This window comes from Ascaphus truei, chromosome 4 (genome assembly GCF_040206685.1).
Source record: "Ascaphus truei isolate aAscTru1 chromosome 4, aAscTru1.hap1, whole genome shotgun sequence".
Taxonomy (NCBI): Eukaryota; Metazoa; Chordata; class Amphibia; order Anura; family Ascaphidae; genus Ascaphus; species Ascaphus truei.
The window spans coordinates 208,660,085-208,724,302 of record NC_134486.1 but is presented as its reverse complement, the minus strand read 5'-3'; the positions used below and the strand labels follow the sequence as shown (position 1 = coordinate 208,724,302).

The window sequence follows — 64,218 nt, the reverse complement described above, 5'->3', positions numbered from 1 at the left end:
GGTCGGGCAAGCGTTACATACTCACAGTGGTGGCTTTTGCCACCCGGTACCCTGAGGCTGTAGCACTTGCCACCATCGATACTAGGGCAGTAGCAAAAGCATTGCTTGTTATATTCACTACAGTAGGTTTCCCTAGTGAAATTCTAACCGACCAAGGGTCGCAATTCATGAGTGAATTGCTATAGTGTCTCTGGGATGCGTGTGGGGTGAAGCACCAGGGCACGACCACTTACCACCCCCAGACCAATGGTTTATGTGAGAGGTTCAATGGTACCCTGAAGCAGATGCTGCAAGCTTTTATAGAAGCTGAAGGAAAAGACTGGGAGATTCACCTACAGTACAGCATTTGCTGTTTGCACCTCAAGCCTGAACCAGCTAAGGTTGAGTCTATAGTGCAGTGGCCAGTTCCCAAAACTAAGAAGCAGGTTATGGCTTTTTAGGCACCGCTGGGTACTATAGGAAGTTTGTCCCACAGTACAGGGCCATGGCTAAACCCTTGACAGATCTGACACAGAAGCGACTCCCAGTTCTGGTAGCCTGGTCTCCTGCCTGTGAAACAGCATTTCAGGCACTCTAGACAGTGCTGTCCAGCGCACCCATCCTGGCAGCCCCTAACTATTCCAAGAAAATGTTGGTGCAGACCGATGCCTCCAATTACGGTATCGGTGCTGTACTCAGTCAAGTGGGGGAGGAGGGGAGAGAGCATCCTGTGGTGTATCAGAGCAGAAAGTTACTGCGCAGGGAGGTGGCTTATGCCACAATTGAAAAAGAATGTTTGGCTATTGTATGGGCTCTGAGGAAACTGCAGCCCTATTTGTACCGTATGCCTGGACATTCACAGTGAACACTGATCACAACCCCTTGAGTTGACTACAAAGGGTGGCTGTGGAAAATGGCAAGCTCCTTCGCTGGAGTCTTGCCCTGCAAGAATTTGACTTTTCTATCCAGCATACGAAAGGCAGTCAACACGGCAATGTAGATGGACTTTCACGCTAGGACAGTCCCAGTGAGCCACCAGCCTCAAGACATGTCAGGCCAGTTAAAATGCCGGATGAGGCGGTCGTAACAAAGCCTGAATCTTAAGGGGGGAGGTGTGACAGTGAAGGGGTTAACCAGGCTCACTAATAAAGGTTCAGCCCACTTGGTTACCTTTATCCGTGTGTTGAGGTCCTAGAGTGTCAGCTCTTGGATCCAGATATCATTAATGCATTACTGTGATTGTGTGCAAATTATGCGACATTAAAGATTTATTCGTGTTTTGCCTTTCCTGGGGTGCTGGGATCGGGAGATTTCTAGGCTGTAAGTTTCAGGGTGGGTTTGCCGGAGAAAGTCTTTACAGAATGTGTCTATGTATCGGGTTCCGGAGTTCTGGGATACCCCAGGAGTTGGATCCGGGAATCGAGTGAGATTCTCGGTTACAGCCCAGCACATTGCTCCGGGCAAACTCTGACTCTGAAAGCGCTATTACGACTCACTGCCAGGATTCCTGCTGCAGCATCTTCCAGACAAGTTAAACGGGCATGAAGGGGTTAATGTATACCTGCAATCATACACGGGGTTCATAGTATAAAGAGGTGTCCCTTGTTTAGGGAGAGGTGCCCAGATACATGCCCAGGTACCCTGAAACTGGTGTAGGAGTTCAGGGGGGCTCCAGCTAAGTGATAAAGCTGAGAGTGATTTCTTGTGTGAAAAAGTTTTAAAAGTTATTTCTAAAGTGTGCCAAGAATGAGGCTAGTGAGTGTAGGCAACATATACTCTCACTCCATCTGACACCAGAACAGGGACGTATATACTTTTATCACACAAAAGACAGGACACAGTATATTTTATTAAAGAGTTATAGTTAATAGGTATATGTACTGATAACACGAAAATGAACTGTGGAATTTCAAAGTCATGGATTCCGAGAGACCATGTGGCTACCAAGCTTTTTTATTTTACCATACATAAGACAGGACAGGACACCGTATATTTTATTAAAGAGTTATATTTAATAGGTATATGTACTGATAACACGAAAATGAACTGTGGGATTTCCAAGTCATGGATTCCAAGAGACCGCATAGACCCATAGGCACCAAGCTTGGTATCCATCTGAAGTTCTGACTTGAAAGCCTCAGGGATGCCAAGGTGTTAGAACAGGAGGGGTACTGCAGTCATGCTTGAGTACCCGCATCCTGGGCTAACACAGGGCTATCTTGCCACCATTTGCCAGAACCTAGACTCTGTGGAGCCTGGACAGCGGGTGGGCTCAGTATGCAAAGAGACAAAGGTGCCAGGTTGGCGCATGCCCCTTTGCAGAATGAGAAAAGGTACCCACCCGGCTTTACAATACCGGCAAATCGGTGATTGGCTGGCAGGGAAATTCCCATGCTCTGTTAGGCCTCGGGCATGGTGCCTCGGGCCGTGCTGATCTGCGCTCCTGCTCTGCCTCGCCTGCTCAAACTGGAGCTTTTTTGTGTTCTGGCAGGCGAGGCAGTGAGCGCGCTTTGGGGGCGGAGGCGGGGCAAAGGCATGGCGGAGGTGGAACGGAGGCGTGGCGGGAGGCGGGGCTAGTCCCTCGCTCCCATTGGATGTGAGCGGTCACGTGACCGCTCCTCCGCTCCCCCTGAGCGGCAAATTTTAAATTTGCCTGTCTCCTCAAAATATCTGAGCCTCCGCACGCATGCGGAAGCGGCTGCTAAAGCCGCGCTGATGACAGATACTTTGTTGATCCTTGAGACCATGAACAGTCTTTTGGAGTCAGATCTCAGATGATTAGTTCCCATAGTCATAGGGAAAGGGGGCTACACATGTTTGGGATTTTGCCAGTTTTTTTTTATCTAATCCCATAAAAATAAATGTGTTCTTTCTTTCTTACCTTGGCAAAGTGCTTCTGCTGTTGTTTTTAGTAACCGCGCCTTTTTAACATTTTAGTTTCGTGAATTCTGGAGATATCAGTTGCTGGAAGTTTGCTTCTGTGGGAGGTTAAAATGCCTGATGCCATTAACACTAATAAATAGCAGCGTTTTTGGTGGTAAAGAAATCATAAACAGGTGAAAACTCAGCAAAAAAATTAATCTTTAGAAAAATTGAAATGCTTCTGCACAGGTTCTCTAATTAAAGGCAGATGGATTTAATCTGTAGTGGTGTTTTAAGGCTTATGTGGCAATTCTCAGGATAGCACTTAGATTGTAAGCTCTTTGGGGCAGGGTCTCCTTTTGCCTTATGTTGTCATTACCTGTTGCACTTATTCCCATTGTTTATTTATTTACCTCCTATTGTAATGTTGTAAAATGCTACATACATTGTTGGCTCTATACAAATAAAATGATGCATACATGCAGTACATTATTGCCTACAACTTAAACCAATCAGTAGGCTAGCTTTCTAAAATATTAGCCTATAGGTAGAGAGCTTATTAACACGTGTATTCTACATGATTATACTTTTGTGTGTTTAAATTCCAAGTATTAATGCACTTGATCAATGCTGTATATATCTTAAGGAAAAACTATGTAGATTACATGATTGCACTGTTTATTTTGAAAGCCAAAAACTTTCAGTAGTAAAAACTTCACTGCACATCCCTACAAGCATCAGATACGATTCCCAACGTCGTCACTTTGAACAGAGCTGCGATTACAGTAGCTGAAATGAGTACAGGGGGCAGGCTTATGTGACACGGACTTGTAGGAAAGCCTTAACTCTAGACAGTCCACCAATGGCAAACAGGAGGGGAGTTTGTTTCCTTTCAGGGGTGGAACAATGCAGTGTTTATTCTCTGAGCGTAGTTCCTGTCTTCTCACCAGTGTCATGTGACTGGAGCTTTGCATCGGTCAGTACAAGAGTAAACGAAATAAGTAAGTAACTGGTGGGAAGGTAAACTCTTTGTGTTAACAAATTGTTATTTTGGAACAGAGGTTGCTTGTTGTACAGTAGTTAAATTAATGCCGGCAGTGCTATTCATGATATTTCTGACCTTAGCACCTAGTAACAAATTCAATGAAGCAAAGCTGTATTAATGAGACCGGTTTAGCAGTTATTTTCTGTGCATGTTCTTTGGGAAATAAGTGAGTTATGCTGTTTGCTGCCTTAGATCTGTGGCATTCACCCTTTTGAGTCAATTGTCACCTCACATAATCTTGTCCCCGGCAAATAACTGTATGTTAATTAACAAGAAGAAATGGTGCTAACAAACCTAATATAGAATATAAATAGTGGTGAAATAATGTACTAAACGTATTATTATGTATACCCTGTTAATTTATGTATCTGTATTTGTAACCATGTATTATTTGTCTTACTCTGTGCCCAGGACATACTTGAAAACGAGAGGTAACTCTCAATGTATTACTTCCTGGTAAAATATTTTATAAATAAATAAATTAATAAAATATACAAATAATACAGTATATACAAATTACTCTACAGTGAAAACACACGTAAAAATAATGAATGTGAAAATTCAAACAAGCTCAAAATGTAACAAGTCCTTTCAAAGAGATCTTGCGAACAAAGACCTGCATGATTCAGGGAAAAAAGTCGAAGGCTTTCACTGCTTCAAAGTAGATGAACCACATCACTTGAGAAAATCTAAAAAGAAAACAAAAGAAGCCAGTGCTATTGTATAAAATATTTAATAAAAAGATGCAGTCTCTAAGATAAACACTCACAGGGATACTCAAGGAATAAAATTATTTTTATATATATATACAGTGGTTGACAAAACACCAAAAAATCTACTTGCCACACAAAAAAATCTACTCGCCACCTAGTACCAAATATAACTGTGATGTAATTTTTTTTTGATATAACTATAATTAATGAATAAAGAATTGTGTAAAGTGAATAATGTATAAAAATATTAATATATCTCTTAAACTAATGTGACCTTAGTGCATACTATTAAAACATAACCAGTAAAAGTAAACAAAACAGTGCATAAACGTGCTAGCAAAAAGAAAAACACAAAAATCAAAAAACTCCAACCAGTCCTTCCATAATTAGTCCATGATGATAAGGTTTCTGATGTTGAAAGGGGTCTTTAGGTTGCTCTCACACGGGGTAAACCAACTCCACAGATATCTATAGACAGAAAAAGAGAGAGAGCGCACGCCCCATAGCATAATACTGTATAAAATTTATTAAAACAAGGAAAGGGGATGGGGGGTGGGGGGGGGTAGGAATCGCACTCACAAGATGCAAGTAGTTAAAAGGCAATTTGTGATTACTGTATATCACCACCATCCGGTTCTGGATACTGCAACACGTCTCCGTGGACTCCTTCAGGGCTGCCAGACACGATCACCAGGGACCAGATGTTGAAAGGCTCCGTTCGCTGTCTGTATAGAGTCCAAAACTCCAGCTCGCACTTCCAATGGCCGCCAATCGTATTCCCGCGCTTGGTGTAGGCTGCTGCGCGTGCACGGCGTCGTCGTGATGACGTAATCGCGCTCTCAGTACCCTAACGCGTTTCGTCACCTGACCGGTAACTTTCTCAAAGGGCTGATGATATATATATATTTAAAAAAAAGACTGCGCCTGTTGGGATCTATATGACCCTATAAATGTACATGTATGTAAAAATTATATAGATGCCTATATTCTATGACATGGCAAAGAGATCTCTAAAAGCATAAAAAATGAACAATTTTATAAATGAATATTTATATCCTAAACAATAAAAAATGCTAGTATCTATAGTTAAATAGAACAAAAACGGCTGTGGTAGAAAAATGTTGGAAAAAATCAGTATAAATAAAAAAATAGGTGGATGAATGAAAAAATATACTCAAATCCAAAATAGCACTTTGCAGGATACTAGCAGCCTTCTACGTGGAACCAACGACCTCCCAGTAGATCTATGAAGACAAAAAAAAGAAAGCGTCGGATCCTAGTGCAATGTGTAAAATATTGTCATTTAATATAACAAAAAAAGAGTCCAACAATTTAAAACTCACAAACAACATGAATAAAGGAGCGAGTTATGAGTAATACTCATGCACCAAGCACAGGAACTCTGCTGCTCTGCTCACACGCCTCTCCACTGCACACGATCAAAAACCCTCTGAGCCACCGTCCAGCAGGAACTCAGGTATCGTGTCATGTAACGGGTGCCGGACCGGGTAAACCAAAGCAGAAGCCGTGGGGAGTAGGCTGTAAGCATCAGCGTCTCTGAGTCCCAAATGCTGAGGTATGGTGTTTGCTTGCTCTCACTTAGCAATTCACCCTACGCGTTTCTTCACACAAGTGATTTCATCAGGGGATGGATAGTAATTGTTCATCATTAATATATATACTCATGTAATCCAATTAGATAAAAGACCAACTGATTGGGCAGCCGTGTATGCAAAGGTTAATTGGTTGATTGATCTTAAAACTTGAATATTGTCATATATGTCTATTAAAATGAATTGCAACTAGATCATAACAAATGTCATCATCAAATTGAGTATATTCTGAAATAGTACAAAATATCTAGACTATATGTATATAACAAACATGGCTCACAGGGCGCGAGCAGGGGAATTAATAGAGCCGCAGCATGGCTCGCAAGCGGCCTAAATCCACTCGCCACGGGCGTGTGGTTATACCTATTTGTCGAACACTACATATACACAGTGTTCGACAATCCTATACATCTGCACGCCCGGGGCGAGTGGATTTAACATCTGGGCGAACTCCTATTGGCCCAAGCAGCACACGTGTTTGTTTTTTTTAAATTTTCCCTGCTCGCGCTGAAACCCCCCCCACCTGACTGCTGATTGGCGCACGCTCCCAAGCTTTGTGGGCGTGCGGCCAGGCTCTATACGAGCCCGCGCATCACGCTCGACCATGGCGATCTTGCTGGAAGTAAGTACTCCTTTTGCTGCCTCCCGCGCTCCCTCTGCTGCCTCCCCATGCCTATCGCACTCCCTCTGCTGCCTCCCGCACGCCTATCTCACTCCCTCTGCTGCCTCCCGCACGCCTATCGCACTCCCTCTGCTGCCTGCCGTGATGTTACCGTCCCCCCCGCTGCCCGCGCGGTACGGGAGGTGATAGCGGGGGTGTTTCTTCTCCGGTCCCCGTGGCTGACTGCAGTTTTTCCCTGTCCCCCCACCTCGCTGCCCCCGCTGGACGGGAGGTGGTAGCGGGGGTGTTCCTTTCCCCCCGGTCCCCGTGTCAGCCCGCGGGGGGCGGGAGATGGGAGCGGGGATGTCCCCTCAGGTCCTCGCTTCCCATAATGTCAGCTCGCGGGAGATGGGAGCGGGGATGTCCCCTCAGGTCCCCGCTTCCCCCCGGTCCCCGTGTCAGACCGCGGGGCGGGAGATGGGAGCAGGGATGTCCCCCCAGGTCCCCGCTTCCCCCCGGCCCCGCGGAGCGGGAGATGGGCGCTGGGAGAGCGTGGTGGTGCTGGTCGCGGCCTTTCAGTCAGTCAGTCACCCCCCCCCCCAGTCAGTCACCCCCCCGCCCAGTCAGTCAGTCACCCCCCCCAGTCAGTCACCTCCCCCCCAGTCAGTCAGTCACCCCCCCCCCCCAGTCAGTCACTCTCCCCCCCCCCAGTCAGTCACCCCCCCCCCCAGTCAGTGTAACGTACGTGCTTGCCACAAACTGGTACCGGACCGCGGGGCTGAGGTGGGGATGTATAAGCACCGACCTTAGGCCACGGAGACAGGTCCGGACTGCGGATTCCATAGTCAGACATAGCCAGGTCAGGATTGGAGAAAGTAGGGTTAATGTTATCCAGGCAGGGGTCAAGGCAGGCGGCACAGGAGCGGTGGTCGAGGAAACAAGCCGAGGTCATCAACAGGAAATCTTGGGTGAAGGTACTTCAGCATAGGAGGCGAGAACCTTGAGAGAAGCCACTGCAGCGGAGATGCTTCAGCGAAGGTGCTGCAGTGCGTCAGGAAAAGGCCAGGAGTAAACTCCACTTGGAGGAAGCAGGAACCAGAGGTGCAGACACACCACAGGAAACGCTGGGGAAACCAGCGTAGCCGCTTCAGCGCGGCGAAGGCGAAGACTGCCAGGAACGAGGAAGCAACGCCGAGGCTACTATGCAAGAAGCCCTAGGCAGCAGAGGACTAGGCGCAGGATACAAGGCACAAGGAGGCCTAGCAGGCCAAACAGAGTATGTGACGAGCACAGTTACTTGCAACTTCAGTTACTTGCAACTTGGATTGCAAAGTCTATGTCCAGCAACTTCCTGAGGGCGGGGCAGTCACTAAATAGCACAGGAGGCCAATCAGGCCAGAGCTGCACAGGAGGCAGCAAGACGCAGGTGATTGCACAAACGGAATAGTTTGTCTGGAACCTGCAAAGCTCCGGATGGATGGGCTCCAGCCAAACCCAGGAGTGGATTCCTGACAGTCAGTCAGTCACCCCCCCCCCCCCCAGTCAGTCACCCCCCCAACCCAGTCAGTCAGTCACCCCTCCCCAGTCAGTCACCTCCCTCCCCCCCAGTCAGTCAGTCACCCCTCCCCAGTCAGTCAGTCACCCCCCCCCCAGTCAGTCACCCCCCCCCCCAGTCAGTCACGCCGTCTCCCCTCTCTCTGGTCTCCCTCTCCCCTCTCTCTTTCTCTCCCCTGTCTCCCCTCTCTGTCTCTTTCTCTCTCCCCTCTCTCTCTCTCTCCCCTCTCTCCAACCTCTCTCTCTCCCCTCTCTGTATCTGGATATCTTATTTACCCTATATATCTTAACTGTCCTATACTACACCAAAATAACCTATACTGCTTTCTTCCAGATTTGACTCTCAAGCTTCAGACGAGAGACATCGGAATCCCCCCTAACCCAGAAGACAGGTAGAAACCACCTCCACTCCAACTTATAACATTGCGGGAATGAGGTACCTGGACATTGAGGGACTGCGGAGGTAAGATCCCAGGTGGGATTGTTGCTTTAGATATTGTGAAGTGGGGGCATCCAGACACTGGATAAAGGGTGCAGGAAATTAGTCATTCACGTCTGTTTTTTTTTTGTAAATCCGACATTTATACACACATACACACACACACGCGTAACCAGGACTAATTGTAGTATAATGTAATACAATAAATAAACTTATGTCAAAAACGAATGTTCTTACTAGGAATTTGTTCAATTTTTTTTTATTTTTTTTTAAGCGGGGCGGGACTATGGCGGGGTTGGGGTGGGACTAGGGCGGGGTTGGGGGCGGGACAGGGTTGGGGGCGGGACTAGGTGTCGAGTAGATTTTTTTTTTTTTGTTCGGCGAGTAGATTTTTGGGTGTTGTCTCGACCACTGCATATATATATAATGAACCAAGGAAAGAAAATTAGGAGTTGCGCCAATGGATACCAAAAAACTAACCAATAAAGTTGTGAAGAACTGGTGAACCATATACTAATGGGAGTATAAAGATTAAAAATAGTAGCAACTATACAAAACCATTATTTATAAAAAAAATATACTATATAAAAAATAGACATATAAAAAATACACATGAAAAATAAAAAATGTATATATTGAAAAATATATATATAAAAAATATATAGAAGATACAAAAACCAGTCCCAGAACACTGTCCTTCAGAGTCTTTGCAGCCCGTTTGAGGGGAACACCACTCCCTTGAAGATATCTAAAGGAGAAAAAAAAACAAAAAACAGGCGCACTCATAGTGTAGTAAGGTTAACAATTTTATATATGGGACTGGTAAAATATGAATTTTTCACTCACAAACGGAGAATAATAAATCGCATGTATGAGATATATTACTCAATCGCCAACATGTACAGCAGGAACTCCACTGCAACTCCGGATAGAAAGCCGTTTACATCACTGTGTTGAGGGGAATCCGTGGTAGTAATTCTTCCATGGATTGAAGATAACCAGGCACCTCCTCGCTGTTCAAGTGTCTCACTCGTTGTGGAGGGCTTCCGGGTCAGCGTCGTCACTCACAATGCGTGTAATGCATGGAAGGCTTCCGGGTCAGCTCAAACACTGACAGTGCAGCAAACGCCGTGATGGCAATGAGTCCCGACAGTACAAAGATGATATCTCCGTTCTCCCAAAGTGAAAAATTCAATAATGAAATAAAAGATACTCCAAATATTAACGCCCTACGTGTTTCGTCTTTGCAGACTTCGTCAGAAAAAAAAATATATATATATATATTATATATATTAATATATATATATAATTAATATTTTTTTTGGTTGGGCGAGTAGATTTTTGGGTGAAATCACCCAAAAATCTACTCGCCCAACCAAAAAAATCTACTCGCCACCTAGTCCCGCCCCCAACCCCACTTTAAAAAAAAAAATATAAATAAAATACATTTAATAAATTCCTAGTCAGAACAACATTTGTTTTTGACATAAATGTATTTATTGTATTACACTATACAGGCATACCCCGCATTAACGTACGCAATGGGACCGGAGCATGTATGTAAAGCGAAAATGTACTTAAAGTGAAGCACTACCTTTTCCCACTTATCGATGCATGTACTGTACTGCAATCATTATATACGTGCATAACTGATGTAAATAACGCATTTGTAACAGGCTCTATAGTCTCCCCGCTTGCGCACAGCTTTGGTACAGGTAGGGAGCCGGTATTGCTGTTCAGGATGTGATGACAGGCGCATGCGTGAGCTGCCGTTTGCCTATTGGGCGATATGTACTTACTCGCGAGTGTACTTAAAGTGAGTGTACTTAAAGCGGGGTATGCCTGTACTACAATTAGTCCTTATTACGTGTGTGTGTGTGTGTGTGTAAATGTCGGATCTAGAAAATAAAAGCCAGGTGTGAATGACTAGTTTCCTGAACCCCTTTACCAGTGTCTGGACATCCCCGCTTCACAATATCTAAAGCAGCAATCCCGCCTGGGATCTTACCTGATCCGCAGTCCCTCAATGTCCAGGTACCTCATTCCCGCAATGTTATAAGTTGGAGGGGAGGTGTTTTCTACCTGTCTTCTGGGTTAGGGGGGATTCCGATGTCTTCCATGTGATCCGAGTTAGATCTGGAAGAAAGCAGTATACTGTAGGTTATTTTGGTGTAGTATAGGACAGTTAAGATATATAGGGTAAATAAGGTATCCAGATACAGAGAGTGGAGGGAGAGACAGAGGGAGGGAGAGACAGAGGAGACAGAGAGAGGGGGGAGACCAGAGAGAGTGGGGAGACCAGAGAGAGGGGAGAGAGAGACCAGAGAGGGGGGAGACCAGAGAGGGGGGAGACCAGAGAGGGGGGAGACCAGAGATTGGGGAGACCAGAGAGGGGGGAGACCAGAGAGGGGGGAGACCAGAGAGAGGGGAGACCAGAGAGAGGGGGGGGAGACCAGAGAGAGGAGAGAGAGAGACCAGAGAGAAGGGAGAGAGAGACCAGAGAGGGGGGAGACGAGAGAGAGGGGAGAGAGAGACCAGAGAGAGGAGAGAGGGGAGACCAGAGAGAGGAGAGAGGGGAGAACAGAGAGAGGGGAGACCAGAGAGAGGGGGTGACTGACTGACTGGGGCAGGGGTGACTGACTTGGGCAGGGGGAATGACTGGGGGGGTACCTCTGGTGTCACACACATACTCCCATACACACACACACACACACACACACACACACACACACCCACACTCCCACTCCCATATTTACACACACCCACACTCTCCCATACACACACACTCCCATATACACACACTCCCATACTCTCCCATATACACACACACACACACACACAAACACACACTCCCATATATACACACACACACACACACACACACTCCCATATACACACACACACTCTCCCATATACACACACACACACAGCTCCCATATACACACACACACACACTCTCTCTCTACACAGGCCGCGACCAGCACCACCACGCTCCCCTCCCCCCCCCCGCCCATCTCCTGCTCCGCAGGGACCTGAGGGGGCATCCCCGCTCCCATCTCCCGCCGCGCTCTATGACGCAGGACCGGGGGGAAGCGGAGACATGATGGGGCATCCCCGCTCCCATCTCCCGCCGCGCTCTATGACGTGGGACCGGGGGGAAGCGGGGACATGAGGGGCATCCCCGCTCCCATCTCCCGCCGCATTCTCTGACACGGGACCGGGGGGAAGCGGGGACATTAGGGGCATCCCCACTCCCATCTCCCGCCGCGCTCTCTGACACGGGACCGGGGGGAAGCGGGGACATGAGGGGCATCCCCACTCCCATCTCCCGCCGCGCTCTCTGACACGGGACCGGGGGGAAGCGGGGACATGAGGGGTATACCCGCTCCCATCTCCCGCCGCTCTCTGACACGTGACCGGGGGGAAGCGGGGACATCCCCGCTCCCATCTCCCGCCGCGCTCTATGACACGGGACCGGGGGGAAGCGGGGACATGAGGGGCATCCCCGCTCCCATCTCAATAACTGCGGGCAGCAGGAGCGCCGGAGAGGGAGGGGGGGAAGGCACAGATGCTACTTACTGTGTCCTCCATGGGAAAAGAATGGCTGCTCGTTAGGGGCGGGCTCATATAGAGCCTGGCCGCGCGCCCACAAAGCCTGGGAAAGCGCGCCAATCAGCTGTCAGGTAGGGGAAGGTTTTTTTTTTTTTGTTTTTTTTTCAGCGCGAGCAGGGAAAATTCAGCGCGAGCAGGGAGATTTAAAAAACAAACACGTGTGCTGCTTGGGCCAATATTTACTCGCCCGGAGGTTAAATCCTCTCGCCCCGGGCGTGTAAATGTATATGATTGTCGAACACTGTATATATATATATATAATCTATCTCTCTCTCTCGAAAGAAGCCTGTGCTCTATAGTGTGGCACTGTTTAACTATTTACATGGGGCTGTAGTCCAACACCTTAGGGGCTAAATATAATGTTTTATATCCAATATAGAAGATCTCGGCATGCTTGAACAGCAACTACAAATGAGACCTCCAAGTCAGCAATAGAAAGTTTAATGGGCCTATTCACTAAACCTTGATAAATTAAGTGCATTGCTGAGCAACTTTGCATTGTTTTATCGCACTAAAAAAATGTGTATAAACGGTATTCACTACGAAAAAACACAATTTTTTTTAAAGTTCTGTAAAAAAAAATGCAATATCGCACTACTTCTTTGATTTTCTAAGTCTTAGGCTGCGGCCCTGCTGGCGCTGACCTCGCTCATGCTTGAGTGGTGACATCACCAACTCTCCAAGCATGAGCGCGGGTGTCCTGCAAATTTTGCGAGCGCGCGTGGGAGGTTTGCATGGGGGGCCTATTGAGCCGCTTTGAACACTCTTTTTTTGACTTCCCAAGCGCCAAGCTTGGGAGAGCGTGCATGCCCGCGCATGAGCGCTCGCTGGGACGTGAAAATTCACTTTACACAAAGTGAACTCGGCAAGCGCCGCCCGCTCAGCGCTAGCGGAGACGCAGCCTTATTACACTGAGACTGTTTGTTTAAAAACAACCATATGAATGCGTAATGCTAAAGACCACAGCAGTGAGATGGGTAAATGAATGAATAACCAGATAATCGTGGGGGGACCCCTAAATATAAACTTGATAGAAGACAGGTACTGGGTTGCAAATCCTGGATAATGATCTCACTAATAAGTGACGCTGATGTAAACAATAAAACCAGGAGCGATGAGCATAATCACACCCTATGATGTACCAAGTGTCAGAATAAAGTCCTGAACAGGAAAACATGTAGCAAGCGGTTAACTCACTCTGAGTGCTGCAACGTCCATGCGAGCCGCAGGTTAGGGGTCCCCAGATGTGCCTCCGTCCAAAAGGTAAGCTGGTAGAAAGGAAGAAAACTGACAGAGCACTACTATAAGTATCCAGAAAAAAGTAGAGAGGAAGGTGCGTATCCCATAAAAAATTATTTATTGGACATGGAAAAAAGGGCAAAGGAGAGCTCCATCAACGTTTCACGCTTCTCAGAGCGCTTTCTCAAGGTATACATATCACAACTTTATTAACATATATATATATATATAGGTACAAGATGATATAATCAACCAATACTCACAGCCCCAATGTGGTCCGCCCTCTCTAATTGCTGATACTCTCCTTGCATTCTTATACCCTAAGTGTCACTTCCTGTTCTGGCCTGAATGAAAATCCCCTTACCCTTATAATATTAATACACCAAAAAGAGGGTGACTTTCATTCATTACTTCTTATGAAACAGAAAACATAACCGGTTTAATGATTACCCCATAGCAGTATGCATAGCAAAAATCAGAGCGCTGGAACATTCCTATCCAAAGTTAGCTTGCTTCTTATATGCTATGTGCAAGGCCGCTGGTTTTGAAAAACCTTTTTCCTTTCTTGCGGTTGGCAGTGAAACACTATTGCAATGCGCACACACGATACATAACTGATACAATGTAACTCGGCATAATGATGTGGTTCTCTTATGCTTAGCGGGACACACACAGACAATTCAAACACATTTACAGTCTTGCAGCCAGCAGTGGGCTGCAGAGCTGACACTTTACATTTACACCATATGACTGAGGGGAACTCTTACATGACATACATGTGGTCCCCTTATACCTAGCAGGACACACACAGACTGTTCTAACACAATTACAGGGTTGTAGCCATTAGTGGGCTGCAGAGCTGACACTTTACATTTACCCACTATGACTCAGGGGAACCCTGTTACATGGCTTATACAGCTGATACATAGCATTACTCTCGCACTCTTATCCCTGGGGGAAGAGACACAGGCATTTTGAATACATTTGCAGTATTACCACCCTTGCTGGGTTGCAGAGCTGACACTCTACAATTCCCAATCTGGCTCAGGGCACCCAGCCGGGCCAAATACCTTTATTAATGGCCTGGGTACCCCTTCACCGTCACATGGCGAACCTCTCACAGCCACGCCCCCTTGTCCTCGTCTCTTGTCTCTAACACTATAAGCAAAAATCGCTGCTACAATGGTGACGGATGACGTCACGCCGTTGCGTCGCTGTAGCCAGTACTATAAGCGCGGCCTAACATAAGTGAATCTATGAGAAATCTACACGTTTACGTTATATATCTATTCTCTATGATTCTGAGCACCAAACCGTTCTCTTGACTAAGGTTTCTTTGGATGGATTTCGCACCTCTGGTAACACTTCATTACTCCAAAATGTTTAAAAGGTTCTCCATTTATTCAATCCATAACAAAAATACAGCAAAAATACAAATTCCACTTGTGGGTACATTTGCATGTCTCAGACATACAATAAATGTCTGAGAGGGGGCAATAAAACCAAAGATATTTCTAAACAAGAGACCTATTGAATCCATAAACTTAAGACGCTAAAACCATTGGTACTAAATATAGATATCGACCTAAACTCCTTCCTCACCTAATACTCCTCAAAGATATTTACACTTTTTGAGGTATTTTTAAAGTATTTTAAAATATTTCAAAAAGTTCTGATAGTTTTGGAATGACTTAAGTTTTAGGTATTTTCAAACTATTCCAAATAGTTTTTAATAATAATTTTTTGTTTCTTTTAGTTTTACCAAATTATTCATATTTTCCAGTGTTTTGTCATCTGATTCTTATTTACCCCAGGATGTATATATATTTCAAATAATGTATTGCACATATTACCAGTTATGGATGAGCTACAGATGCAGCGGCCGTTATTTGAACATATCACGGAGCCGTTTTCGTGTGCGCTGCTGTACCCCACGCGGCCAATCGCGCGGTTGATTTGTTTGAATTTCATGCATCCCGATTTCTTTGCGTGCAATTCTTCGCATTTCCGTGGCATAAATGAATGAATTGTAATGTGTACAGTACTGTGTCAATTTGCAGGTGTTTAAAAACCAGAACACTAAAATGCCATTTTGTGCACTTGATAAAACACGAGTCAACATGCGGTAATGACATGACTTTTTTTTAAAGAACTATGGAGAGTCTCTTGCGCTGTGAAAGTCCTGTGCTTTCTATGTCTCAGACAGGTCTGCAACTCTGTCTTTCCCCATTATTGCTTCGGAAACAATTCTTACACTGCAGCCAGGGATTCTGGGTAATGACATGCAATGAGCAATCAGAGTGAGTCATTCTTTACTTCTTATCCATTTTAACATGGACCCCTATAATAGGGTAACCATAGTTATCCCAGCCCAAACCGGGACAAATGTCGCGAGTGCCGACTGCGCATATGTGATTGGCGAGTGCCGACTGCGCATGCGCAATGAGTGCTTACCGGCTGCGCATGTGCGATTGGCATTTGCGCGGCTGGTAAACACCGATCGCGCATGAGCAGCCGGCAAACGCCGATCATGCATGCACGGCCAGCGCGGAGAAAAATCGGGACAGTGGCCAGAACAGCCAGGACCCGAGACAAACGGCTAAAAACCGGGACTATCCCGGCTTAACCAGGACGTCTGGTCACCCTACCCTATAAGCTTTTGCCTGCCGTATTACACATCTTTTCAGCACAGCCTGGTTTAAAGATGTACATAGCCAGTAAACCTACAGATGTTGCAAGACTAGCTGTCCCCTTGATCGTGAGAATGAGTCAAAATTCCCGGCAATTATTTGCAATTTGTTTGACAAAGGGCCAGGTAGGCCCAAAACATCACCTGGTTTTATTGTTTTTATTTTTGCTATAGATTAAATAAACAAAGGACCTTTTTACATTTTGGTGTTCTGAGGAGAACTATTTATTTTAAGTATATGTTCCTGGTCGATTTTGGTGATATTCGATTGTCTTTCATGTGAGGCATTTTTATACAGTATACTCGCTGTCTAAGGTAGCATTATTATAAAATATTAAAGCGCCAACAGATTCCTCTGCGCAGTGCAATTGTACTGTGAAAGACAATAGAATTAAATTAATTCAGCAATCCCCTCTACTGACCTAAAATTTTTTGTAATTGTGATCTGAAGTTATCATTTATATAAAATAAGCATACCAGGGAAATTAAAACACCTACTGCCATTCTCACACATTAAAACAATAGGTTTGAGTGAGAACAGCTCATCACATTGAAATTAAGTGAAAGCACTGTAAAAACAAGTTTTTGAAAAAATTAAAACGAAAAATGGATCACCACAATATGACCTAACAGTTTTGTGTCATGTCTTCATTATCCAGCTTTAGTATCCACTGGTACAATATGTAAGTATTGCTTTGCCACAAGGAACGAATTCGAGAGTACTATAGAGCTGTCATAATGAATTATTGTATCTTAATCCAAGTATTTAATGTATTTATTTTTCTTCAGTATTTCAGACATTTTGAACTATGGTGCCCTTTGTACGATCTGCTCTGGTTCTGGTCTCCATTTATTTGGTGATTCAGTGTGGATATACATATGATCCATTGTTCCCAAGGTAAGCTAATATTGTTTTTAAATATTACCAGTATGTAGGTGCAGGGTGTTAAAACAGTAGCACACTGCTATTTACTGCTATTTAAGCCGGCGGGGGAAATTTTCCTTTTTTATTCATCATATGATCTTCTATTTATTATCCATACCCTAAACATCTCTCCCCACTCAATTGGTACGCCACCCTGAAGAATACTCTGTCCCACGAGCAGCCACTTTACCTTTTGTTTCAACATTGCCCCTTATTCCCTTGTAAGCTCTCTTGAGCAGGGCCCTCATTACCTTCTGTATCTGTTTACACTTGTTTGTCCCTATTATAGGGTGACCATTTTTCAACAGTTAAAAACCGGAACAATTTTTGCACATGCACTGACCATGCATACGTAAACGACCCACACCGATCGCACATGCGCTGCTGACAGGGTTGCCAACCCACCGGGTGTGACCCAGAGACTACTGGTTCCGGCCATGTATCTGCCGGCTACAGGTTTAGCTGAAAAATCTCTGGGCTGCGGCGGCGGCGGCATCTCTGGGCATCTTCCCCTGCAAATCTTGTCAACGTGGCTGCGTGATGTCAAACGCCGCATTGCCGTGACAACGGGACGCTTTGTGACGTCATGTTGCCATGACATGAGGCGTCACTTGACGCCTCAGAGCCATAAGGCATCCGGTTGTCATGGCAAATTGACGCCCCCTGATGTCACGTCATGTCAACGCGTGCCATTTGACGTTGCGGAGCCATGTTGGCTGGACCTTGCAGGTGGAGATGATGATGCCGGGAGATGCCGCTGCCAGTAAGAGAACTAAATAGATAAAATAAACAAATTAAAAAAAAATTAGGAAAAAGTCTACGGGTTAGCCTTCAATAGATGGTGGCAACCCTGGCAGTTGACGAGCCGATCGCGCATGTGCTGGATCGGCTCTTGCCAGCCGCGCATACACATTTGGCTCTTGTCAGCCGCACATGTGCGATCGGCGTCGGCCATTCACGCATGCATGGCCGGCAAGAGCTGATCGCTCATGCGTGGCCAGCAAGAGCCGATCGCGCATGATCAGCTTTTGCCGGCAGCGCATTCGTGATTGGCGCCAAAAAACAGGACGTTTTGGGACTTTTTAAAAAGTCGTCGTGACACTGGGACACAAGCCCACAAACCGGTATAATCCCGGAAAACCGGGACGTTTGGTCAGCCTACCTTATTTGTATGTCATTCTGTTAATGTATGTAACCCCTCTAATTTACTTCAGACTAACATCTACGACGGTAGCAGGAGCCTGAGTCCTCCTTTTATATACTGAATCCCCACACGTGGCCGTAGGTCAGGCAAAGGGAGGCAGACCACAGTAATGTTTATAACACAAGGGTATTTATAATGTAATTAACACTAGGCACCAATATAACAATATGATCCACAAATGTGAGGTTCATTTAGTACACACAATGCAATTAGATAGAAACACTTGATCACCCGACCCTTCGTGTAAGTGCCTGTGCGTACCGTTGAAGCTTTTAGATTGTGTATGAATGTAGCAGGCATATACTTCACAAATACTTCGGTACCATTTTTACTTGGTTTGTAATGAGGATCCCCTCTGTTGCTACACATCCCTCCTGCTGCAATCAGATGGATGCTCCGCTGGGCTCTACACTGGCGACACACTTTATTCGAGCTCGGCTAGTCCCACGAATTCGGGTATACCCGGGTGTATTGAGGTTTGTGACTTTTTTCTGCCCGAGTGCATTGAGTTATTTTCCAGGCAGGGATTGAAGCATTTTATTCCAGCTGGCTGCAATACTGCACAGTATATATATATATATATACTGCATTACAATTCATGAATTTATGCCATCTGGTAGACACGCGAAGCATTGCAGCCTATTAAATCCTAATCATTATCATTTAACAGTTCAGCCGCCCATCAGCCAGGCATGAACCCAGGCTGGGAAGGCAAATGCAACAGGGCTTGTCAGAGGTGAGGAGCGGCGCATTCCAGGTATCTGCCAGGTATATACCGGGTATTTGCTCGAATAAAGTGTGTCGGTGCAGTACTTCATTTAGCCAGCGTCCGCGAACTCGGGTAGATCGTTGGCTGGGCTCCTGGTGGAGCATAACAGCTCTCAGGATGCTTCAGCTTTCCCCCTGTGTGCTTTGCTTGAGCCTCCTAAGGATTTCCTCCCTTAGCCCCGCCTCTCCAGAGTCCAACCTCATTGGTTGAGGCCCTGTCTATAACATGTGATATGCTCCTGCACCAGAAGTGATTCCCTCATGCAGCAAAGCCAGCTGGGAGTTGTAGTTCCCCCCCCCCCCCCCCGGTCAATGGTCTTTCTCTCCCCCCTTCTCTTACCCACCTCACTCCCTTTTACACCCCCTCTCACTCTTTCCCCCCCCCCTCCGCTATAACTCAATTACCTCCCTCAATCCCCCCCTCCTCACACTCATTCCCTCCTCCCCCTGGCCACACATACACAATTATCCCCACAATAAATACCTATCCACAATACCCACAGAATCACCCCGCCCACGAAATACATACAAGACTACCTTCCCCCCAAATACTTACACTAACCACCCATTACATACTTACATCACCACCCCCTCACATACATACCGTATTGGCCCGAATATAGTGCAACCGCGCACATAATATGACCCCTACAGTTTTTAAGGTGTTCTACAGGAAAAATAGATAGTTCTGCTCCTTGCCTAGGGGTCTTTTTTTAATATTTTTCTGGGGCAATTTTATCACCGTTTTTAGCTCTTTTTTTTCCCCTGTCTAGTACTCACTGTGCAATTGGGATCAGCCTGTGAGGTCCTGTGTTTCCTCTGCAGGGCTGAACAGCTGATGAGCAGAGGGGAGGAATTGGGGGGGGGGACACAAAATGGCCACCACTCCTTACTTGTGGGCCCTCCGCTGCAGCTCCACAGGCCCGCGGTTATCAGCCTCCCACAGCACTGGGACCGGATTCCTGTCAGGCGGTTCCCTGCTGCAAGGGCTCTCACCGCCTCCTTAGGTCAGTGCCCCGCTCTGTTTGCCAACGTGTCGGGACTACCTGGTGCGCCCGGCGGCCATCTTGGATTTTTTTCCCTCAGTGTAAATGTTAGGCTGCGAATATGGTGCGAGTGCAAGTTTTGGAAGGGCCATTTTCGGTATAAAACCTTGCTCTATATTCGGGCCAAAACGGTACTTACACCACCCCCTAAATACATACACTATCCCCCTCAATACATACTTACACTAACCCCACAATACTTATTTACACTAACCCCCATTCATACTTATACTAACTCCCCTAAATACATACTTACACTACCACCCCCAAATACGTACTTACACTACCACTCCCACAATACATACTTACACTCTCAGCCCCCAATACATACACTATCACCCCAAGTACATGCTTACACTACCTCCCCAAATAGGTACTTACACTAACCCTACCCAAATACATACTTACACTAAACCCCAAGTACATACTTGCACTTCCCCCCAAATACATACTTACAATTCCCCCCTCCCCCAATACCCATACAATACCCCCCACAATAATTACCATTCCACAAATACAAACACTATCCTCCCACAAAATACATACTTACACTTACGCCCAATACATACTTACACTAACCCCCCAAAAACATGCTTACACTACCACCCCCCAAATACATACTTGCACTACCCCCCAAATACATACTTATACCACCCCGCTAAATACATACTTACACTAACGCCCCCAATAGATACACTAATCCCCCAAATACATATTTACACGAACCTCCCCCCCCCAAATATATCATATAGTTTTGAATTGTACCTCCTTCCCTACTTTGTTTTTATTAACCTTGAACTAATATTCAACTAAGAACAAAAATAAAATGAAGTGTAAAAAAAGAAGAAAATATCAATTTGGTAAAACCTCCGTACCGTATTTACACATGTAACGAGGAACCCTCAGGTTACTAAGTCTACCCAATGGGCTGACAATAAACCCTGGTATTCACAGGTCTGCCAGTAGTTGTTATTATGGGTTTTCCCCCTTCATCCTTGGTGCTGCGCTTGAGTGACAGCAGGGGGTGGCATATCCCGTTGTAGCTGGGCCAATGGGATGCCCGCCCTCTGGCTGTATTTAAGGGCCGGACCGCCCTAAAATAAGTTAGTTGTTCCTTCCCCATGAGGAAGGCAGGTCACTACTGGGAGCCTGAGATTGGGGCCTTCCCATGTGATCTTCCCTCTGGGGAGGAGTAGAGTGACTATACATCTGCCTCCGCTAGGGAGGTGGGGAAGAGCTAGGACTGCTGCGGGTGCTCAATCAGGTGTGATACCTGAGAGCTGATACATGAGACTGATCTGGCAGGTGACTGCTGAGTACCTGTACCTTACTGCACTAAGAGTAGTAATAAACCCGTTCCTGTTTTGCAATATACAGTTGTGTGAAAAAGAAAGTACACCCTCTTTGAATTCTATGGTTTTACACATCAGGACATAATAACAATCAACTGTTCCTTAGCAGGTCTAAAAATTAGGTAAATACAACCTCAGATGTGAGTACTACTCTTACTTTGGATACCATCTATGTATATATTTAGCTCTGGGGCTGCTGCCTACTTTATAGGGATCTGTGAAGCACTGGGTGTTTACATCACCCCAGTTGGTTCGGGCAGAATCTCCTTACTATACAGGCAGCAGGTAGCCCATCAATGAGCCCTGCAATCAAGAGTACTTATCTGTGTGTTTATACTCACCTGTCCCTAGTCCGTTTAAGACTTTATATATATATATATATATATATATATATATATATATATATATATATATATATATATATATATATATATACTACTGAGATCTTACACTCAGGTGCACTGAATTTTGAAGATATTATTCCTACAGTTCTTACCACATAAGGTGTACTTAGTTTTTCACACATGGCTTCTCTATTTTGGCTTTATTTTTGTTAAATAAATCATGACATGGTATAATATGTCATGTCTTTGTTAATCTGAGGTTGTATTTACCTAATGTTTAGACCTGCTAAGGAACAGATGATTGTTATTATGTCCTGATATGTAAAACCATAGAATTCAAAGAGGGTGTACTTTCTTTTTCACACCACTGTACCTCCTGCCTGGTGTGTGTGATCTAACTTGGGGAGAGTTACGATTCTACCATGGGAGATCGCCTCCATATCCCTGGAGCCTACAGCAGACGGAGGCGCTGTACTGCTAAGTATATCATGGGTTATGAAGCCTGTTCCTGAAGTCCCAAAGTTACTGCGGACGAATCGGCCCTCCTGTTACCAGCAGCTATGCACCACAAACACCCATTAATGGCCTGATCTGCGATTGGGAGGGCGGTGAGAGAAACACCTTACACACAGTTCTGACCTGGAGCCATTTCTAATTTAGAAACCTATCCCACATTCCGGGCAGTTACTGAAAGTACTTCTGCATTAATGTTTGCTGAGTCACTCAAGCACTCCTTTTCATGCCCTGGCCTAGATCAATGGTAACATAATATAACATTATTGTGAATTATCTGTATTGAAAGATAGTTAAAAAAAATAAAATACATACATATACACACACACACACACACACACACACACACACACACACACACACACACACACACACACACACACACGTAGCCATGGCTGGTCCTGGCTATCTTTCTGCCCCCTGTCATGTAAGCCCTGGTTGCTGGGCAGGCTATCCTGTGGGGTTTACCCCCATCCACTCATGCAGCCTCCTTGAGTGGCAGGTGTGGAGGTGGGACGTAGTCAGCCCGGGTACCCTTCCCTTCTGCACGAAGGAGGAGGCACTCTAAATTATAGGCAGTTCTATTCTCTCCTTCAAGGGATACAGACGTATCCTTGAGCCCCTTAAGGGGGCTGATATTATCACCAGACTACTGAGAGGCCTTACTTCTGGCAGAGGACCTAGGTACCATCCAGAGGCCTGGGATCTTATGCTGAAAAATGTATTCGCTGTAATATTACCTGCAGTGGGTGCTATAAAAGAATCCTGTTTCTTTATACACCCTGCCTAAGTTACAGTCTATTGGGTGTGTCAGTATGAAAGTTATGTTCCACTGTGGGGACTGTCTCATCTGGGCAGGGACAGTGTCTGTAAAAAATGTTTTTATGTGCTGCGTACCACGCACTACACTGTAATTGTGAAGAACTTTGAATCCCATTTAAGAGAGATGCTCTATATGAAATAAAGTTATTTTTAATCATTTGGAAGTCCAACTAACGAATGCCTTTTTAAATCTCCTATTGTCCCTTTCTTCTTTTACTGGTATCCGACTTTTGGAATTTTCAGCTTTCATCAATATTCTGTATGGCTTTGGAATATTAGTACAATCTTGAGCAAAGCTACTGGTTCAGTTTCACTGCCCATTTATTGTTATATAACTTCAGCAGTGCTCTACTAGCATTATAGGGATTAAACCTTCAATGATCAAATCTGGTTACAACCGTTTCCCATACTCAACCTCTTTATCTTACATATTTTATGGATATCTGTTGTATTTTGATGTAGTAATTTAGAAGCTAATATGGATTTTTTTTGCGCACAATTAAAATTCTAACGTGGACTTAAATTCATAAGCACTTCTTATGAATGGATCGGTTAATTCTGTGGTGGCTAAATGATTTAATTGTAATTTACTAAAAACATTTTGTTTTCATATTGTGTATCTAATAATCACTTTTTTAACAGCAGCATCAGCGCCACCAACCCAACAACTTTAACACAAGTGGCTAAATAAATAACACTGCTCAGAGGCATCGCATACTGTACCATGGTTTGGCTCAAATATACTACATTGCTGCTTGACGTTTTCGTGCCAACTTTTTCCATTCGAATTAGTTTATACTGTACAGTATATTCATTGTAATTCTTTGCCACATGCATAAACAAAACATTTTTCTTGAACAGCAGCAAATATCATGAATGGAAGAAACTCATTCTGACTCATCACTGGCCAGTAACTGTATGTAAGGTAAGCATTTCCCTGCAATATAAACCTATTCTGTACCAAGCACTGGCAAAGTTTGATTATTTTATTATAATTATTTGGTACTAAGTCTGGCCTCTCCATAGCAGAGTAATGCTCATCTTTTCACTTGGTTCAGTTGTTATGGATTTATAACATAATCTCTCAGCAACTTCAGGAAATAAAAATGTTCACTGGGAACATCATGGCGGCATGCTGAAATATGAAAGATGTGTTCCCAGGGGTAAATCTGGATTAGATTAGTGATATATATATATATATATATATATATATATATATATATATATATATATATATATATATATATATATATATATATTCCCAGTAAGCTCCAACACCCACCACATCATATATATATATATATATATATATATATATATATATGTGTGTGTGTGTGTGTAGGCTTAGGTCTTCGGGGTCCTTGACGCCGTCCTCCATCAGGATTCGGAACGTCCATCTCTTCCTCCCTTCGGCCAAAAGGCCTGCAAGAAAGTCAGAGTCTATGTCTTTTTACCTCCGTCGAGGGACGGTGACTAGCCGTAGTGCTTGGGTCGTGCCGGAGCACCCCAGCCCTGATGGGCCATGTGGGTTAAAAAAAATTTGCCCCACCTTAGACAGACCGCTGTTTTGACCTTAATGGGTCTCATCAGTGTGGGGTTGGTTATACTGGCTTTGCAATATGAAGCTTTGGGTTCCAACACATTAGTTAAGTTATGGTGGGTAAAAAAAGTGGCAAAAACCCTCCACATTAAAGCATATAGCAAATGGAAATTTTACTACTGTAAGTGCTCATTTGCATGTCTTAGACAGGTTTGCAACCCAACCTTTCACCATTATCACCAGCATACAGTGCTTCCAATGCAACAAGGGATTCTGGGAAATGACATGCAAATGAGCACACAGTGCCACCTTTTGCTTCAAAACCATATGGCATGGTCCCCTATAAGCTTATGCGTGCTGCTTTGTACAGCTTTTCAACACAACCTGGGTTAAGATGCAAAGCCAGTATAACCAACCTCACACTGATGAGGAAGTAAAAGGCAGGAATCTGGCGCCACTGCGCATGACAGACTGTAGAAACTCCCGGATGATCTTCAAAAAAACTTTATTGCACTATACACATAGGGCTACACCACGATCTCCCCCTTTACGCGTTTCACCCTCTCAGATAGACGAAGCCCTATCTGAGAGGGTGAAACGCGCAGAGGGGGAGATCGTGGTGTAGCCCTATGTGTATAGTGCAATAAAGTTTTTTTGAAGATCATCCGGGAGTTTCTATAGTCTGTCATGCGCAGTGGCGCCGGATTCCTGCCTTTTACTCCTGATTACCACTGAAGGCTGCACGCACATGCTGTGGAGGAGAGCAGGTCCCAGACCGGAGGGAATCAATAGGTAAGGGTTTATTTATTCCCCCCTACTCCGGGTTACTCAGTGGCCGTAAACAGCTCCCTCCTTATCAGCTAATTGACGGCTTGACACCATAGGTGCCTTACAAGACAGCCGAAGCGCAGGACAGTATTTTCCACTCACACTGATGAGACCCATTAAGGTCGAAATAGCTGTCTGTGGGTAAACTTTTTTCCCCACCATAACTTAACACACACATATATATATATATACACACACATACATACAGAAAAATGAGTAGCGCTATCTGCGTGTGAGTGTTGGTGTGTTCTAGAATAGTGCAATAGCAATTTGTGTTGTAAAGACACGTATATACACACACACACACACAAATACACCGCAGTGTGGCACAATATCACACATAATTGGTAGTGTAAAAATAGAAACGATCTGCAGACCCCTGCTCTAAATACTGTAAAACTTGATGAAGACCATACATAAATGGAAACCTGGTTTCTCTTTTAGATTTTCTTAGATTTTCCTCCCGTGATTATACCAGAAATCGCCCGTGGTGCCTCCTGTAGAGACACCAAGCGGCGCGAAAACAAGTGTTATACATACCTGAAAACTGCTTATACCAAAATCAACGGTCTCCCCGCTCACTACTGCAAAGCAGGAGACCGTTGAGGAGATTGGAAAATTTGTATTCAAGCAGCGACAGCCACGTCACATGACGCAGCTGTCCAATCAAAGTGAAGTTCAGTGCACCAATCATGTTCCTCCAAAATCTAACCAATTAAAATCCTAGAAATAATTTACCTCAGGATTTCATACAAAATACAGTTTTCCTTTATTGAAAAGGGATATATACCTTGAAGAACATACCATACACATTGAAGAACATAGATAATTGTTGACTGACTTAATTATTTAAAAAGATAATAAAGTAAGTAATTACATTACATTAATTATTTTATTAATAATTAATCAATCACTATTATGGACATCTTCAATTGAAGAATTCATTGGATAGGTGTTGGACAGGCAGGCGTTGTGGTAAAGGAAGTGACATCTGAGCATGTCTCCCCTGCAGTCGCTTACTAAATCTCTTGCGCATGTGCACATGTAGCTCTGCAGCGTCGTTACTTATGAAGCCACCGGAGAGCGCTGCTGCACTGAAGCTCTTGGTATAATCACAGCCCTACACGTTTGCTCCCTGGCATTAACCACTCTCTTTTACTAACTCTTGATACAATGCAGGCTAAAACATCTCTTTATTCTCAATTAAAGGACTTGCTCTTGAATGCTTAACAGCTTACCATACCATTTTACTTTTGATTTCAATGGGGTTCTGTGATCCTCAGAAGTCCGTTAAATCTGGCCTACTAAGGTAACGTTACCTAAATAGGTAATGAACATTAGTTTCCCAGTGTTGAACGGATATCCTCAAAGCTAAATACATGCAAAAACAAAGTTTGTTAGTTATCGAATTAGCATAAGCTTAACGCCATGTCAAGTTAGCACTGCCTAGATGCAATAACATTAACCATATACTGTATAACGTTAAGCATGTCTTACCAAAGATGGCGTTACTTCTATCAGGTCCCTGAATACAGTAGTTGTTTTAATTAAAGTAAAACATTTTTTTTAAAAAGGCATGGAGAGGAAAAGAACCCAGTAAATAAAAATACAATGGTTAAATAATGCCTAACTCATCCAGACCCTGAAAAATACCTATTTCAAGGTCTGGGTGTTAGTAGCGCCACTTTTTACTATGACCTAACTAACGTTACGTTAAATCCCTGCGTTAACAGTAATGAAGCACTGGGGATATGCGTTGTTAGAAGGAATGCCTCTTTTTCATATCATTAGCACTAATGTCAGTTGTAGTAATGCAAGGGTTCGTTACGGCTGAAAACGGCTCTTAATGCATCGTTGCTGACCTTTGAAGATCCCTGTTAGTGCTTAGCGATACGTTAACTTCAGTTAACGTATCGTTAAGTATTTAACGGAATTCTGAGGATTAACTTGCAATAGAGCAGAGGATCCGGCCCTTAGTTGCATAGCCATAATTAAATTAAAAATACTGAGACTAATTTCTGGTATGTGTGATGATTCTCTTCGTTCTAATTCTACAGATGGATGGGGTGCACTGTAAGAGTCCTCCAAAGTACTGGACATTGCATGGATTGTGGTAAAAAAAAAACACCTAACAGAATTTATGCAAATTGCTTATAAAATCTGAGATTATTTGCATGCTGTAACTTGATAAAACATAGAATATGATGTCTGCACACCAGTCTGCTTTAAATTCAATAACAATGTTGAATAGGGAACAGGGTGCAACAGATTATTTCACTTTTAATATATTTCTTTAAATTGGCACCTTCAAGTTCATAAATTTTTTAGCAATTAGGAAAATCTATTTATCTGGTATGAGAATTTGTATATGCAGACAGGTTAAGATTCCGTTGAATAGACCTGCATATAAATAAGCATTCATATTTTTGTATAGATTGTATACAGTATTTCAGCATTTTGTTGGTCTTCTGCTTTCTACCTTTCATATAGTTTGTAGTTGTTTGTGTTTTGCACTTCACGTTAAATTATTTTGATCTTCTCTTCTATCAGGACTGACAAGACACAAATGTGCAACAATTCCTGGCACTTTAATTGTACAGAAATTCAGGTACGCCACACACTGTCATCACCATTGAGCAGGAAGAAAATATACATGCGGTCATGAAAGAGAGAATAGCATAATAGCCTAAAGTTGAGTGCACATAATTACATATCTTTGCAGCCAAGTAAAGTTATTTTACCCGCTCATGATCATAGTAACCTGAGCCAGTGGACAAAGTACTACATTTAAGTGTAATCTGCAGAAACCCATAGTGTGGGTTAGATGGCCGATCCTCCTACACTGATATTGGATAGGGAGTAGGCTGACAGTCTTAAACCTCAGAGTGTATCTCAGAAACGCTATATATACAGTGATTGGGGTTACATGGTTGGTATCAACTAAAAGCATTACAGCTTACTCAATCACAAAGTTTTTCTCCAGCACAAATAAATTACCTAGATTTTTCCCAATGTCCCATGGTAACTTTTCATTTTTGGCCCCATCAATAGCAATATACTATAAACATCTGTAAATCTTTGTCCGCTTCTATTTTTAAATCTCACCTGCAAGCATAACTTGACATTCTGTTCACTTTTTATAGAGTAAAGAAAGTGAGCAGATATTATAGGTCAACAAGGTGGACTTTAAAATAATAAGGTTCTGCTTTAAAAAGCAAAGTGTATTCAAATTACATACAAGTACTGTATAGTAAAAAGTCCCATATGTCCAACAAGTTTCCAAATTAACACGGGCTTCACTTCCAAACAAGCTGACGTTTATTGTACTTCTGTTATTTTAACAGCTATTCAGAAAACAGAAGCTTCTTCCCAACAACATTTTCATGTTGTAAATCTCCATTATGTGCCATTCCCCTTACATATCTTTTACTACCCCTTTTGTAATATATCTGGCACATATTTACAAATGTACTAATTAACAAATACTTTTAACGTGCCTCACATTGGTACTTCAAGTCTGCTCAATGTTTTTTGGCCAAAGTAGTGTAACGGTTTTCCCCCACCCAATCGCAGATTCTACTGTGTGAGTGCAGGAAACATATATTGTTACTCAGGTGTGGTGCATTACCTGTTGGCTCACAGGAGGGCTGAGCTTCCGCCACGGGGAACCTGGGGTAATTATACTAGGGGTGATCACTTACAACATCTTCTCGGTACAGCGCCTCCACCTGCGATGGCTCCCACCAGAGGGGGAGTGGTTCCTCGCAGGACAATCAATAATACCATACACAGTGATTTATATAACTAAGGACTTTACTAACGAATAATAATGATAACCTGTGTCTCTCTCACGGTGAGACACTAACAGTGACGTCTCGCAGGACGATTCCCAAACACTAGGTGATCCCACCCAGTGTCCCAAGAACCCCACCCAATGTCCCGTACTCCTACAGAGATAGTCAATGGGTGACTGCGCAGTCACTAAGAACCTCTAGGCCTGTTGGTGCACATGTGATGGTATAATACCTGCCGAGCACTCCGGTGCTCGGGTCAGCAACAAACTTCTCAAAGGGTCAGACGTGTGATGAATCCGTCTGATCCAACCGAACTCCTTGCACGTGCGGACCGCTTCACAGGAACCGCAGCGTCTGCTGTGTCCCTGTCTAATCTAAATGGTACTAACGTGACAGGAACCCTAACCTAGGGCCTGTCCCTGTAGTACAGCAACCTGTAGTGGCTTGGGGAACTCCTAGGGCCTGCAGGGGTAATGACCTGTCCCACTCCCCCAACTACCCAAGTCCCTTCGGTAAGTGATCTGGAATGGACTAGAGTACTCTTCCATGCAGTACTTGGGCGTCTACCTACTGTTGGCTAGCCTAGTGCAGATCCTCTCCAGAATTCCTGCTCTCAGTTACCAGTTTATCCCTTCAGGCATCCTACCCCTAGCGCTACCTCAAGGTGACTAGAACAGCTATAGCCCTTCTCCAGACCCACTACTCTCTGACTAGTCCCAGCGCCTACCGCAGCAAGCTGTAGCTCACTTTTGACTGCAGCCAACGTGCTGCGCAACAAGGTGCCTGCCTGTCAGACCTCACAGCACTGACAGCCGTGACTCTGACAATGCAGCACTACACTAAGGGCAGCGTCCCTATCTTGGGCCTCCCTCAGCAATTACCCACTAACCTAGTGGGGAGTTGGGGCCTACCTGGGGTGTGGGTACCTATGGGGTGCAGGAGCTGCTCTCGCTCCCCGCACCTTACTTCCCTACAGCTCCCTGACTCCCACTCTGCGTAACCTTCCTTTCCCAGCTCCCACTAATGTAAGTGGCAGGGTCCCTAACCCGAGGGCTGCCCCTGGCAACACTCACCTTACTGGGGAGCTGAGCTATCTCGAGCCCTGGGGGTGCTGGCCTAGTACAGGGAGTCCCTGACTCCTGTACCCTACCTCCTTCCCTGGGCTGCTCCGGTCTCTGACTAATCTAACGTGCTGCAAGCCCGCCAAATGTATCTCTTTTCTCAGGGGTCTCCTAAGCCCTATTGGCTCCCTGGGGTCACATGGGGCTCGCAAAGGCTCTGGGAATATGTAGTCCCAGCTCAGAGCCTTCCCTGGTAGGCTAGGGGTTCGCGGGCTTTTCCCTACCTTCACTGCGCTTGCGCAAGCTTTCCCGGGCTGCCTCGACCTTCCCTCAGCTCTCCCTGCTCTCGCGCGAGCTATCCCTGTCTCGGGGGCTGTCCCTGCGCCTACGCATCCCTGCGCATGCGCAACAGTATCCTCAATGGCGGCGCCCTGCTTGGCCGGCCGCCGGGACCTTAGAGACGCGATCGCGGCCTTAGCAACCGCCCGATCGCGTCCCCGGCAACCGGCCGCAGGCAGGAGAAGCCGCGCTGCTCCCTGCTCCAGCCCCCACCCTTGGAAGCAGCCGTCGGGTCTGTCGGCACCCGCGACCGAGCTGCTCAAGGGGAGGGGGGTCTCCAGGAGCCACGGGAGCTCCAGGCTACACTAGTATAAAAAAAAAAGTTGAATAGGTATCTAACTTCATGGGAATAATATAGTGTCTTGCAATAATATACTACAATTCCTAAACAATATGTAGATCACTTTAATATAGAATGTGAGTTCTCAAGGGAAACACATTCTATTGTGTTATACTGTAGTAAAGAAGTTCTATGCATACTCATTTGTTCAGATTCCCTGTCCACAAATGGGTTAAACCACAAAAAACAATCCGAGCAATGTTAATAAAATGTGTTGAAATCCTATACATTGCTCCCCTGATAAGCTCTCCTCTATATTGGCTTGCCTTTTTTAATAACACATGCTGAACTTCTAAAAGTAGCATGATCTGCACAGAAATGTAATTTCATAGTTGAGATGGGTATAAACTGTTTCTAAGTTGAAGCACCTTAATGATAAGTCTTGTATAGGTTTGCTTAGGATTCTTGCATGTTTCTTTTTGCAGGGCATTTTGTCAGAGATGAACCAGTGGTGGCCTGATGTTCTTCATCCAAACCAATCTCAACTTTGGTAAACTATCATTCATCCATTACTAGATGAACGGTGAATCAAAATATGGCCCCTATTCAACATGCTGTGAAGCAGTCAGCCACTTATTCTATGGCACTATATAGCATATTAAATAGGTGTCTTTGTTTTAATAAATGTTTTGTTCCCCTAACTTAAATTATTCCATAAACTGTAGTGAATGCATCACATGCTGTTTTTAAGATGATGTTTGGGGCACACGCAATTTCATTTAAAATCATGACTGTCATCTGTTAGGTTTTTAAATATTTTTTTATTTTATCAACTTTTCAGAAACAAATGGAATGAGAGAGAAATTATTGAACCATAATATGTTTTAAAGGAATGAGATCATCTTCTTGTTTGATTGGAACATTTACAAATGGATACTTATGCTTTGTTGAAGGGTTAATCAAACTTAATCTCTCTCTTTAGCATATGGAAAGTATCACGTTTTTGTTTGTTAAATTAAGTTCCTCTTTAATATATTATGTTTTCTCATGACTAACAAAATAAATTATTTCTAAAAACATACGTACAGGTTTAAAGGGGCAGTACCTTGTAGGACCATAGTGCACTAGTGACAGTGACATGTTTGGAGGTTATATCTGGGTAAATGAAACCCTTTTTCCCCTATAAGTGGGAAAGGGAAGGGTTTGATTTTGTCTAGCTATTCACGTTTCTGTGATGTCACTGTGTTCAAGTTAATACAGCCAGAAGCCCACCTCTGTCTCCCTCGTCTTTATTTGTTCTCTGAGGAGGCCAGAGACGACTAAGAGAAAGAAACACTTGAAAATCAAACACTCCCTCATTCAGAGGCCCCTAAGAAACGCAATACAGTATGTAATTTATTGCCAGAAAAAAAGACAAATATTTGTTCAACGTAAAAAATTAAAATAAATGATTTTTTTTTTGTCAAAGCTTACATACAAGTACAAATACTTAAACTTGAGAAGACTTATTGATTTGCTGGGGTATGCTTTCGGGAACACACAAGCAGCAGCAGAGATACCTGCATTTACCTCTGCCAATCAGTGATGTCATAGCCACACATACTGTAGCATGGGTACACCCACACACAGCTTCCATGCCTTATTAGGCTTGTTTTATAGTTGGCGTGCGCGCGCATGCATGTGTGCTAATGCTTGTGCACGTGAATCACACTTTTTGTGTGTACAGGTCTGTGCTATGCTGTGAGCGACAGGTTGGTGTGGCTATGACGTCACACCCGGCTTCACACACAACCACAGCAAGCTCAACCTGCATCCAACCTCTTAGACACATCAATACCAGTCCCACTCTTTACACACTTTACCAACCTCTTCTCCCTCAGTGATTCCTACCTCCCCCTTCCTTCCCCCCCCCCATCTGAGGGGTAGATTAATCAAGCTGCGTCGGCGGTTAGTGAATCCCGGCGGTAGAGACCTGCTCACTGTGCGTCTCATATTCTATCAGATGTATTTTTCTTTCTTGCGTCTCCTCCTTTATCACACCCCATCTGTCATGTCCGGGACTTGTGACTGACTACCACAGACCTTTACACCTGAAGATGCAGAATGTGCCCTGCTCCTCCTTGCCCCGGTGACCCCCCCCCCCCCCAAGCCTATCCCAGCCGCGCTGTGATTGGCTTGACAGCGTCACGTGGCGCTGCAGCAGCGTGAAAAGACACTTCTCAGGTCTTTCCTCCGATCTGCCGGCTCAATGCTCACTGCAGTGCGCGCGCGTGGCTGACGTATAGACCGTGAGGCCTGGACACAGCCAATTCTAATTGACGTGCACGCGCACGCACTATATTACACTCTTTAGTCAGAGTGGCTGTAGCATCACCAGTAGGTTTCTCTGCAACTGCTTTCCGAGTTCCCAACAAAACAGAAAGCATATTGAATACCGGCAAAGAAAAATGGTCTACTAAAATTAAGGTATATTATTTTTGGGTACGACATGCCCCCTAATTATGTGAATGAAAAAGGAGTGCTCCCTTTTTGGCTGGAATGCATCTACCACCTCCTGGGAGCAGTAAAATCTCCTATAGAAACGTAATCTCCTATAGAAACTGTTCTTAGAACTTCAAATGGGCTGCTGGGGTGTTCGCCTTTATTACGTTTAGTGTATACAATAAATATTTTTTCACTATTTTCTTTTTGTACAAGAAATCTTATATTAGAACTTTCTTGTTCGTATCTACAACAATTCTGTAACTTAATTATCACTGCTAACATGAAAGGCACTTGTAATGATATTGTTTTCAGCTGAAAAGAAAACAAAAACAACAGATAATCTCCATATTGATGACGTAGTTGGGTTACTACTTTATTATTTGGTTATGTTTACTGTACATTAAGGTTTTTTTCTTCATAAAATTGTTCTTTTTTTTTTCTTTTCCGCATAGGAGCCATGAGTGGCAGAAGCATGGGACTTGTGCAGCATCATTGGAGTGTCTAAACTCGCAACTCAAATACTTCAGCAAAGGCTTGGAACTGTACAAGAAAGTAGATCTTAATAGGTAACATGACATTTATTTGTGCTCTTTATACTGATAACTGTTGTCTCAGCATTCATCTTCTTTGCAGAGCAGAGTACAATTGGACCCTGAGAAGTGTAGATTGATATTGTTGATATTGTGTGTCACCTTTTAATGAACTAACAACAACGTGGAGTATAAAATGGTAAAATACAAAAATGTATATATTTTTGTGATCAGAGTGGATTATTATTTTATATGTTGAAGGTAGTGAAAGAACCTGCCCTGCCAATTGCAAAAGAGGGCTGGAGGCCTGTGACTGTGGATTGGGTTTAAGTCCCTTGACAACATTTTGCTGGTTTAAGTCCAGATAATTTTGTGACAAGATTTTGCTGGTTTAAGTCCAGATAATTTTGTGCACGACTGGACTGTCATCTCTGATCTGGGTGAACGACCATTGTATATTGTATAAGTATAAGTATTCTATTATTACTTATCTGCAATTATTTATCATAATTTAGCTGTTTTTCTATAAGCTACTAATGGTTTATGCTGGTCCCAGAAATCAATCAGGAAGAAGAGCTCAGAATAATGGTGCCTGTTTTAACTGTGGTAATTTTGGTCATTGGCAGAGAGAGTGCCCCTATCAGAGTCAGAAGCAGGGAACTGCTGCTTCGCCCGTGGGGGCTCAAGAGTGCAAGTCCCTGTGAAAAAAACCCATAAAAACACGCAACCTCATTAAAAAAAAAATTGTTTGAAACCCTGATGAATTTTTTCCTGAATGATAACCTGTGTGAAAGATACTGTGGGTCATGCTGATTATCATATGTGTATAGGTCATGATGAAATTTTTAAAAGGTGTACACCAATTATAGAAATGTATCACAACGGGAAGGAATGAGTATATATTCAGCTCTGTCCCTGGTGATAGTTTGAAAGGTTTATTCGTCCTGGCCAGGCGAAGACTTTTTAAACCTGACACATTCTTTCTGTTTGCTATATTTCTATCTTAACGAAAGAAGCACTGCCTCTCCCCTCCAGTTTAAAGAATGCTCAGAATTCATATTCCAGAAATGAAAATGAACTAGCTCTGTGCTTAAGCAGTTTATTTCTGAGAAAAAGGTCATTTTGAAATGTTTTCTCGTCTGTTTGTTATTTCTGTGAAGTTGGCTGGCTGTGTATGAGAGACGTTTTTGTGTTGTGTGTCTTGTATTGTGTGTAACCAGTAAGAAAACACATTTCAATTTTATTTCTATGGGATTAGGATATGTTTGGGAATATTTTTGTTAAAAAAAAAAATGCTGGTTAAAAAACTCACACGCACTGTTTGAATTATATATTGTATTGTCCAACAGTAATGTGGAAGATGGTCCATGGTGGCAAATGCTGCAGAGAGGTTGAGTAATATGAGCAGAGTGTGATGACATCTGTCTTTAGCAGCATGGAGGTCAACAGTTATTTTAGTGAGAATTGTCTTCGTTAAATAAGCAGTGTAGAAGCCATACAAGACAGGTAGGGTCAAGCTTGCGGTTTTTGAGTCATGGTATAACTGTTGCATGTTTGAAGAGATTGATTAATGGAGATAAATAGTTTTGTTTAGTTTAAGAGAGGGCAGAGTTGAAACAGGATAGCATACATTTGTAGTTAAGGAAGTTTGCGGGAATATGAGATTTCTTTCAGAAGGCATTCAGAGGAATGAGTGGAAGAATGTAGCATGCTCTTGTTGGAATAGATTTTGTGTTTATAAAGTAATTTGACCTATTGGTATAAAATTCTCGTTGTTTAATTTTTGAGAGGCCATAAAGAGTGTGGTTTTTGGGGCGGTGGAGGAAGCTCCATTTTTTAACTCGGCGTTGATGTTCCAGTCCAGTGATTGGTAGTTGGTTTGCGGAGAGGCTGGTGTGTTGTCTGTTCAGGGTCATTTGGCGATATGCCCAAGAAAGCTCGTTGGCTTACTGCCCAGGATATTTTGAAAATATTTTTAGTCAAATGAATAATGCAGAGTGTCTTTAAAAATATAAATCTGGCTCGGCACTTCGCAAAGAGATTATATCACAAGAAATTAGTGTGGAGTCCTATACAAAATCATTTGTCTATTTTAAAAGGAAATCTCCTGCTCAGGATTTCAGGGTTTTTTTTCTTATATTTACAGGTTTACTATTGATAATGCCAAAGATGTTAAAAGACCTACTACAGGCTTTTCCTTTTACCACAAGCAGTATATATATATTTTTTTTAGTCACTACACATACAAATCTATTTACCAGTTTAATTTTGCTATATATCAAGCAACCTGGTTTCATAAGTATGTTTATCTTTGTTCACATAGTATATAGATAATATATGAACAAAAGAGGGGAGATACATAGGTTATTGAAGGACCCTTTGAGATCCCTATATAGGTTCCAGAACTTGATATGTTTGTAAATAATATACAATGCACAGCAGGTTCAGAATTTTTTTGAAGCAATGTTAACTCCAAGGTCTCTTGCAGTAATTAAGGTTGCTGTTCATACAAACAGGGCTGACAGACTCTCATTAGAAAATACCTTAGCAGGCCATTACAGACAAAATGGATGGTTTAACACAAATGCAGCTTCTGGCCTTACCTACTGTCCCTAACAACGCCCTCCTTCTGTTCAATAAAGAACAATACCCTTAATTGGTACTCCTATCTATGACTAGGGCCTGGTAGTGACCAATAGAGTCATCTATATAACATTAAACATTTCTGCAGATAAGGAAAATGGCTTATGTCTGAATACGTCACATAATTTAAGGGTCAGCTATTTGTGAGAATTGGTGGGGGCTAATTTCTGCTAGGAGCGACTGCAGAAACATCCTTCTTGCACGCATCTTTCATACTGCATTTACTCAGAATGGCAAAACGGACAAAATGTCGGCTATGGTCAAAATGGCTGACTTGTGATCCTTTCCTTGTGGTTGACTCATGCCCTTTGGTGACCTCCCACCTTCCTCATATCCAATCTTCTCAGTCCATTCTTATCCTTAAGAGACAGTCTATTCAAAGAACAGTTAACCATTTCATAGTCCTGCTGGACCAAGATGTCCAAGTTGTGCATAACTTCATTCCTTCCCGGCCATTATATCGGCCCAGTTAACTTCTTCTTTGGTCTCTTCTTCTGGGGGACTGGCGACATCATCTCCGAAAAGAGGCATAGCGTTGGTGGGAGATTGCAGCATACTTCGGGACCAAAAATTTTCTGTACTTAACACATACATAGAGAGAAATGAGTAGGACAGACACACATACAAAAACATTCGCTAGCTTCACTTCCAGAGAACTAATCCAACCACCAAGTCCCAATTTAGAAATTATCTGGACTTAAACCAGCATAATTTAGGTACTGAATTCCCAGAGGGGATGAGATAATGTAAAAATCAATTACATATACTCACGCCTTTGTGAATTCCACTTCTAGACACCATGAAAGAACCTGCCCTGCCAATTGCAAAAAAGGGCTGGAGGCCTGTGACTGTAACACACACACAGCACCACACTGCTGCAGACTCCCCGGGAAGCTTTGGCACCACGCCCTGGCACTGTTGATCTCCAATCTGGTAGAACGTATGGGCCCGGGAAACGAAACAAAACACAAGCCAGGTTTCAAATTCCTTTGTCTCGTTTATTAAGCATAGGGTAAAGATTTTTTGACAGAAAAAAGAAAGGGTTGGTTAGAGGCGTAACGTAGGTGTAACCTGGGCGTGATTTAGATTAGAGGCGTGATTTAAGGGCAGGACATATTAGTGGAATGATCTTGGGGCGTAATTCTCCCAATACAGGCACTGTCTGAAATACATAGCCTTTTCATTGTCTATGTTATCAAAAACCCTTGAATTTCTCTAGCAACTATGTGAGGTGATTTTGCCTCCCCCAGAGAACTAGTCTATTGTTTACTGATTAAAACAGCAGGAAGCTGACAACATTAAAAGTATCTTAGCAAGTAGAGAGGAAATGTATTTCGGCAGAAGCTGAATACATGAGAAATTATATTTCAGCAAAGGGCTGACTACATAATCTTAGCAGGCCATTACAGACAAAATGGATGGTTTAACACAAATGCAGCTTCTGGCCTTACCTACTGTCCCTAACAGGTAGTCTTCTAGTTGAAGCTAAGTAGACTCCAGACATGGATAATAGGATTAGGTTAGAATACCTGAGGAACTGCCTGTTATCGACTGTTTGTTGTGTGTGTTTTGCACGGCAACCTCTAGCATGTCGTGAAGTTCCAGTGGCCAGAGTAATGAATTAACACAGCGGGGTCCCTGCTGTGGGAATCCTACCTGGCTTCACCTGTCTGTAATAGACGCAGAGTAAGAGACTGAATCAGTCACTCTACCTGCACGCCTCTATCAGACGATCGCAGGGGTTTTATTTTATTTTAATAGTATTGTAGCAGGGGGTCTCCGGAGTTGAACCGCATTGATTTCAGGTCCAGGGACCTGTGTTTCCCGATTTACAGGCTCCGTTATGGGGTGTCGGTATCTTGATGGCTATGTTTAAATTCTCTCGCGTCACGGCCCACGGGGATTTAAACAAACCATAGGGATACCGGCACTCCAGAACGGGGCCTGTAACTCGGGAAGCAGTGGGTCCCCGGACCTGAAATCAATGGGATTCATCTCCGGAGACCCCCTGCTACAATACTATGTATCAAAATATAAGTAGCTTCATTACCTTAGCGGCTAACCGCTAAGGTAATGAAGGGATTAAGACAGACTACCAAGTTTATTGGGGCAGAGGTAGTGAGTGAAGGGAGTACTTTGCCCACGGTGGGTGGTTAGGCCTACCGCAAAGGTTGCGACAGGAGTTAACCCCTTCATTACCATAGCGGTGGTAATGAAGGGGTTAACACACACACCCTGATACCCACCCGGTAGGCCTAACCACCCACCATGGGCCAAGTATCCTCTTCACCTAATCCCTCTACCCCTAATAAACATTAAAAAACCTACTGCCTACCACTACACAAACCACTCACCACCTGTACCCCAAACACACACAGTACAGTAATGGGCCATATTACTATTATCAAGATATAGATAATAGTGCATTTGCCCATTAAAAATGTAACATTAGCCAGCCAGCTTAAAATAAATAAAACTTGCACTTACCCCTTCTAGGATGTAGGCCGTCTTCCTCCCTGTCCTCCGTTGGCAGCAACATAACAATAATAAATAAACTAATGGCCATAACCCCTTAATCACCATAGCTGTTATTAACCACTATAGTAATTAAGGGGTTAACCCACCCAGGTGGCCTAACCACCCACCCAAGGGCAACTGCCCCCACCCTCTACTCATTGATTGGCATAGTGGTACAACATGCCCATATAATATGGGCATGATTAGCCACTATGCCAGTCAATGGGCAACCTAACATAAAAAACAATCACCAAAAATAAACAACAATTAAATAAACCAGAATTAAACAAATTAATTAACCAGAATTAAACAAACCAATCACCAAATTTTAAAAAGCAAACACCAAAAAAACACAGGAATTAAAAAAAACAAACACAAAAAAATGCCAATAAACCAATTGATTGGCACAGTGCCACACCAATGCCCTATGGGCATGGTTTGTCACTTTCAGTCAATGGGTTACCCGCAAAATAAAAAAAACCTGCTGCAAATAAAAACCACATTGAATTGCTATTAAACAAAAATGTTTAAATAAACCAATTGATTGGCACAGTGCCACATCAATGCCCTATGGGCATGGTTTGTCACTATGTCAGTGAATGGGTAACCGACAAAACAAAAAACCTGCTGCAAATAAAAAAAGACATTACATTTGGGGGGGAAAATGCCACTGCAAATAAAAAAAACAGCGGTAAATAAAAGACATTACATTTGAATTTTAAAAAATGCAAATGCCAACTTAAAAAAAATACAATACTGTACATGTGTTTCTTACTTTTGATGTCTTCACACCCTCCGAATCCGACTCCAGCAGCAACGGCACAGCAACAAGTCCACGACGCAATGTTCCTCAACAGGTAAGCTTCTTTCTGTTATTTTCTTCAACTGTACATTGTAATCCAATATTGGGGGTCTTCTTTCTTCTTGATCTTCATCTGTAGTTGTAATCCATTTGAGGTGTCTTCTTTCTTCCTATTCATCTTTAGTCCAATTGGAGGGAGATGTTGTCTTGTTGGCTTCAAATGAGACAGGACAAGCCTTATATAAGGCCTGTGATGTCACATTTGAGGGTCAAATGATACCTCTCCCTCTAATTGGATTACAAGTACAGATGAAAATCAAGCAGAAAAGAAAGAGGACCCCCAAAATTGGATTACAATGTACACATGACGAAAAAAAAGAAGCTTACCTGTTGAGGAGCATTGCTTCGTGGACCTATTGCTGTGCCGTGCTGTCACTGCTGGAGTCGGATTTGGAGGGTGTGAAAACACCAAAAGTAAGAAACACATGGATTGTGACGCGGCAGGATTTAAACATGGCCGCCGGGATAACGACACCCCATAACGGGGCCTGTAACTTAGGAAGCAGGGGGTCCCTGGACCTGAAATCAATGCGGTTCAGCTCCGGAGACCCCCTGCTACAATACTGTATTATTAAAATAAAAACCCCTTTTAGAGGCGCGCAGGTAGAGTGACTGATTCAGACTCTCTTACTGCGCGTCTCTTACAAACAGGTGAAACCCGGTAGGATTCACACAGCCTGAGTCCTATTCAAACACAGGGACCCCTGCTGTGTTAATCCGATGGGCCATTAAGTCTGCTGCGGACTATCTCGGGGAGTATTTGGAGAATTGGCCTAGGTTTTGTCCCGTGATTCGGTCGACAACCGGCAGTTGCACCTGTACCTATTAATTAAGTTTCTGGCATCCAGATCCCGGAAGTTCCGGCGTTCTGCTGGCACTCTGATCAACAGTACAAACAACTAGTTGGCATCTAGTTGGCGAAAAAGTAACCGATTTTGGATAATTAAAACATGGACCTTGTATATTTAAAACCTTTAGCACCTAAAATACAGAAAATTATAATATGAAGAAAGGCAAATATTTAGTTATTAGTATTTTCCTTTTATGGGGAAACCATGTTAAAAAAAAAACTTGTTTTATTGTCTGTTGTAGAAAGAGAGACAGAGGGGTGCAGACAAGGGTCAGAGTTAATATCAGACCAGTAGTTGAAAACACATACAATAGTAAACCAATGGTTAAGAGCACATGGGTGATAAGAGTATGACGCAATATGTACTCACATGGGCCTGTGTGGTACTGGGTAGTGCTATCGGTATCTTTATTTTCTTTCCTCCTTCTTGCTTGTCAGTCATGCTCCTTCTCCCTCTGTACATCATGGATGGGCCACTCAGGGCGCATGTTGTTGAAGACAGCGCCACACAGATGAATAAAAATATGTTTATTTGGCAAGGAATGTGAGACAACAATTCACTCCCATGAAAAAAACTGATCAGGGACACCCTAGCTGGCGCCTTCATTGACGGTGAACAGTCCTGTAGACCGGACGCGGCGAACAGAAGCACACTGCACCGGAGAGCGGGAGGTTGACGTCGACGTCCCTGATCAGTTTTTTACATGTGAGTGAATTGTTGACTCACATTCTTTGCCAAATAAACGTATTTTTATTCATCTGTGTGACGCTGTCTTCCACTACATGCGCCCTGAGTGGCCCATCCATGATGTACAGAGGGAGAAGGAGCATGACTGACAAGCAAGAAAGAGGAAAGAAAATAAAGAAACCGATAGCACTACCCAGTACCACACAGGCCCATGTGAGTACATATTACGTTATACTCTTATCACCCCTGTGCTCTTAACCATTGGTTTACTATTGTATGTGTTTTCAACTACTGGTCTGATATTAACTCTGACCCTTGTCTGCGCCCCTCTGTCTCTCTTTCTACTTAAGTTTTCTTGAGGGTCGTGGGAAGATCCTTTCCAGGGGTTGAGCAGCAGACACTGAGCATTTATTATATATTTATATATATTTATTTTTGACCTTATTCTTCTGTTCAGTTTCAAGCATTGTGTAAAGGGAGCGCCTCAGTTCACTTCCATTATTGTCTGTAGTGTTTTCATCATAATTCATTTTAAGATTCAGAAAGAAAATATGAAATCAAAAAGTTTCAACTTTACCATACCAGGAACCTAAGATATATTATGGTATTATGTATCCAGGTTAAAAACAAAACAGTTAAAAATATTAGCACTTTTGATGTCCTTATGATGCAGCTGTCTACTGTACGTTGTGGACAGCTGGTGTTTTCCACATAATCACCAATCATTCAAATAAGGAATTGGGTAAACTACAGAGCACTTGCCTACTTTTAATTTTGTACATTAAAAGAACGAGAGGGCTGTTATTTTTTTAACTTGAAACTCTAGATCCTCAAAGTACCAGGAATAAACCAAGCATTACAATCCCTTGAGTCACCCCGTTGGAGTCCCTTTGTATCATTAGGGAGAATTAATTGTACAGTGGTAACGGCAACCTGTTTAAAATCCCAGTGTCAGAATGACGTTCCCAAGATCACAAGGAGCGATCTGTTCCAGATAGGGGACACTCGGCGTGCTTGCAAAATTCTGTGTACAGAACTGAATATAAAAGTAAAAGAGTACCCACAGCACTCGTAAGCAGTTGACACCAATGAAGGTGAAACAGAAAACAGTTTAATGCAAAAAGAGAGAGTCTGAATAAACAGAGCATACAAAAAAAGGTACAGCAAGGCCCCACTTTTCGGCGATCCGCCGATACAGCGGTATCGAGCAGGGGGCTGCCATGTCTGCGAATGCACAGAAAGAGCCAGCCAAAGGTTGCGCATGCGCAGAACAAGCAGGTCCAAGGTCGCGCATGCGCAGAATGGGGGGGTTTCCCGAGGTTGCACATGCGTAGAAGAGCGAATTACCGGTCTGCGCATGCGCACACACTGAAAATCGCCTGTTCCGCTTTCCGGCGATTTTCTCTTTGCGGCGGGCCCTTAGAACGGAACTCGCCGCATGCCTGGGGCCCTTCTGTATTGTAAAAAGGCAACTACCCCCCTTTGTTCCCTTTCCCAGTCCTCCTGGGTATACCACTCTCTAGGGGAATATCAGTCTGGGTGGTTGCCTTTTGACAATAGATGAAGAAAGAGAGGTTTCCGCTTTGCTACTAAATGGGAGTGGTGCAATTGGGAATCAGAGATACAATTGAAAAGTTGAAGAAGTATTCCCTATGATCATGCACTCTACCTCTAATGTAGTGTAGGAACTTAACTGTGAATCACTGGAAAGAGATGGTTTCCCATCTCCACTAATATATCCATCAGAGTACCAACAAGATATAGGCGATTCACCTGTATCTTATCACTATTACTGACATGTGATATTGCCTACATCAGTATTACACTGTGTATAATGCGACTGTGTAATCAAACATCATAGAGTAATACTATATACTGTGAATTATAACAGTATCCCTGATGTGTCTGTTTAAGGTCAATGGGGCTCATGCAGAGAGGAACGTTAAAAAAGTTTAAAATGGCTGTAAAATAGCCACAGATTTGCCGTTAGTGAAGGTGTTATGCAGAGAACGTCGTTAACTCATTTCGGCAAAAAACTGCAAATTGCCAACTTTTCCTGGCTATTTGAAACTCGCCATACTAATGCACATATTGGCGTGTTCCAGCGATTCGGAGCTTCTGGAATACCACGCTATATTAGCATGGCGAGTTTCAGGTTCTCGCCACGAGTTTGGCGAGTTTTACAGCTCTGAAAATTTTTCAGAGCACTTTTAAAAATCGCGCCATTTTCTCCCGAGTTTGAGGATTTCTGGCTAGTTTTTTCGCCAGAAGATGGCGCTATTTCCTTATCTATGCTCTCTGCATGAGCCCCAATATCTCTGTACTATATTAAGAGGCTGTGCTCTCATGAATAATTCATCATTGTGTCGCTATAAATTATGTTTATAGTTTACATTTAGTATCACTGTATATATCACGCTATATAGGGTTTCCTGTATTTGTACACTTACCTTGCACTTTATTTATCACTGTGTTTAGCGATTATCAATGATACTTTTTCATGAGGATATAACCGATTAACCTACAGTATCCTCATCACCAGCTATTATATAGGAATACAGCATTATTGACGGTGCATAATTTAATGCATGTCTGATCAGTAGCGCTAATTAGAGTTAGGTTTTAACTACAACTTTCTTGTTTAATAAATAAATATTATATTAGTGGAGACGGGAAACCATCTCTTTCCAGTGATTCACAGTTAAGTTCCTACACTACATTAGAGGTAGAGTGCATGATCATAGGGAATACTTTTTCACCTTTTCAAGCCTTTTGACAATACCCTATTTAGTAAGCTCTGTTTATTCAGATGTTCTCTTTTTGCATTAAACATGTTTTCTGTTTGACCTTCATTGGTGTCAGTTGCTTATGAGTGCTGCGGGTACTCTTTTACTTTTGTATCTTGCTACGGTTTAGGGAGACCCTCATACTGTACTTGCATGCACAACTTTTTCTTTTTTATATATGTGTATTAGTAGTGCTGACTGACCCTAGATTTTGTACTGCACTGAATATTTTTGATTGTTGTATGAGAAAAAATATTATTCTTATTATGAAACCACATAAGAAGGGCAGTTGTAAATGCAAGCATGACCGTAAATAGATATGTAAAATTATAGAAATGAAACGTTGAGTTACTAAAATGTATCAGACATATGTATTAATAAAGCTGTTTTATTAGTTGAAGTGGTTATTTTTAAGGATACATTCATGTTTTTTTATTTTTTATTTTTTTAAAATTTTTTTTTAGAAAGTAGAAGAAATAAAGCGGCAGCTATGTTTTAATATTGTACTACTGGTTCTTCGTGCACATCTAAAAAATCTTTAGACTCCTGTGTTCTTGAAAAGTAATTTGTCTCAGAGAAATATGATATAATATAAGTAAGATCCTCAGGTATACTTTTTTAGATTTTGCCTATAATAGCAATTATAGGCTAAAGCTGGTAAATTCAGGGCATTATTGAAATCCCTGCTCTCTGATTGGTTAAAATTCCGGGCATTATCCAATCAGTAATGGCCCGGAATTTTTGGCAGCTTGCCAAGTTTTTAAGCCAATCAGCTTTCAGGTTTCATTCACAAAGAGGGAAATTTGCACTTAGACAGGGGAGATGATTGGACAGAACACACCAGCAAGGCACTGACTCCTCCCCCTCCCTGTCTGCAGAGAGCTCCTCACAGGAGAGTGAAGGGAAAGGTTTGTGTGTTTTGTGGGTGTAAAGGGGGCAGCAGAGTGTTTTATTAGTGTGTGTCTTCTGTTGGTATGTGTTTTGTGGGTCTAGAGGGGGCAGCAGAGTCTTGTTGGTGTGTTTCTGCTGTGTGTGTTTTGTGGGTGGAGGAGGGGTGCAGAGTGTTTTGTGTGTGTGTGTCTGTAGTGTGTGGGTTTACATGGCTGCAGTGGGTGTAGAGGGGGGCTGCTGGTGTCTGTTTTATGGATGTAGAGGGGGCAGCAGTCTGTTTTTGTTTGTGTGTCTGCAGTGTGTTTTGTGGGTGCAGAGGGGGGGCTGCTCTATGTTGTGTGTGTTTTGTGAGTGTAGAGGGTGGAGGAGGGCTGCAGTGTGTTTTGTGGGTGTAGAGGAGGGGGGCTGCACAGTGTGTAGGGGGGACTGCAGAGTGTGTGTTTGTGTGTACAGGCATACCCCGGTTTAAGTACACTCACTTTAAGTACACTCGCGAGTAAGTACATCTCGCTCAATAGGCAAACGGCAGCTCACGCATGCGCCAGTCAGCACTTCCTGAACAGCAATACCGGCTCCCTACATGTAACGAAGGTGTGCGCAAGCGGGGAGACTATAGAGCCTGTTACAAATGCCTTATTTACATCAGTTCTGCACGTATATGATGATTGCAGTACAGTACATGCATCGATAAGTGGAGAAAAGGTAGTGCTTCACTTTAAGTACATTTTCGCTTTACATACATGCTCCAGTCCCATTGCATACGTTAATGTGGGGTATGCCTGTATAGAGGGGGGGCTGCAGTGGTGTGTGTGTGTGTGTGTGTGTGTGTGTGTGTGTGTGTGTGTGTGTGTGTGTGTGTGTGTGTGTGTGTGTGTGTGTGGAGGGGTCTGTGTATACTGCACCGACACACTTTATTCGAGCAAATACCCAGTATGTACCTGGCAGATACCTGGAATGCGCCGCTCCTCACCTCTGACAAGCCCCGTTGCGTTTGCCTTCCCAGCCTGGGTTCATGCCTGGCTGACGGGCGGCTGATCTGTTAAATGATAATGATTAGGATTTAATAGGCTGCAATGCTTCGCGTGTCTACCAGATGGCATAAATTCATGAATTGTAATGCAGTATATATATATATACTGTGCAGTATTGCAGCCAGCGGGAATAAAATGCTTCAATCCCTGCCTGGAAAATAACCCAATGCACTCGGGCAGAAAACAGTCACAAACCTCAATACACCCGGGTATACCCGAATTCGTGGGACTAGCCGAGCTCGAATAAAGTGTGTCGCCAGTGTATGTACAATTTACTTTTAATAAACTTGCAGTAAAAGCATAAGAATGTAGACAATCATGCTGATAAAAATCAATATGACTACAAAAATGTATCTACAAAAATAAGCCTACATTTAGCCTATAATAGCAATAATCCCCTCAGAACAGGGCATTACTGGCCAATAATGCACTGGCTGGGTTAAAGTCCCTCGGCTTCGCCTCGGGCCTTCAACTCTTCCAGCCAGGGCATTATTGGCCAGTAATGCCTTGTTCTTCAGGGATTAATACTTAAATATTGACCTGCTCTGACACGCGTAAAGTCATTCTTGTTATGTTAATGTACACAATAGTATGTTCTTCAAAAACATCAGCATTGGCTTCACTTATAATTTTGTGTTCAGGTTTAAATATTTCAATGAAATAGAAAAACAAGCGCAAATAATATTACTAATAAATCAAAGTAACACAGGTGATATACTATCCTTAATGAGTGCAGCTCCCGACGTAGAATTCAAACTAAATTCAATCAGCAAACGATGGAGAAACAGGTGCGCAAATCACATCAGGACATGGAAAAGAAGGTGAAAACACAAAATAGTGCAATATTGTCTACTCCAACAGATAATTTCAATGCTGGAAGTTCTATAAAATTTTCACTCACGTGTTTAACGTGGAATAAAAGCGTTGTGGTTATTCAAAGTTACCAATTTATCCAGACAGGTACTCCAGATCCATATAGAGGTGGGGAAATCCATATACAAAACAGGGAAAGCAAAAAATAGTATAGTACTGTTTTGACTCTGGATGTCATCAACAAGGGCTTCTTAGTAATCACTGATTCACCCAACGCGCGTTTCCACTGCAAAGTCTTCATCAGGGGCTTGTTGATGACATCCAGAGTGGAGGACAACTTTAATCAGCCCAGTACCTGCTGTGACGGCCGTGGAGCGGATGCTGTTGCTGTGAATATCCTTGTCTGACCATATGACCCAGGGTGGTCTGAATGCTCTCAAACAAAGGCACTTATGTAAGTGGAATACTTTGTGTTTTTAACATTAAAAACAGTACTATACTATTTTTTGCTTTCACTTTTTTGTATATGGATTTCCCCCCCTCTATATGGATCTGGAGTACCTGTCTGGAGACATAAGTTGGTAACTTTGAATAACCACAACGCTTTCATTCCACGTTAAACACGTGAGTGCAAATTTTATAGAACTTCCAGCATTGAAATTATCTGTTGGAGTAGACAATATTGCATTATTTTGTGTTTTCACTTTCTTTTCCATGTCCTGATGTGATTTGCGCATCTGTTTCTCCTTCGTTAAATATTTCAATACCTTATGAACCTTATGTTCACCTTGTGAACCAATGTATTTCCTTAATAGATGATTCTAAACAATGGATGTTTTATATCAGGAACCCTGATTGTAGCTCATCATTTTTATGTTTAATATTTTTCACAAGATAATAAATTTATCAGGCATAGTGATTAATTTGGTTCCTCTATTTTTCAGAAATAGTCATTCATTAATCAATAACTGTTTCCTTTTTTTATGTTTTAGTGTTCTAGAGAAGTCTGGCATAAAACCATCAACTACATATTACCAGGTACGTGTCAATGTACTGGCTGCGTATTTGTCCAATATCAGTAACATTTTATGTTCACTCTAAAAGGATACTGTACAGGTGCGCCGACGAGTATTCTAAAACTTGCCTTAAACTTGCCTTGGAAAATCTGGGGCTATCACCAACAAGCCCAGGTACGTGCTGGGTACATGTTGCAACATTTCAGTGACATTTCTGCAGAGACTAATGGCCCATCGGATTAACACAGCAGGGGTCCCTGGCAGTCCCATTCAGTTTGAATGGGACTGCCAGGGACCCCCACTGTTAATCCGATGGGTCATTAGTCTGTCTGCAGAAATGTCACTGAAATGTTGCAGCATGTACCCAGCATGTACCTGGGGCTTTTTGGTGATTGCCCCAGATTTGTTTTAGAATACTCGTCGGCACTACAGTATGTAAGCACCATTCAAAATACGTTGTGGTATCAAGGCAAAATTGGTGCAATTCTAGGGGTGGGGGGGGCAATCTTTTCCAAAAACAAAACAAAAGTACCTATTTTAACCAGAAGAAAAGAGCACCCCCACCTAGTTCACAAAACTGGATAGCCATGTTCCATAGAGGAGCCTGAGTTTAGCTCGGATTAGGAAGACATGGCTGCAGTCACTAAAGGAGATATGAAAAATTACCTCTAAAGCCTACTCTAGGCAATCAAGATCACTCTGCAGCAAGCACTGCAAAGATCGATTTGCAGAGCTCAAGTGTGAGCTGAATTATCGCGACATACGCACGAATGCAGCGGAGAGACGTATCGAAGTACTAGTCCAATTCCAGTATGAAGAATTATAAGAGGTGTATACCCAACTAGCCAATTTACGAGACGGCTTAAAAGATGCAGAAAACAGACCCGAAGGAACAATATTAGAATCTACAGTATTCCAGAGATGGTTCCCAGACAGTCATTCCAGAGGACCTCGAGAGTATGTGCAGTCCATGATTGGAGATTTCTTACCTTATATCCTAAATGACCAGCTCTTCATAGCTTGAGTCCATAAGGCTCTTGCTCCTTAGTCTGCGGAATCTGGCTGACTGATGGATACTATCCTATGATGGCTTTCACAGTATGGTAGTAATGCAATTTTAAAGAGGTAGAGAGAGACGCCCTCCATTGTCCACGAGGGAAATTCATTACAAATTTTCCGGGACTGCGTTCCCTCAACGCTGATTAATTAGAGGATTAAAACCCATAACAATATGAGCTATTGAAATTATGTAAACATAAGAACACTTGTATCCCCTATCCCATGTTGATATGACTTTTGACTCGACGGGGAATAATCTCCCTTGAGATATCTTTTTGCAAGCTTCTGAAGAAACAACTGCGATAAAACGATTATTCTCATTTCATATAATGTGAAAGGTCTCATTTTGCCAAAAAAGGAATCTCCTTTTCGCAGAGATTAAAAAATGGAGAGGTCAAAAAGTATTTATAGAAGAGACAGATCTGAGTAAATACAAACAATTCCCAAACTATTCAAATCCTCAGCGTCTGGCAAAACATTAGGTATAGTAATTCTTATCCATAAGTCTCTCCCATTCCAAGAAATAACCTGGATAAAGAAGGTTATAATAATTAACATCGGACAATCTTATCAAAGACAACTTTATTCTACAATGGAAAGGAATTTAAACCTAGAATTCAATTCAGAGGAGTGGTTTGAAATTTGGAAGCGGCGGCCCACTATTGATACTACGACAAAAGAAAATGTCTGTAAGATACTATACCATTGGTACTGTATTCTACTCCAATCAAACTAAATAATTTTTTTCCAACAGTTTAAACTTACGTTGAAGAGGGTGTGTTCAAGCAGGATCAATCACATTTGGTTGGAGTGCACCTCTGTGTCCAAGAAGTGTTAAAAAAATTGTATCATGCCTGGTTCATATTATGACTCCCCAAAATATTCTGATAAAAAGCGTAGAAAAATCACTTGTCTAATCATGTGTAAATGAGTCCTTACACCATGCAGTACTCGTATAGTATTCCGTTGGACTCCTAAAAATAGCGTGCTCTGCCCACGGAAAGCGGTTTGATGGCGTGCTGGTGTGCTGATGCGCCCGAACAAAACAAAACTTATTTGTAAGACCTAAGATGAAACCATGTATCACTAACTAGAAGAATTGATTTATTTGTTATCCTTGTCTTGATGTTTGTTCCGTTTTTTTTTTTTTTTTTGCATAATGTGGTTGTTCTGTTTTTTAGATGAAAGATATAGAAGATGCTATTATACATGTCTATGGAGTGTTACCAAAAATTCAGTGTCTTTCTCCACAGCAGGTAATATTTTAGATTTATTTGTCTTGTTTATATAGCTTTTAGCTACTTGGTTGAAGTGGCTACTTATTATTGATTGGGATGAATACACAAGGATTGGTCAAGAAACAGGTGGTTCTCAACCTTTTTTTCTTTTGAGAGACCACATTTCACAATGCTTAGTTGCAGAGGCATCCCTACAATAGTGCAAACGGCAACACACACACACACAAATACTGTCACAGCAAAAACAAACAGAGCAGACAGTCACAGCAAAAACAAGCAGGGAAAGCAGTCGTGACAAAAACAACCAGGGTAGTCCCAGGAAAACAGCTACATGCACACACACAAAAAACAGACAGACTCCAATCCTCACCTCCATCTGCTCACAGCTCTCTCGTGCCCATGCTGCTTCCTTCTCTGCTTGGCCCTGCCCCCCAAGGCTCATGACACCTCCCCTATAGCAATTGCCCTGCTTTCTCCTTGCTCTTGGAGATCGGATACATCCTGCGGCACCCTTTTGGTCCTCTCACAGGCCCCCAGCCACAGGGCCGGCTTTAAGGCAAGGCCAGCCAGGCGGTTGCGTTGGCGCCCGCACCTTCGGGGGCCCCGCACTCCCTCCTCCCCCCTCTTCTTGTCAGCGCCGAGATCCAACTTCCGCCATACCAGAGGAGGAAACTGGAGGAGAGAGCACAGGGCCCCCGGAGAGGAGAGAGAGAGTGTGTGTGTTGAGAAGAAATCTTACCTCCGGAGTGGCCCTCTCTCCTGCAGCGTCATGTCGTCATGGTGACCCAATGCCAAATGATGCTGTGACATCACATGGCACCACGTTGCCATAATGACATGACATCACATGACATCGTGACATCATTATGCTGCAGGAGGAGTGCCACACTTCAAAGAATCGCCCAGGCCGTCAAGGTAAGTACCCGTACCTTTTTCTACAGGGAGGGCTCCGCTTCCAGTGTGCTGCCTTGGTTCCCGCAAAAGTTAAGGCTGGCCCTGCGGCCCCACAGTGGCATGGAACCCTGGTTGAGAAACACCTTACTGAACAGAAGTGTCATTACTTCGTATTGGTCCTATGTAGAACTGTAACTTTAAATGGTAGAAATATATAGTAGGAAACAAATGATCAACAACAATGGGAATTTCAGCTGCTGTGCATCTGTGCAGGTACACTGACAGTGGGATCTTGATGACCTCATTATAAATGCCAGAAAAAAATATATTGGTATGCGTGCACACAGTCTATGTAATAGCATGTGTCCTTTGGCCATTTATTTTTGGGTGAACTGAAAAGCAGAATGCTGTAATCTGTCAATTTCTTATGAGATGGGATTTGTTCTGTTTATTCTCAGGGTGAAAAGGCACAAACGCTCGGTCAGATTGAAATATGTTTCACTAAAGAGTTTCAGCTGAGAAACTGTACCAATGAGGAGCTTTACGTGACACCCAAGGAGCCACCAACCAAGTGGAATTCAAAGAATGAGGATCTGCATGTTTGCAACAATAATTTAAGCACATATTATCCTCCAGTAGAGGAATTTTAAGATGTGATGTAGTTTCTATCACAGAGATCATGGAAAAAGATTGTGGGTGCATTTGTCATTGAACAGGAAATACTCAGCAGTTTATGCATTACATTAAAAAAAAAATACTTGTTCCTTGTTTGGTTCCATTATGTGTAGTTCTATAGCTCAAATTTGCACGTCAAAGCTTTGCATTCCCAATGAACTGAACTCTAATACTGTATGTACTCATGTTTTGCTAAATATAAGCATCTACCTTTGTTGTAACAGAAGAATTTGGTGCTGGGTTCAGTAAACATTTTTACAGGTACCAATTAATCAGTACTGTATCGCAAAAGTTTTCTTTACAGCGTATAAGAGCATAATTAAATACTTGCATTCCAAAGGACATTTAAGAGCATTATTCTTTACTTAACTGTTAACAATAATAGAATATTAAAGGGATTCTGAAAAAGGTGTATAAACTCTTTTGTGGTAAATAACATTTGAAATAAACGAATATCTGTCTGTTTATTGTAGTTCCTGATAATGTTCTAAATTCAAGTGTATGCACTGAAGCTGCTCCTACAAAATTATAATATGCAACATGGCATTACACAGATACAGACGTCAGTGAGTTGGTGTAGCAGGAACAAGGTTTTCACAAGATGGTATCACCTGAAGGTGAGGTGTGTGATGTTCAGGACGCTCATTTGCAAAATTATTGCATATTGAACCATTAACCTCTCCAGTGCCCTTGTGCTGTTCTGATAATGGCACAGCATTTTCTGTTCTGCCATTTGAGTAGATCAGCTGCTCTTTGGAGAAACCACTGCGATCTGAACAGAATTGGAGGTCTCTCTTCCATTCAGAACTAAACAGAAGCAGCCATGTTAGTTTAGTTGCGATAGTGCAAAATAAATGAGTACAAGTTTGACTGTTCTACTCTCTCACGCTGCAAACTTTGTAAACATACAGTATATGCCAACTTCTCACAGCCAGTCACAAACATAGAACATTCAATGTTAAAGGATCATACTGCTGCTACTCATCCAGGAGTATGGTATATATGATTTAATGCCACAAATGTGACCAAGGATGCTACATGGGTGAAACCAGCCAATAACTTCAAACTAAAATGAACCTACACAGACACACAATAACACACCATGAAAAGCAGGTGAACAAAGTGTGTGCTGCGCTATTCAAAATAAAAATATATTTTATGTGACAATTAAGTGCACTAAAAAAATCACATACTTTAAATGTTGTAGTGTAATTGTGTGGCTGCCAATCAGTAAATCTGACTACCCGGGTCAGATGTGGTAATTGTGCAAAGAAAATATTACTGTGCGGCGCCTAATGTGAAATATAGCTCGTTTAAATATACAATTGGTGAATCTAAACACATACAACCATGAACAATGTCTTTTGTTCGTTGTCCAAATTACTCCAGTGCTTGTATGGGGATCCGGATAGAACTCGGCATGTAAAAAAAGAAAACTATGGCAAACATAGTGTGATATTGTATATGAAGAGCAGGGTTAACCTAATAGTTAAGGAATGATGAATCCCTCAGAGGTAGGAAATAAGGTAAAAACGATACATTTAATAAACATTAAAAAATAGAACATATGCAAATAGCAAAATCGAATCCACTCCTCACACCGGCAAAAATTGAAATCATACTTACAAGAGCCCAGTAGGTATTGCGCATTGGATAATGTCCTTTACAGGTAGTAGCTGCCTCTCATCCCCGACGGGCACCTTTGGCATCCTGACTGCGTCTATTCCAGACCAGCTGGTGCGCGCAAGTCCTCCTTTGGTTGTCGGGGTGCTAACTCGGCTCTTCTCCCCTTCTACCGACGTCTGTGCCGCTCCTAACACGGATACACGCTCGCTCTCACGAAAGCTGATAATGGAAAGGCCAGTTCTGGGTGTGTATCCGAGTTTCAATTTTTGCCGGCGTGAGGAGTGGATTCGATTTTGCTAATTGCATATGTTCTATTATTTAATGTTTATTAAATGTATCTTTTTTACCTTATTTCCTTTACTATTTCCTACTGTACCTCTGAGGAATTCATAATTCCTTAACTATTAGGTTAACCCTGCTCTTCATATACAATATCACACTGTGTTTGCCATGTTTTTCTTTTTTTGTATGCTGAGTTCCATCCGGATCCCCATACAAGCAATGGGGTAATTTGGACAACCAACAAAGGACATTGTTCATGGTTGTATCTGTTTAGATAATTTATTAACCAATTGTATTAGTACACTGTATATTTACACGAGTTATATTTCACATTAGGCGTCACACAGTAATATTTTCTTCACACACCATGAAAAGCAAGTGAACTTAAAATTATAATGCTCTTTGACGTTACAAAAGAGGACTTAATACTGTTCTGGGATTTCTTACACACTATCAGAATTGTATGTCATGTTTCTCCCGGTCTCTGTTAATTTCACACTTAAGCCATCCCTCCTACCCTGGCAGCCCCTGTCACACTGCTGCTGGCATTGAATCCACATTGGCCCAGACAAGGGACACAAGCAAACTTGATGCCTTACTACCTGTAGTCTGGATAGACCAATAATGTAATCTTCAGAGGATTCTGAGAAGGATCAATACAGGATGTTTGGGATGGAACCCAATTAATCAGAAAAAGATGCAGAATTGATGAGCCAACATCCTTTGATTTCTAACTTGTCGAACCAATCTCAAAATCGGTACGAGATATACTGGAAATCAAGGAACAAAAGCCTTGTGACTATGGCCCTGGTTAGTGGATTCTTTAAAAAATAGGCTCAGCCTATGCACATATAAGGGATCTGTTTGATACCTAAGATGGCCACTGCCATGAAGTGATATCCTCACAGAAGCAATTGTTACCATCTTGCTTCCTGGCAAATCCTGCCCTCAGTTCCTGATAGGAAGTGACTTCAATCCCACTGAAGCAAGACTGGCTATCTTACTTCCTGACAAATCCTGCCCTTAACCCCCCTCCCCCCCTGACAGGAAGTAAGCCTCACTCTGGCTCATTGCCAGCAGCTACCGCTGGCCTTTAAATAGCAGGCAGCTGCTACCTGACTTTGCTGGTGCAAAGTGCTCTATGCCTTTGAACCTGTTTGTCTTGACCCCTGCCTGGACCGGATTACCTCCTGCTTTGTTCCAGTCAAGTTCCTCCATCCTTGTTTGTTCCTGAGTCCTGAGCTTTCCCCTTGCCTGTGCCTGCCTCTTCCCCGGAATAGGACCTGTCTTCCCATGCATCCCAGGCCAAGTTAGGTGTATTACTACCTACTGTATAGTACCTCTGCCCTGCGGGTCCGTATTCTGTCCTGCAGTCAGCAGCGTTACAGCACATTTGAGAGTAATCTACTACTCTTTCAGAAATTGGATAACATTACTGAAAAAGCACCTGGAGGCAAAAGTATATTTTTGCCCCAAGAAAAAAAGAGTAAGAAGATTTGCAGGAACATCAGGGCAAAATGATAGAATAGCCTTCAAGTACGTGAGATCCTTCAGACCAGGAAGCTCATTCAAGATCATCGACTTGAAGAGGTGGACAGAGTAGTAGCTCCTCAAATAGGTACAGAAGCAGTTACGTAGGAGATGAGTAGGAACAAGCAAAAAGGAAGCAAAGGAGCACAGCATAGAAAAAAGGAGAACTGGAGGCCAAGTACTAAAGATCAAAATTTAATGTAGCTTCATGCCAAAACGGATCCGATTTTTGTCTTCGTTTTGGCATGAAGCTACATTAAATTTAGATTTTTAGTACTTGGCCTCCAGTTCTCCTTTTTTCTATGCTGTGCTCCTTTGCTTCCTTTTTGCTTGTTCCCACGGATCCTCTACAGATGGATGCATGCCGAGAGGATCAGACTTATTACTTGCAGTACCAGCGGTTCGTGAGTACATGCATTGCTCCGTGTGTGTCCGGTCTCAAGTTTACCATGTTACCAAGGGACAATACACATTTTGTACTTCAAACATTCCAAACACTTGTTGACTGCAGGGTTAATCACAGTGCTTGAGGTCTAATGCTCAGAAAAATGGATTGCTCAGCATCACAATATAGGAACAAAATAGTCTCAGAATATCTCTCTTGGCCAAATACAAGCCTTGATAGGTCACATGACTAATGAATTACAATGAACTATCTGTCTTAGGCAATCCCAAGCCTGTGATAGGTCACATGATAAATGAATATCAATTAGATTATATATGTCTCTTGGTGAATCCCAAAATTTTGATAGGCCACATGACTAATGAATACCAATGAGACTATCTCCATTTTTTCCAATCATAAGCCTTTGATAGGCATTTAAAAACTGCATTTCCATTGACTTTTATTCCCTAATGAAGTGGCAAAGGGCCACGAAACGTGCTGGTGTTTACTGGAGACTATTGCTCTCCAGCTAGGATTGGTTTGATCCGACCCAGTTGCTGGATATAATTTGTCCTTTTCAACCTAAGATCTTCTGTGGATCATTGAATTCCACCTGATGCTTACGTCATCTTTGAGCATCCCTGCATTCAACTCGAGGTGTGCGACTGCCAGGTTGACATCCAAGACAGATTAAAGTACTATGCGAAGATCCTTGAGAGAGACGTGTTCTGCTTTTGAAACTTCAGCTATATAGTGCCACAATACATCAGGCGTAGGGAGGCATCCTGCGAAGAGAAGTAGCTGTCCCTGGAAATGCCACTACAGTGGTCCAATATACGGTACGTTAAATTTCCTTTCTGAACGTGCAATACTTACCCCCTTTTTAAAAATCATTAGCATATACAATACTTCACTATGAAAGTTGTGCGCTCTTTTTGTGTTTTTTGTTTTTTTTTGCTTTGAGACCAGTGCTGTTTAATCAGAGGGAACAAGGAGTATATTCGATAATGCCCTTGGTCCAGAAGAAATGAGGCGCCTTCAGGACAGCGTTGGACCTAAAAAAAGTGAACACGTTACTTAGAATACAGAAGTTCAGGATTCAATCCCTGAATTTGCTGATTGCCACGGTAGACCAAGGAGATTGGGTGGTGTCCATAGATCTGAAGGACGCGTATCTACACGTACCATAGCCAGGACACACCAAACGTTCCTAAGATTCGCAGTGGATCAAAAAAGAATTCTCAGTTTGCGGCATTCACGACCTCACAGAGTTTTTATACAGGTTCCGATAAGCTTAATAGCAGATATCAGAAAAGAAGGAATCCGTATATTCCATTAACTGGACAAAATCCTAATCAAAGTCAAAGATATTTTACTGCAACATCTCACAAGAGTAATGTAGCTGCTCAAAACACCACAGTTGGCTGATCAATTATGGAAAGCGTCAGCTAATACCATCATAAATATTTACATTCTTGGGCATACAGTTTGATACCCTTCCACAGATCAAAATAAAAGATCTAAGAAAAGGCTCAGAGCAATCATAAACAAGGAATATTTTAAGCACGACAGTGCATGACACTCATAGGAAAGTTTTCATCAACTATTAAATGGGCAAGATGACACATGAGGATGTTCCAAGTCAACTTTATCAATCAATGGGATAGCTAACAAAGAGATCCTCTTCAACTAATATGGATCGCAGAGAATGTAAAAGTTTCCTTATGATGGTGTCAACAAGATAACAATCTGAAACAAGGATGACCTTTGCGAGATCAAGAATAGGTACCGTATGTAAGAAGATATTTTACAGCAGATGGAGTTGAAAAAGGTCAACAGTATGATGAAAACATTGGTTATTTTGTAAACGACTTTGAATAAAAATGTACATTTGGGTGTGTTCTGGACTTTCAATTCATAGGATTGATATTTCAGGCTATATAGACCCACAATTTTCCATTGATTATTTATTAAAATCCGATCCTCGTGCATATATCCAAAAGAGGATTGGGTGTTGTCATATTCAGGCAGATTCTCTACTCAATCCACCATCGGTATCCTTAAAAATCCATGATTAGACTTTATATGAAACCTTATTGCAGATTTGACAAAATTCATATCTGCGTGCTTCTAGTTAGCCCATCCCATTTCTTTACTTTTGTTCTCTCTTTGTGAGGAAAGGGAAACGGTGTATGGGACTGAGATACTGGCTGAGTTAGTATATGGGTAGGCAGGTTGAACCTTTAGGAAGGGCATAGGGACAGGCAGGCACAGGTGACTGGCAGCAGGTAGGGAACGACAGAGTGCAAGCTTTTTAATTTCATTTTTAGTTTTGTTATGGAGGGTCGTGGTAGGGACAGGAAGGACTCTGCTGATGCCCCTCCTGTAAGACTAATGAGGGATCTTTCAGTAGTCTCAGTTAGCAGTGCAGCTAGAACCGCAAGAGCAGCCTTAAATATGCCAGTTTCTTTTTCTGGTACCAGCAGGAGTAGTCTACTTTTTAGACCGTAAAACGTATTAGCTGGCATAACAGACAAAAACTGTCTAAAATCTAAATTATTATGAAGTACCAAACCAGTGCACCTGTAAATAAAAATAAAGTATACTCAAATAAGGAGGTGGAGCTTAAAAGTAACCTGATGGGGAGGAGGGGGTGTAACAGGGACTTATCCCAGTTTAAATAAGGCTGCAATATAAGCCCCTAGTGATCTGAGGAATCCAGCAGTGAGCTGGTTTATTGCAGCTAGACAATTATCCAGCTCCACCTGGTTAATCAGACCAGGGTAAAAACCTCCTTCTGGGAGCATGACTGTGGGCTGATATCAAGACACCAGGGGACCAGACCTCTATCCTTGGACACAGAGGAAACAGGAACCTGCCAGAGGCTGACCCCTCAAGCAGACAACTATCCAGACCCAGAGACTGACATGAAGGGCCACCTGCTTTGAGGTACCTCTTTAGACTTTGGGGTGATAGGTTGGTAAGGGGCTTTTCCTCCAAGCCTTGCAGATAGGGACTTAGGAAGGGAGTTAGCCCTTACACAGAGATAGGCTGTTTATTTTTGTATGATTTGCCTTGTTTAAAAGGCTGAATAAAGCCATGTTTTCATTTCCAAAAACCTGTCTCCCTGAGTGTACCTCTGCACATGTTTAACGGATCAGGGGACAGGCGCCTCTCAGCGGGTGCCCGTCACCTCTGGCCCCACGACGGCTCTCTGCCCCAGTTCCCCGCTCCCTCAGCCTCCTACCTGTCCCGCTCCCATGCCGAGCCGTTCCTCCGCGGCGCATGCACGCGACCGGGGTGCGCACGGCAGCCTTACAGAGGGCGCGCGCACCCGATCCTCTTATCAGCCCATCCGCACTGCTGACGTCGCCCCCCATCGGTTGCAGGCAATTACCAGAAATCACACCCCTGTCTCCCTCCCTGCTCACCTGGACCTATCCCTGCGATCACCCAGACAGGCCTTCACTCCACCCCTTGCTACCATTGGCCCTCCTTCCCTTTATAACTCTAGTCTGCCCTCTCAGTCCTCGCTCTGCATAGCTTCTCTGTGGCTCCTGTGTTCAGTGTCTTGCCAAGCTCTGTTCTCTGATACAGCTCTTGTTCCTGTCCCTGCCCCTGTTTGGATACCCTTGAATTGATCTCGGCTCTGTTTGACTACGTGTACCTCTCTTTCCCTGGACTCTGCTTTGGACCTCACTACGCTGCTTTCTCCTGCCCCTGACCCTTGGCTCTTGGACATTAACCATCCGACTTCTGGCACCCCGGACTCAGCAAGTATATCGTTAACCCTTTTCTCACCAGGCCCGGCAACGCATCTTACCACACTCCAGGCACGCCATCACTGCTGTGGGTGCGTGTTATACCCTTACCCACCTCAGTACTGGGGACTGGCCAGGTCTGCGGGCATACAGGCGTTACAACATGTCTCTTACAGGGGGATACCGAGCAGAGCAACCCAATTAAAGCACAGTAGGAGGTGAATGCTGGTAAGTGCCCTGTGGCCATAGCATGGGTAAATTCTACTTTGATACGGGAGCATACCAGAAACAGAGCCTGATAGCCCCTCTTCTCTTCCCCCCCCCCCCACCCCCATCACTCATATCCGTCGCTGCCTACTCCACTTTGTGAGTGTGTGTGTGTCACGGTGGACACAGAACTTATCAACACATTTGTATTTTTGGGTACTCGATTGAACACAACAAGGAGCAAAATAAATTGTGATTTATTTCCTTAATAGACAAACACATGACATCTGCAGAATACACTTAAAACAACACTTACTGGGATAAGGGAACAAAATAAATTGTCCTTTGCATGCAAGCGCAAGAAATGCAGTCTTGGTTTAAATGTCCCGTGGCCAGATCGCAACTTACCGATCTAATAACTCAGCCACCTCAAAGAATTTCGTAGAGATTCGTTAGAATTCATTCGAGAGTCACCAGGGCTAAAGAATTCTGAAGTTTGGGGTAAATCCGTAGTTGCGTTGTTATTAACTCCTTGCCTTCTAGAACGGCTGCTGCTGTGCTCTCGCGTAAAATGTAGTCACATCATGGATCGTAGGAATCACATCGGGTACAGCTCGGTAGCCACAGTTATAGGCAATTCCTGGGTACATCTAACATGTGCACCCAATCCCTATGTGAGAACTTTTTAACCCACCAATAGCCGCGTTGCCCGCAGGTTGCAAAACCGTGCAAAAAGGCTTTCCAGTTTGCAAAGGGCATGTGTCGGCTTGACACCCGGGCAACTTAGCATACTTGGTGTACACCCTCTTTCTGGCGCCTCTTAGTCTGAGGTTTGGCGTGAAGGTGTCAATGGCTCAGGATCTACGACTTCTTAGGAATCCGGCCATGTATACATTAGGGTGCTCTGCGGTCTTTCATCCCTGTCACTTCTTTAGACTGAGGGTCGTCTGGTCAGCGGAATCCCTTTGAATAAAATACCCGCAGCTCACTCACCCCCAACCTATTTATAGGTCAGAGGAATTTTGCCCGGGCTTATAGGAACAGTTTCTGCCCATACAGTTTAAATACACAGTTTGCACATTTTAATAAAACATATGTTCTGGGTGTATTTTTACCGTAATTCTTTTGTGTAAGGTTATGTGGTGTTTTATTACATATGCCCACCAAAAAACAGGGTGCTGGGTGCTTCCGTTCTCGAGTTGGCTTTCCTAATTGAATGTCACGGTTGTGCTCGCCACAAACCAGAACCGGACCGCGGGGCTGAAGTGGGGTTGTATAATCACCGACCTTAGACCGCGCAGACTGGTCCGGAATGCGTAATTCGTAATCGTATATAGCAGGGTCGGGACTGGAGAGAGCAGGGTAAACGTTATCAGAGCAGAGTTTCGGTAACAGGAAGTCAACAGCGTAGGAGCTGCAGGGTGGGAGCGGGTTCTGCGCGAGCATCGACCATGGCCCATGGTGCCGATCTCCGGAAGGGATAGACAGACCGGAGTGGGCACACCGCCGGGCAGCACTGGTAACCCAATGCTTCAGGCAGGAGTCCAGAACGAGCCTGTGCAGGGAGAGAGAGCAACACACCTCGGGACTAGTAGATGGCATCTGCTAAGGGACGAGCAGCAGGCTACAGGAAACAGGGAGCTGAAGTTACGCAGGAGATCTACCGCTTCAGCACAGGAACCAGGACACGGCCTCTTCAATAGAGAGAGAGCAGCAGGCCCCAGGAACCAGAGACAGGCCTCTGCTATGGGCAGGGCAGCAGGCCTCAGGAAACAGGGAGCTGAAGTTACGCAGGAGATCCACCGCTTCAGCACAGGAACCAGGACACGGCCTCTGCAATAGAGAGAGAGCAGCAGGCCCCAGGAACCAGAGACAGGCCTCTGCTATGGGCAGGGCAGCAGGCCTCAGGAAACAGGGAGCTGAAGTTATGCTGGAGATCCACCGCTTCAGCACAGGAACCAGGACACGGCCTCTGCATAGGAGAGAGAGCAGCAGGCACCAGGAACGAGAGACAGTCCTCTGCTATGGGAAGGGCCGCAGGCCTCAGGAAACAGGGTGGCCAAGACAGGTGGCTGTGGCAAACACAGCGGACATCCAAGAAGGATTATGCTCGGCAGAGAAGCATTGTGGGAAAGCTGTATTTAAAGGTCAGCGAACCAATAGCAGAAGGGGAGTGTGACAGGATTGCTCTAATGACTGAACCCAAGCTGGGGCTGCAGTAATAGCTTGCACAGCTACAGAATATATCATGGGGAGTGTTCCAGGACTGCACAGGTCTGTAAGGCAAGGTAAGCAGTAAATCGAGGCGTGGATTGCTTACATTGAAATGCCGGCTTCAGGGAACCAAGTTCACCAAATTTTCACGTCAATTGACACAGTTCCCACGTCAATTGACTGGCCGCCTTTCAAGTTAACCGAGGAACGGATACATTCTATCGGTACACCTAACCGCAAACCACTTATCCAATTGATTTGTGGTTACAGGTCAAACTCATACAAAATGGATACCCATGCTTTACACAGACTGCTTAACCGTAGCCACGCTTATTCAATCAGGGATCACTGTGGTGCTCACTACTCCCATCTTGTGATACGCACACACACATTCTCTCTCGCTCTCTCTCCCACACACATACTCACACACACTGTGACGAGTATGGAGGTGATCAGGCCTAAATAAAGGTGTTATAACCAGCTGGTCATACTCCCCTCATATTGGGAATGAAGGGGTTAAACTTATTTGCCATGTATTGCTGTGTTTGCCCCATCCCAGCCTTTTTTACCCCCCATTTGCAGGCCATTCCTTGCCTGCTGTGTTAAAAGAAAATGTATTGCCTGCTATATTCTGTGGAGAGTGTGTGTGTATGGTAGAGAGTGTGTATGGGAGAGAGAGAGTATGTGTACTGCACCGACACACTTTATTCGAGCAAATACCCAGTATGTACCTGGCAGATACCTGGAATGCGCCGCTCCTCACCTCTGACAAGCCCCGTTGTGTTTGCCTTCCCAGCCTGGGTTCATGCCTGGCTGATAGGCGGCTGATCTGTTAAATGATAATGATTAGGATTTAATAGGCTGCAATGCTTCGCGTGTCTACCAGATGGCATAAATTCATGAATTGTAATGCAGTATATATATATATACTGTGCAGTATTGCAGCCAGCGGGAATAAAATGCTTCAATCCCTGCCTGGAAAATACCTCAATGCACTCGGGCAGAAAACAGTCACAAACCTCAATACACCCGGGTATACCCGAATTCGTGGGACTAGCCGAGCTCGAATAAAGTGTGTCGCCAGTGTATGCGAGAGAGATGTGTGTATGGGAGAGAGTGTGTGTGTATGGGAGAGAGAGTGTTTGTGTGTGTGCAGGACACCCAGAAGTACCCAGTCAGTCGGTCACCCAACCACCTAGTTAGTCACCCACCCACCCAGTCAGTCACCCACCCAGTCTGTCGGTCACCCAGTCAGTCAGTCACCCAGTCAGTCAGTCACCCAGTCAGTCAGTCACCCACCCACCCTCTCCCTCACTCAACCTCTCCCTCTCTGTCACCCACTCTCTCTCACCCTCTCTCCCTCCCTCACTCTTTTATATCTGGCTTTTTTTTCTAGATTAGTGAGGTCATCCAATATTTTCACTTAGACACACGTAAGGAACTATGTAAAATGTGGGTAACCGGTGCATCAGAATATATGAGTCCCAATACTAAATAATAATTATTCCGTTGGGAACACTCCAGTGTGATGGTGAGCAATAATAACATACCCTAATAGGGCAAGGAACTAGTACCTAGTGCTAGCCAGCACAATGAACAGTACAGAAATTGTCCCAACCATAATAACATAGTTATAATATGTAAGAGAAAACTCACTTTTGGTTCCAATTCCGTCAGAGGAGCAGTCCCATCAGGTATCCTGAGCAGCGTGCAATCCACCAAGCAGGACAAGTAGAAAATGGGTGAACAAAGGCAGTTCACTGCCTACAAATGGTGGAGGAGGCTATTGGTAGCAAAAAAATCCTATTATTAAATGAAGGGATCAAACATCACCCTTGGATCACCCAGAAAATGCTCACCTATGCGTTTCGGGCCGTGCGCAAAGGCCTACTCATTGTAGTAAAGTATAAATGTAATACAATCAATAAACGGTTATGTCAAAAACAAATGTTATTAGTTCTTACTAGGATTTTATTCCATTTCTTTTTTTAAAAGGCGGGACTGAGGGCGAGTAGATTTTTGGGTGATTTGTCGAGATTATATACATATACATATACAAACAGTGCGCACCCCA

General features: G+C 43.4%; 1 protein-coding gene across 2 annotated transcripts; it reads left to right on the top strand.

The window, feature by feature from the left end:
• The first annotated feature begins 3,688 nt into the window (after positions 1-3,688).
• Positions 3,689-52,604, top strand: RNASET2 (ribonuclease T2). 2 transcript variants are annotated; one of them, XM_075596803.1, is made up of 10 exons: positions 3,689-3,842; positions 17,136-17,244; positions 24,185-24,245; positions 27,746-27,801; positions 28,239-28,296; positions 31,648-31,712; positions 34,099-34,212; positions 48,250-48,295; positions 50,514-50,588; positions 51,923-52,604. In XM_075596803.1, the coding sequence occupies exons 2-10, from the start codon at positions 17,156-17,158 to the stop codon at positions 52,112-52,114; spliced, it is 756 nt and encodes a 251-aa protein (XP_075452918.1). In that variant the 5' UTR covers positions 3,689-3,842; positions 17,136-17,155; the 3' UTR covers positions 52,115-52,604. The 2 variants fall into 2 exon arrangements, with proteins under 2 accessions (XP_075452918.1, XP_075452917.1); XM_075596802.1 differs by having other exon boundaries at positions 24,182-24,245.
• The last annotated feature ends 11,614 nt before the right edge of the window (positions 52,605-64,218 follow it).

Coding starts and splice junctions, on each gene's coding strand:
- RNASET2 (XM_075596802.1), top strand. CDS start 17,156: ATGGTGCCCTTTGTACGATCTGCTCTGGTTCTGGTCTCCATTTATTTG. Junction 24,246..27,745: donor GGCCAGTAACTGTATGTAAG/GTAAGCATTTCC, acceptor CTAATTCTACAG/ATGGATGGGGTGCACTGTAA. Junction 27,802..28,238: donor TGGACATTGCATGGATTGTG/GTAAAAAAAAAA, acceptor CTCTTCTATCAG/GACTGACAAGACACAAATGT.